We start from the raw sequence: 72,089 nt of genomic DNA on the forward strand, positions 1-72,089 counted from the left end.
TGCACGCAGACAATGAAGAATGGAGATCAGAGGCGATAAACATATTGCTATGCACTACAAAGAATCGGGACTAGAAGTATATTTTACACTAAAGTAAATATATTTAATGTATTTGATATTTTATTAAAACATTTGTAATGTGATCAGTGCATAATGGTAATGCACTGGGAATGCTGATTAAATGTGTTTAATTTAAATTTAGTGTGTTTAAAACATGGAGTTAAATTCACATGCTGTAGTATATAAAATTAATTAAATATACATAAAATAGTCCAATTTTAGTGTAGTTTAGTACACTTAACACAATCAATTATTTTTTGTATTATAATAAAGAGTAATAAGTACAAAAATAGTTGTTCCATTTTAACACTCTTTAGGTGTAGTGACTACTACATTGGGCAGGCACTAGACTGCTATGCCACATAATACATCTTCAGTACCCTTAACGAATAAAAATATGTGGACACCCGATCATGAGCTTGTTATTAGGGGTGCACCGATCCAACTTTTTCAGTTCCGATACCGATCCGATACATATACTTTGCATATCGGCCGATACCCGATACCGATCCGATATCATTGTTATATTAATAAACCGTATACTTTATCATGTGGGAAAGACTTAAGGCATCAGGATCGACTTAAACATTACTAAGTTTGCAAAACAAAATATAATTAACACAGATATAAATGTACTAAACTGCTATTTATTTGTCAATAAAATAATAAACAGGCATCTTAATATTTCAGTGTTATTTTCACTCAACGAGTAAGCATCCGACGCTGCCTTGGTGACCAAATCAATCCCAGCATTCATTGCGGGTCGGGTGCGCTTTTCTTACAGAAAAATAAACATAGCTGACGGGGCGGAAAAACGAATGGAGTTATTATCAAACGTAAATAAAATATTACTGATTTTTAACTTGTATAAACTTATACCGAGTGTTTTTATTTGCAAGTTCGAGCTTGTCAGGAAATGTAACCGTTATTGGTACATGAAGGGAAATGTTATATTGATGTTAGCGTTAGCGTTAGCGCTGTGCTACCTCAGTTCATTGTTTTTAATGGCAAGATGCTAAATGCTAAACCCGATGGAATCGCTGTGTAAGTAGCGCGTTCGAATAACCTGACTTATAAGTTGATGACTTATTAGAATCCTCTCTACTGAGGCAGCCGCTTATGTAGACAGTAAGACAGCAAGGCAGCTCCTTAGGTTTTCAAACACACCCAAAATGTGGCTGCTGACAATGAGAAAAACAGTAGTAGCTTAAATAACTTTTTCAAATAAACTCATCCGTAAATATTTAGTGCAAACAGTAATTCAAAATAAAATATAGCAGCTAAACCTGAGTAATAAACATGTTGCCATCGAACTTGTTAGCATAGCAAGCGTGAAATACCTCCATGCAGCTCTTTGGCTCGCTCCATGTTGCTCTTTTTGTTTGTGTTATACGCCATATGTCAGCAGCACGTCCTGTATGGGCTTAGCATGCGTCGCAAACGAACTAAAGTGAACATATCGGACCCATGGATCGGCCTGATTATCCGATATCCATCTCATTTTGGTAATATCGGGACCGATATCCGATCTTAATATCGGGACCGATATCCGATCTTAATATCGGATCGGTGCATCCCTACTTGTTATAGCCTATGTTCTATTTCAAAACTATGGACATCATTATCAACACTTGTATATAGACTATTATTTATTATAATAATTTGTATTTATTCTAATTAATCTCTTAGTTATGATAATCAATAGTGTTTATACAAAAGTATATTATTTACAAAATGCACAGCGTTTGAAGACCCCACCCTCTTAGTCTGGTCATTTCCCCACCCAGCAGACACGGTGGCCAGTTTGTGTCTGCTTCAGGCAATGCCATTTGTGCCCGCTAGATGGCGACCTGGGCGCCTGGTTTTCTTTTAATAATTTTGTAAAAAAAAACAAATCAATTGATTTTTATTGATATGATGATTACGTTTATACATGTTTATACATCTATTTACAGCATGTTTTGATCAATTTCTGTATATTTTGTATAAATATGAGTGTATTTTCTTTTACTAGTGCAGTTAAAATACATTTTTCATTGTCTGTTTATGTTAATCTGTGTAGAAGGTTTCTGTCCTTTTTATTTTTATTTATTAAAACACTGTTTTAGGGGGATAATGTTCTGTACTATATTACAGTGTGCACTCTACCATGAAAGAGTTTAAAGGGCTGAATTTTTTAAGGCACTTTAATGATCCTTTATACCATGTTACTGCCGTGGCGTAAGGTTTGAGTCATCCTGAAACATTTGTAGCTGGTACAGATGTGTGACCATGGCAACACAAGCAACAAGGGAACAGAACGTCTGGCATGTCAGCAAGTGCAAGAGTCTGGGGAACAGGAGTGTTCAAATGTAGTCACTGTTAGACAATAACACAGACATACAGTCATAGCCAAACATGCACCCCTGCACTTCATTAAGATAATGCACCACCTCTTCCAGAAAACTGTTGCTAATACAAATGATTTATTATACAGTGGTACCTTGAAACTCACCATCAGTTGGTTCTGGGAGTGGCGTTGAGGTGTTGAGTTTTAAGGTATTTTTTCCCATAAGGATGTTTGGGAAACTTGTTAATGCGTTTCATGGTCCTGCAGAAGTGCATATTTTTTAGGCTAATGTAAATAATGGGGTTGCTTTCGACACTTATACACCGTAAATAACACAGGAATAATATAAAAACACTGAAATACTATTAAAAACTGTTAAAAATTAATGTAAAAATACAATAAAACCTTCACTTTACCTTCACTTCTTTATTGTTTTGTTATGCTTCTTAATCACAATTACTAACAATAAACTCAGAGGCCTCAAACTGCCTTACTGTACATTACTCTTACAAGTGGCAAGCCGTAGCCTAGTGGTTAAGGCACAGGACTAGTAATGCTGGTTCAAAGGTTGCTGGTTCAAGCCCCACCACTGCTAGGTTGCTGCTGTTGGGCCCTTGAGCAAGGCCCTTAACCCTCAGTTGCTCAGACTGTATACTGTAACTGTACTGTAAATCGCTTTGGATAAAGGCGCCTGCTAAATGCCGAAAATGTAAATGTGAAGTGTATGTAAAGGTTTTTACAGTGTTGTATGTCTTAAAATCAACACACATTCCTGTAAAAGCAAATAAATGTTATATGGATATTGAATTTTAAGCAAGGTATGTTTAGTATTCATTAGTATGCCTTGAATTAATTACAAATCTCTGTGGAAAGGAAATCTATTTCCTGCCCTTTAGTCCTTCCATTGCTCATTCTCTCTCTCTCTCTCTCTCTCTCTCTCTCTCTCTCTCTCTCTCTATATATATATATATATATATATATATATATATATATATAGATCAGTAATGCTTGTAATTATCCCATATCTTTAATAAGCACTTGTGTATGTGTGTGTGTAGATGTGTGGGCTTGTATTGATTTCCTCATAGGGTCCTTATGATGATTGAAATACGTGTCCAACTATAGAGCTGGTCACTACATAGAAAAGGTCATTTATATATATTTACTAATCACTTCATCATGGACAGCTTTCCATAAGTATAAAGTACCTGGTACAGTACACGTACGTCAATCAGGCATAACATTATGACCACCTTTCTAATATTGTGTTGGTCCCCCTTTTGCTGCCAAAACAGCCCTGACCCATTGAAGCATGGACTCCACTAGACCCCTAAAGGTGTGCTGTGGTATCTGGCACCAAGATGTTAGCAGCAGATCCTTTAACTCCTGTAAGTTGCGAGGTGGGGCCTCCATGGATCAGACTTGTTTGTCCAGCACATCCCACAGACACTCGATTGTATTGACATCTGGGGAATCTGGAGTCCAAGTCAACACCTCAAACTCGTTGATGTGCTCCTCAAACCATTCCTGAACCATTTTTGCAGGGTGCATTATCCTGCTGAAAGAGGCCACAGCCTTTCCATGAAAGGATGTACATGGTCTGCAACAATGCTTAGGTAGGTGGTACGTGTCAAAGTAACATCCACATGGATGGCAGGACCCCAGCAGAACATTGCCCAAAGCATCACACTGCCCCGGCCGGCTTGCCTTTTTCCCATAGTGCATCCTGGTGCCATGTGTTCCCCATGTAAGTGATGCACACGCACATGGCCAGCCACATGATTTAAAAGAAAACGTGATTCATCAGACCAGGCCACCTTCTTCCATTGCTCCGTGGTCCAGTTCCAATGCTCACATGCCTATTGTTGGCACTTTCGGCAGTGGACAGGGGTCAGCATGGGCACCCTGACTGGTCTGCGGCTATGCAGCCCCATACACAACAAACTGTAATGTATTGTGTATTCTGACACCTTTCTATCAGAACCAGCATTAACTTCTTCAGCAATTTGAGCTACAGTAGCTACAGCCCACACGGGCCAGCCTTCGCTCCCTACGTGCATCAATTAGCCTTGGCCGCCCATGACCCTGTTGCCGGTTTACCACTGTTCCTTCCTTGGACAACTTTTGATAGATACTGACCACTGCAGACCGGTAAAACCCCACAAGAGTTGCAGTTTTGGAGATGCTCTGACCCAGTCGTCTAGCCATCACAATTTGGCCCTTGTCAAACTCGCTCAAATCCTTACGCTTGTCCATTTTTCCTGCTTCTAACACATCAACTTTGAGGACAAAATGTTCACTTGCTGCCTAATATTTCCCACCCACTAAGAGGTGCCGTGATGAAGAGATAATCAGTATTATTCACTTCACCTGTCAGTGGTCATAATGTTATGTCTAGTGCAGTACCCAAACTGTCATCTTATGCTGAAAGTACATTTGTGATCAGATGTAAACCAAAAACATCTGTAGAAAGAAGAGCTAGGTGAGCATATGACACAAGGACTGAAATGATACCACATTTTAACCTAGCAGCTCTTAAAATAAATTGTGCTAACCCACTTCCACTGTGATCCAGGGTTTAAATCCTGAGTGGTGATACTGGGGTGGTCGGGATCTGCATACAGACTCACCGTTCTTAGCATTTAAGCACCAAAAAAAAACTGTTGCAAAATTAATTTAAATCCCAAGACTGTCATGCCCCTTACCAATATACTGGTGCTGGTCATAAAAATGATTTATTTCAGTAATTCCATTCAAAAAGTGAAACTTGTATATTATATTCATTCATTACACACAGACTGATATATTTCAAATGTTTATTTCTTTTAATGTTGATGATTATAACTGACAACTAATGAAAACCCCAAATTCAGTATCTCAGAAAATTAGAAAATTGCTGACCAACTTTATGGAAATGCAGATTTCATTTTCCAACAGGACTTGGCACCTGCACACAGTGCCAAAGCTACCAGTACCTGGTTTAGGGACCATGGTATCCCTGTTCTTAATTGGCCAGCAAACTCGCCTGACCTTAACCCCATAGAAAATCTATGGGGTATTGTGAAGAGGAAGATGCGATATGCCAGACCCAACAATTCAGAAGAGCTGAAGGCCACTACCAGAGCAACCTGGGCTTTCATAACACCTGAGCAGTGCCACAGACTGATGGACTCCATGCCACGCCGCATTGCTGCAGTAATCCAGGCAAAAGGAGCCCCAACTAAGTATTGAGTGCTGTACATGCTCATACTTTTCATGTTCATACTTTTCAGTTGGCCAACATTTCTAAAAATCCTTTTTTGTATTGGTCTTAAGTAATATTCTAATTTTCTGAGATACTGAACTTGGGGTTTTCATTAGTTGTCAGTTATAATCATCAACATTAAAAGAAATAAACATTTGAAATATATCAGTCTGTGTGTAATGAATGAATCTAATATACAAGTTTCACTTTTTGAATGGAATTACTGAAATAAATCAACTTTTTCATGATATTCTAATTTTATGACCAGCACCAGTACACAGATTAGCCATAACATTAAAACCACCTCCTTGTTTCTACACTCACTGTTTATTTTATCAGCTCCACTTACCATATAGAAGCACTTTGTAGTTCTAAAATTACTGACTGTAGTCCATCTGTTTCTCTGCATGCTTTGATAGCCCCCTTTCATGCTGTTCTTCAATGGTCAGGACTCTCACAGGACCACTACAAAGCAGGTATTATTTAGGTGGTGGATCATTCTCAGCACTGCAGTGATAATGACATGGTGATGGTGTGTTAATGTGTGTTGTGCTGGTATGAGTGGAGGCAGCGTCCTGTGACCACTGATGAAGGTCTAGAAGATGACCAAATCAAACAGCAGCAATACATGAGCGATCGTCTCTGACTTTACATCTACAAGGTGGACCAACTAGGTAGGAGTGGCTAATAGAGTGTACAGTGAGTGGACACGGTATTTAAAAACTCCAGCAGCGCTGCTGTGTCTGAACCACTCATACCAGCACAACACACACTAACACACCACCACCATGTCATTGTCACTGCAGGGCTGAGAATGATCCACCACCTAAATAATACCTGCTCTGTGGTGGTCCTGTGGGGGTCCTGATCATTGAAGAACAGAGTGAAAGCAGGCTAAAAAGGTATGTAGAGAAGCAGATGGACTACAGTCAGTAATTGTAGAACTACAAAGTGCTTCTATATGGTAAGTGGAGCTGATAAAATGGACAGTGAGTGTAGAAACAAGGAGGTGGTTTTAATGTTATGCCTGATCAGTGTATGTAAATAGAAAAGTCTTAAGGGCTTTTTGAGGGCTTAACTATGGCATCATAGGAGAGTGGAGGTTTAAACACTCAATCTTTTGATTAAAACCCAAGAGTTAAAACCCCAACCACTAAGGAATTGAAGATACAACTATACACAAGTCTTTGGTGGGTGTGTGTTAGGAAGGAGGTGGTATAGCTTGGTCAACTCTGGGAGTAAGGGAGGTGTCACCTTTTCCCTGCATGGATTAGGCATCATTTAATTCAATTCAAATATGTAATCCAATTTGCCAGCATGGATCAATATCCAAGAAAGTGAATCATTGTGAAGAGGGAGATGATGTCAGCCTGCATTTCCCCCTCTCGCTTACACTACCTGAGTGAGTCAGGGCTGGATGGATCAGTATGAATCTTGAGTGTTTTGAAGACTTTTTAGTTGGATAAAGTCATATTCGTGCTGCCCGTTATAGTAACTGATACAGCTCTGTGTGGGCTGGTGAAAGCAGCAGGCATGTTGGTGGGGGCATGTGCTATGCTGCGGATGTATATTTATGATTAGCAATAAATGATTTGTACTGTATTATAATTAGTGTGACCTGAAATTATATATTTGTGACAGGCCTACATTTGAGAGGCACATGAGAGACAATGACAAAAGGACATGTGATCAGTGTGTCAGACATGACCCTTCTTATGCTCTGTTCATTCTTCTTATTCTCTTTTAAGACCCTCTCTCTCTCTCTCTCTCTCTCTCTCTCTTCTCTCTCTCTCTGAGTCATCTGGATGACATCATTCAGATTGTGGGAATTGAACTCTATAGCAGATTAAAGAGGATTGATTATAACCTGCATGTGTGAACTACAGAGGGTGGAAAAAAATAACAGAAACCCTTAAAAAGTACAAGCCAAAAGTTTGTATACACCTGACTATCAGCTTGTTATACATCTAATTCCAAAACCATAGGCATAAATATTAATGCTTAGTTCATTAATTAATGCCTACATGATTTTTGCCCTGATTTTCGCTCGCTGACTGGTTGCCACTAGATGTGGCAGCTCGGGAGCAACTCGGCTCTCGATCGCTATGTGTGAACTGTTCAACGACCGAGTGGCTCGAGAAAAATATCTAGCATGTTAAATATCTGGATCAGTCAGGCGGCTGGCAATGAGTGCTTTGTCGAACTACAGCCAATGAGAACGCAATATACGGGGTGAGGGGGAAACCGGGGGGGGAGGTTAATTTAAAATTAAGGGAAAATATACTTGTATTTATAACAAAAAAGACATTTAAGACATTAGAAAGGTTAGGTAAGGGGGGGTTGGGAGGTCTGGCACGGATTAGTTCTATTTACATTATTTCTTGTGGGGAAATATAAGTTTAACTAATGAACATTTTGACTTAAGAACAGCCCTAAAGAAACAATTAAATTCGTAAGTCAAGGGTCCACTGTATTTCTGACCTTATCGTTCTCGACAAAACACAATACCAACACTGCATTGCAAAAAATATTTATTAACCTCCAACTCACTACAGTACAGACAATCCCTGCTGGATCGCGTAGCCCAGTCCACTCTGATTCATTTCTTTTCTCCTTGCTTTTATGCTGCACATTAGCGCACAAACAGCTTTGATCACTCGCTTACTGTTGACGTGCATTTTTGGACGTAGAATAGTTAAACCCCTTGTCACTTCTCGTGTGTGTTTTTGTAACAAAACGTAGTTTGGGAGACTAGACAGACTCGCCAGGGTTCCTGTGAAACCCCCATCACAGATCAGTCTTGTAGTGTGCAATACACACCGACTTGAAAGACTCCCGATTGCAAGAGATCCAGTTGTGTAGTGTGAACTGTACAGCGATCTGAACAACTTGAAAGCCGTGTAGTGTGAACTTGGCATAAGTTACATCACCACATTCTGTGGCTACAACAGCCTTTACTCTGCTTGGAAAGCTTTCCACAAGATACTGGTTTCAATGGGCACAAATTCCCACTTGGTCAAAAGAGCAGTTGTGAAGTCAGGCACTGATACTTGTTCAAAAAAGCCTAGCTTGCAATCCAATTTCTGATTAACCTTAGAAGTGTTTAGTAAGGTTGAGGGCAGAGCTATGTTTAGACCACACCAAACTTATCAAACAAAGCCTTTATTGACCTCACTGTTTGCACAGGAGCACAGTCATGATGAATCAGCATTGGGCTTGGGCTTGCCCAAACTGTTGCCACAAAGCTGAATGCATATCATTTATTTCATCATATTTATTTTATATAACTGTTAGCAATGGCTGTAGCTGAAATGGCTGTGATTTATAAATACCCTTGGCTAAATAGAGTATTAATAATATGAAGCTAATGGACCCTCACTAAACAGCTTTGTTCTATTTTAAAATGCTGCCATGCCAAGAAGAAAATGATTCTGTTTTTGAAGAGGCCATGGGCGACACTTGATTTATGCTTTTGTTCAGCTCTTTAACTCTTGAATATTTTGCCTTTCACATGAGAACAATATAATCCTGTAATATGGGAACATAATCACAGAATTGGCTTGCACAGGAAGTTCCTGTAAAACTACATGATATAGGACTAATAAATCCTTTGAGTTCCTTTAACAGAAATCTGTCCAAATGTAGGAAAGGAATGAAGATTTTCACTGTATTTGTAATTCATATTATGAGACTTCATTGCTCATAAATTCAGGTTCAGTTGAGTCTCCGTGCATCACTCATTAAAATGTTTAATGAAACGCTGGAAGAAGTGGACTCTTTCTCCACTACTGCAGAACACTGCAGAATGAGCTGGTGAAGAGAAGAATGGAAATCGGCATGGCAGTGATGGTCAAATTAACAAGGACATAGAAAAACAAATCAATTAGCACCATCACCAAGCTACGATTGATGAAAGCCCTGGTCTGGTCAATAGTCCCATATACTGTAGATGTGAAGCCTGGACCCTGCACTGAAAAAAATAAAAAAAATAAAAATAAAAAAATGAGTCCAGATGGTTAACTTAATATTTTAAGCAAAGTTGTAAAGAACAATCTTTATGAAACAAGGTGAGCATTATTAAAAACCTTTATTAAACAGAATGGGGTAAAATACAATATGCAATACAATATCTATAAAACAATAAAATAAATAACAGAGATGCTAGTGGATTTGGAAGTTCTCAAGATCCTCTAGTCAGTTCGTGTTTTTGTTTTCTTCCATACAATTCAATGCCTCCAGAGTAATGTTCTCTTGACAGCAAAGACTGGAGCCAATGAGTGCCACATTACTGGCTGAGTTCTCTGAAAAATAGTTAAAGAATCTTGATATAAGGCCTAGTGGAAAAGCCAGGCAGGTCTGAGTCCAGCGAGAGAAAGAAAATGCAGCTAAACAAAGAAAACAGCATAAAGTTGGCAAATGAGGCCAATCTAAACAGACCACCTTCAGCTACAGTATATTAATGCTTAATGAGGAGTAGGGACCACCCTTGAAGTGCCTATTAAAGGAACCAGCAATGTCAGTCATCTGCTCTTCTATACCCTTGCTTGACCATAATGGCATGTCAGGTAGGCATGATTCTATAGTCCATGACTCCAGCCAGTCTATAGGAGAGGTGGCCTGTTTTACAGTATGAATGCAAGTAAAAATATTCTGTTATATTTGGTTTATATATTTGCTGTTGAGGAAAAAGGTAGAGTAAGTATGGCATTTACATTTGTGGAAAATAATTCATTAAAATGTAAGTCAAACATTAAAAATCTGATGTTAAATGTGGGTCAAACAAACAACTGTGAAGTAGGACTTATAAACAGGCAAAATAAGACTTACATGCAAATTATTATTTCGATCATTTGAAAGATGGAATCACCTGTTTACACATTTAAAAATGAGTTTTTCTCCAATTATCTTCCAATTTAGTCAATTTATAGTCTTCGCTGCTGGGGATTGCTGTTGTATATTGTGGTATATTGCTGCTCACACCTTCTCTGACCCACATACAGCCCTTAACAGAACCCTTTTCCAACCATGCACTTTGCACAGTCGCCTCTATCTGCCAATCAGGGTGGTTTGAAGACCCTGCCCACTTAGTCTGGCCATCCCTCCCTGCAGGCACTGCCAAATATGCCCGCTAGATGGCGTCCAGCCGACCGGTGGCAACACCGAGTTTCGAACCGAGGAGTTGAGAATCTCGGCGCTGGTGTGCTAGCGAAATATCCCGGTGTGCCACCTGGGTACCATATTTGCTGGTTCTATTAAGTTTGACTTGCTTTCACCACATAATTTACTTATTTTTATTTAGGGGCAATTTAAGGTAGTCATTTTATTTACTGGTATGATATTTGGGGCTTTAAATTGGGGGAGTAAACCCACATGGAACATGAACTTGACTTAGAGATGAGGATCCATGAGGAACAAAGGACAGTGGAGCTGTTTGGCATAACACTACTTGTGGTGCCACCCTTTTGCTACAAAGAATTATTGAAAAGGATTTAACTTTTTTTGTCATATGCATAGTATAACAGGCAATTACAATCACATTTCATCTCTGCATATCTGTTGGGTCACCAGCAGATATTGTAGTGTTTTAAAAAGTATATATAAATATATTTAAATTACAAATGTCACAAAATTACAAAATGTAATGTGCAAAAACTGGATAAAGTATAAACAAGTTGAAATGGAAGGTAGGTATCTTGTATTAATGTAGAAAATGCTCTGGAGACACAGCTGTCCAATTTGCTAGACAAGCTAATTGTGTCTTGATCGCTGACCAGGCAGATCATATCGCTGAGACTTTACAGTGTTAAATATTATCAAGAGATTTAGGCAAAATGTCAAAACCACTACTAAATCATAAATTACAACCCCAAATCAGAAAAAGTTGGGACAGCATGGAAAATGCAAATAATAAAGACTTTTATTTGATTGCAGACAGGATGAACCTGAGATATTTCATGTTTTATCTGCTCAACTTCATTTCATTTATTAATAAACCTTCAGTCCTGAATTTCAGGCCTGCAACACATTCCAAAAACAGTTGGCATTTTCACCACACTTAAAAGACGTTTTGGCACGTGGCAAGTGATTTAGTGTTTCTGCTTTTATTTTGTCTCATTCTTCCTGCAAACACGTCTTAAGATGTGCAACAGTACGGGGTCGTTGTCATTTTTTCGTTTCAAAATTCTCCACACATTCTCTATTGGGGACAGATCAGGACTGCAGGCAGGTTAGTCTAGTACCCGTACCCTCTTGCTCCGCAGCCATGCCTTGCCATGTAATGTGTGCAGCATGTGGTTTTGCATTGTCTTGTTGAAAAAAGCATGGATGTCCCTGGAAAAGACGACGTCTTGAAGGCAGCGTATGTTGCTCTAAGATCTCAATGTACTTTTCTGCATTAATGCTGCCATCACAGAAGTGTTAATGACCTTTGCCAAGGGCACTGACACAGCCCCATACCATGACAGACCCTGGCTTTTGGACTTGTTGCTGATAACAGTCTGGATGGTCCTTTTCATCTTTGGTCCGGAGCGCACAGCATTTTTTCCAAAAATAGACCTGGAATGCTGATTCATCTGACCACAATACACGTTTCCCCTGTGTGATGGTCCATTGTAGATGCCTCCGAACCCAGAGAAGTCGACGCCGCTTCTGGACATGGTTACCATAAGTTTTAAGCTGCATTTGTGCATGTAACTCTGTATTGTAGTGCTTGACAAAGGTTTGCCAAAGTAATCCCTCACCCATGTGGTTATATCAGCTATTGTTGAGTGGCGGTTCTTGATGCAGTGCCGTCTGAGGTATCGAACATCACGGGTGTTCAGCTTAAGCTTGCACTCTTGGCCTTTACGCAAGAAATTCCTCCCGGTTTCTTGAATGGTTTAATGATATTATGCACTGTAGAGGGAGAAATATGCAAATCCCTTCCAATCTTTCTTTGAGGTACATTGTTTTTAAACATTTCAATCATTTTTTCACACATTTGTTGACAAACTGGAGATCCTCTGATCATCTTTTTTCATCAAAGACTCAGCCTTTCCTGGATGCTGCTTTTGTACCAAACCATGATTACAATCACCTGTTTGGAATCACATCATTATTTAGTTTTTTCACCTCATTACTAGCCCTAAATTGCTCCCATCCCAACTTTTTTTGGAATGTGTTGCAGGCCTGAAATGCAGGAATGGAGGTATATTAACAAGTGAAATGAAGTTAAGCAGATAAAACATGAAATATCTCGGGTTCAAACTGTCTGCAATCAAATAAAAGTCAAAGTAAAAGCAAGGAACACTGTGTTTTTATTTTATTTGCATTTTCCATACTGTCCCAACTTTTTCTGATTTGGGGCTCTACTGTTTTTTTTTTATTAATACAAGTTGAAACCGATTAATGAATCATGGCTGTTGTTTAGTAGCATTTCACATACTCTGCTGATTTTACTCCTTCTTATCCAGCTCCTGTATGTGTATCAGATATGTGCAGAATGAAGGAAGCGCCTGAAAATAATCACAAGTAGTTTTTACTTCTATAGAACATTTCTATGAAATAATTCAAATGTTAAAAACCGCCCACTCGTGTTCAGCACGACCCCCTGCAGCACATCACAAAGAAGTAACGTCTTCTTTCTTTTCCACCCATCCGTCTACCCTTCACCCGTTTTACCTCCCTCCCTCTCCTTGTTTCTTCACTATACGTACAAATACATGTATTTTCCTCTTTCCAGTGTCCCCCGCCTCTCCTCTCTATCCGCTGAAGCAGAGATGCTGGTTCTCTGTGCGCTTTCTCGACCAATGGCTGCTCTGATAGGTGATGTCATGCATTAGGAGTGGTATTGCTGCTGATGCTGCCGAGCTCTTGTATCTGAGGAGTGGCAGACACTGGGCAAAAGCAGGAGAGAGGGGGATAACGACTGCACACATTACCAAGGAGAGGGGGTAAGTGTGCACCCTATGAAAACAAGCAAGCCTAACTAAACAGAGTTATTAGATTTGCTGATTTTGATCAATTTTAATTAAACTGATTGGTTTATATTAATATATTAAACACTTGTATTCTTAGACTGATTGTGCTGCGTTGGACAACGTTAGAAGAACTGCATTTTGTAATGCAACATTTGTGTTAGTCAGTGATTAATGTATGTGGGGAAGTGTTGTGTCTATGTAAAGTGAATATTGGAGCATTATGAGTGTGTGAATGTTTTCTAATATATCTATGCTTGGACAATATGTACGAATGTAAACAATGTTCACAAATTTCCTAATTTACTGCCATTTCTCAAGGTCTGTGAGTAAAAAAAACTACGTACAAGCTGGCACCTTGCATGTATGCCACTCGGTTCAAGCATCAAGTTGTCTAATAGCGTTTAAGAAAAGAACAATGCACTAAACGTTTTAATTTATAATACCTATGTATGCTTTTTGATGCTGAACTGTTCTGATGTCGTTAACCTCCAAGCGCGGCTGTGGCTTTCCTTGACGTTCCACTGACATATTGTAAATAAACGGCCGTGTCTGCAGGAAGCAGGTATTGATCAGAGTGCTGTGTGTGTGGGAGGGTGGACAAGGTTAGTGTACGTGTGGACATAGCAGGACATGGTTACTCGCTATGTCGGTCTAAAACAATGCGCCAAAGCAGGTGTATGAGATATGGATGTGGTCTGTATGCCATACAGGGCCCGGTGAAGTGAAAGGCAGTCAAAATTATTGTAACTCAGATGACGTCCTTATATGAACTCTCTCTCTCTCTCTCTCTCTCTCTCTCTCTCTCTCTCTCTCTCTGTGTGTGTGTGTGTGTGTGTGTGTGTGTGTATCTGCATATTTTTAGGCCTGCTGTCAGTAGGACACTGTAGACATTGTAGCAGTCACCTCCCTAAATCTAAATTTATGCCATTCCATCACAATGCAGCCAGTCATTCCCAAATAGGCAACATCTGTTTAATGGATAATAGTGCTTTGCTATTAGCATTTTTCTGCCCGATTTGGTCTTTTGGCTGTGTCACTTAGCTATTTTTTTCTTTTTTTTAAGAGAAAGTGCTTAATGGAGCACTTTTCCTCATTTAAGGAAAGGCAGAAGGTGGATTGCCATCACAAAATCGAGTAAATGAGTAAGTTTGTGGTTCACTTCACTGAACTGGTTCCCTGCATATTTTGGATATGGTAGCATGAAAGAGTTGCAGCATGAATCTGCAGCAAATCTGGTGCTGCACAACATCAGCTGCTCAGATTCTGTTGTGTACTTCTTTATGTGTCTGCTGGGGGTTTCCTCTTGGTAATCTTGGTACTTTCACCCACTCTTTAAAACATGTCAGTAGGTGGTTTGAGTAGTTTAGGTGTGCACATGTGTGTGATGCCCTGCAATGAACTGGGTGTGTTCAGCCTTGTATCCCATTTACTGCCTATAACCTTTGTTTTTGGCCATATATTTTAATTAAAAATCACACCGTGCTGCCTTAAATGATAAACCCCCCATGCTTGATTTGTAGCCAAATATATGCTCATGATCAAACTTTTCAGTTTGTGGTCATGTGACTTGCTTTTTTATTTATTCATCTCATGCAGCTATGTGAATTTGGGTGTAGGACATACATTTAAAGTTACACCTACAGCATTTATCAGACTTTTTTATTTAAAGTAATGACTAAATACCAAGCAAGCAATTGAGGGTTAAGTGCCATAGTCAGTAGTTCAACAGTAGCAACTTAGTGGTAGTGGGAATTGATCTGGCAACCTTAACCATTGAGCTACCACAACCATACACCTACCTTCTCTTGCTTTATTGCTCAATTCCACCATACCAACCATCTGCCTGTAAAACTGTCAAATTACACGTTGCACAAAAGTCCAAAAATAAATGTCATATTTACAGAAATCCTGTTGGGCAGCACAGTGGCTCGGTGGGCACTGTCGCCTCACAGCAAGAAGGTCCTGGGTTTGATCCCCAGACGGGGCGGTCTGGGTCCTTTCTGTGCGGAGTTTGCATGTTCTCCCCGTGTCTGAGTGGGTTTACTCTGGGAGCTCTGGTTTCCTCCCACAGCCCAAAAACATGCAGTCAGGTTCATTGGAAACACTGAATTGCCCTATAGGTAAATGTGTGTGTGTGTGTGTGTGTGCCCTGTGATGGACTGGCACCCCGTCCATGGTGTTACTGTGTGCCTTGCGCCAATTGAAAAGCTGGGATAGGCTCCAGCAACCCCCTGCAACCCCAATTGGATAAGCTGTTAAGAAAGTGAGTGAGTGAGTGAGTGAGTGAGTGAGTGAGTGAGTGAGTGAGTGGAAATGGTGTTTTGACCTCTAGTGGCACTGTAGAGCGCCATATGATTATTCAACAAGTGTTCCTCAGGAAAACGTAGTACACAAAGATAACACAGACCACATTTCCACCAGGGCATTGGGGTGGTGCAGCAGTAAATTGTGCTAGACCACTACCGCTGGAATCCAGGGTTTGAATCCATTTTTAACAATACTATAGGCCGGTCAGGCATCTAAGAACAGATATGATTGTCTATGTTCTGTCCAGGGTGTGTTACTGCATTGCACATAGTGATTTGTGGGAAACTGGACCTGCGGTGACCTTGACCAAAATAAAGCTGGGGTAAAACATAAAAATGAAATTAGAAATAGAATTTCAATTGCACTGTTTCACACTCTCACATTCATCTGGCAACTCAGATAAAACATTTCACCAGTGGGTGCGGCTTCTTAGCAATGATCAGCCTTGGCACAAGGCAGTCGAAAGAGGAGGCAGGCTTAGCACACTATAATGGATAACACAAAGACGCTTTTTTTATCAGTTGCTTCATAGGAGCGGCACAGCAAGAAGAGCCTGGCTTTGATTCCCTGGCCATGGTCCTTTCTGTGTGAAGGTTGCATGTTCTCCCTGTGTGGGTTTTCTCCGACAAGTCCTAAGACATGCATGCATTCAGGCCAACTGAGGCAACTAAAATCATCCTAAGTACGTGTGTGTGTGTGCCCTGTGACGGACTGGCGTGTTTCCTTCCTTTTACCCAATGAATCAGTGAATCAGGCCTACTGTGATCCACTGTGATTCACTGAATGAATGAATGAATGAATAGTTGCATCCTGGTCAGTAGCACAGTGGTGCAATGGGTGCAAGAAAGAAATATAGTGGCTGCAATTCATCTAAGGGTAACACTCACAAACTCACTTTCTTACTCAAGCTAAAGGGGTAGAGAGAATTCAATTAGTCAATCCACATTCTGCATTAATTTGGTGATGGGAAAGTACACATACCTGAGGAAAACTCACACAGATACAGTGTAAACATACAAAACTCCTCCTAGACAGTGACGAGAAGTAGGAATCAATCCTAGGATCCATGTTGCAGTGCAGCACTTTCTCCACCAGCTGTGCCTCTTCTGCTTATTTATTCTTAATTACACAGAGAACAAGTCTGATCAGCAGGAACTGTTGTTGGCTCTAAGTATGAGGCTCCAGAATTTGATATTGAGCTCCAGAGTACTCTGGTTTCCTCCTGCTTCCCAAAATTCACTCTAAATTGTCCCTAGATGCAAGTAAGTAAGTGAGAATGGATGTGTGGTTGTGCAGTATCCTGGAGTGAACTTGTATCTTGTCCAGGTTAAATTTTCTTTGTTTGCCCTTTTAGTAGATTACTCGAAAAACACAGTTATATAATACCAATGAACACATGGGTGTATATATAAATATTTAAAAAAATGGATGGATAGATGGATATAAATAGATAGATAAGAGATGGATGGATGGATGGATGGTTAGCTAGATGGATGGATGGATGGAAGAATGAATAAATTGCTGGCTGATTGGATAAATGGATAGGTGTGTAGATTGATGATTGGATGGATTGCAATTTTCTTTGTGTGCTCAGTGGTTCTGTGACCTATTTAAGCTTAGCTGCAATCCTGACCATCAGGATGCAACAACAAGATGAATTGATGAATTAATTAATAAAATGTATAGAATTCATGTTGCCACAATGAATGCAAGCCTGATGTTAAGCAAATTCCATGAAATATGGTTCTGTTAATCTTTTTGGTGTCTAAATTCAAAAACAGTGTAATAGACTGCTGTGCCACCTGAGAGCCAGAGGACGTAGAGTAAATTCATAATATGATTTTCTTTTTCTCTTTCTCTCTTTTAGTAGATTACATGCTCTTTGCTGACTGAGGAAAAACTGACACAATGACCCTGGCAGGTAGGCTCAGTTTACAAATAGATTTTACTTCATGATAATCTTCATGAAAATATGTAGGGCCCTGGTTTGCAGCAACCCTTATTTAGCAGCTAGCTAGAACTACATTTGAACATAATGTATGTGTAACAAGCATATGATAAAGTTTCTGGAAAAAAAACCGTGTACACTCATCAAATGCCTCTTTCCTCAGCATATCGAGAGAAACTGAAGGAGCTCCCTCTAGTGTCCCTCTTCTGTTCCTGCATCAATGCAAATGTAGCTGACAAGCAAACGTACAAGGCTGAAGGTAAACTGAGTGTCAATGCTGTTTTCTGTGACCTTGTAGCTAAAATGGAATATATATTCATGCATGCTGATATGGATACTTCAGGCACCTAGTTATTGTTAGTTTATGGCCCACATGGAACAAGCTAACTTCCCTTGTTCATCCATCCATTACTCTACAGTATATACTGTACATGATAATGATCACTATGCTCATTTCTTTACAAGCAGAACGTTTTAATGCTTGTATTATAGTCTGTAAAGAAAATGTCCTTTGTTAAACATTGTTTATTGTGGGTTTTTATATTTATATAATGGGAGTATAATTTTATTTAACTTTATGACTGTGAGTTCGACCCCCAGGTGGGGCGGTCTGGGTCCTATCTGTGTGGAGTTTGCATGTTCTCCCCATGTCCGCGTGGGTTTCCTCCAGGTGTTCCAGTTTCCTCCCACAGTCCAAAGACATGCAAGTGAGGTGAATTGGAGACATAAAATTGTTCATGACTGTGTTTAATATAACCTTGTGAACTGATGAACCTTGTGTAACTACCATTCCTGTCATGAATGTAACCAAAAGTGTAAAACATGATGTTACAATCCTAATAAACAAACAAACAAACTTTATGACTGTATGGCATGCCTTCATTCACAAGTACATAAAATGAAAGAAGGAAAGTAAACCCAAACTGGCATCTTATACTACAAATATTTGTTAATTAGGATTTTAACATCATGTTTTACACTCTTTGGTTACATTCATAACAGAACAGGTAGTTATTCATTACACAAGACTCATCAGTTCACAAATTCACAAACTCCAATTCACCTCACTTGAATGTCTTTAAACGGATCAACTATAGCTCTATTTATATGATACAGAGAAGTCGCCATATGTAATTAATTACTTAATTACACCATCAAACAATTAATCAAAGTTTAAAATTGCTGCATGTAACCGGGCCAGTTGCACCTGTCAATTGAACTACTGTCAACTGGTGCAGCCTGTGCCCAGCATGGTTCCACTACATGAGAACCTTTCCAGGAACACATCCAGCACAGTTCCAAAAGTGATATTCTCAAAGTACCACAATGCCAGTTGAGTTTCTTAAAAACAGATGAAGTCTGCTGGCATCACAAGCCACCAGGAAGTCGGACCAGGAGGTCCCAGGTGTTTCAGAGAAAGCAGGATTTTCCAAACAGAGGAGCTGGCAAATCAGTGAAAGAGAAACCGTGATATATAGAAAAACTTCCACCTGAAGCAAATTAACAATAAGGTAAAGGTGATTTGCCAGTTAAGAGAAAATGACACATCAATCATCTCTGCCTCTGTGTCTCCTCTGCTGGTCAAAAATGGCAATGGAGAAGGACATGATTCCAGCGTGGCTTACTGTCAAACTTCAACATTGCTTCGTTCTGAAATCCTTTGGCATCTGAGACAAGTTACACAGCATTTATATTTTTTTGACCAATTAATAAAAAATAATATACAAAAAAAGCATATAGATTATATACATACAAAGAAGTGTGTTCACATCATTTAGTTACTAAGAAGCAATTGCAAAAATAAATATAATACATGGTATTAAATGCTTTTAAATAAAAAAAGCCACATAATCTAAATCCACACTGAAGTAAAGAAAAATAAAAATTGTCTTTCTGGATAAATGTGGCCAATAATATTAAAACTAGTATCATTTCTCTAACAGATGCAGTAGACCTCAACTGGTGTGAGATCAAGGACGTGGAGGTGATCGAGTTAAATAAGCAAGCATCAGGCCAGGCATTTGAGGTGATCCTAAAGCCCCCTTCATTCGACGGCGTGCCTGAGCTAAACACCTTCATGCCACAACGCAAGGACCCCTCCCTGGAGGAGATCCAGAAGAAGCTGGAGGCTGCTGAGGAGAGACGAAAGGTTAAAAGAAATGCATACTCTTTATCTGGCTCTGTTTCTCACACACCCACACACAAACAGTACTGTTTGTAAAACAATGAGATACTAACATATACAACCTTCATGCAGTTCCAGGAAGCAGAGCTGCTAAAACACCTGGCTGAGAAGAGAGAGCACGAGAGGGAGGTCATCCAGAAGGCATTTGAGGAAAACAACAACTTCATCAAGAATGCTAAAGAAAAGCTGGAACAAAAGATGGAAATCAACAAAGAAAATCGTGAGGCCCTGCTGGCTGCCATGCTGGAGAGGCTTCAAGAAAAGGTATCACTCGAAAAACACAATTATAATAATACCAATGGATACATGGTTGTTTATAAATATAAAAAAAGATGGATGGATGAATGAATGGATGAATAGATGGATGGATGGATGGATGGATGGATGGATGGATGGATGGATGCATACTTAGATAGATGAATGGATGTTTAGATGGATGGATGGATGCTTAGATAGATGGATGGATGGTTAGATGGATGGATGGTTAGATGGATGGATGGATGGTTAGATGGATGGATGGATGAATACATTGCTGGCTGATTGGATAAATGGATAGGTGTGTAGATTGATGATTGGATGGATGCATAGTTGAATTAATTGATGGATAGTGTGGCTGACTGATTAAATAGATGATTAGATGTACAGATAGATTAATAGATGTATAGCAGAAAGAATAGATGGCTGGATGGACGGATGGATGAATGGTTAGATAGATAGATAGATGGATGGTTAGATGGATGGATGAGTAGATGGATGGATGGATGCTTAGATAGATGGATGGATGGATGGATGGATGTAGATGGATGGATGTAGATGGATGGATGGATGTATGGATGGATGGATGGAAGCTTAGATAGATGGATGTATGGATGAATAAATGGATGGTTAGATGGAGGGATGGATAGATAGATGGATGGTTAGATAGATGGATGGATGGATGGTTAGATAGATGGATGGATGGATAGATAGATGGATGGATGGTAAGATGGATGGATGAATGGTTAGATAGATGGATGGATGGTAAGATGGATGAATGGATGGTTAGATGGATGGATGGATTGATGGATTGTTAGATAGATGGATGGATGAATGGATGTATGGTTAGATGGATGAAAGGATGGATTACATTACACTAGTGTAATGTGTAATAAATATATAAATAAAAACTGTTTTTATGCTTTTAGGACAAGCATGCAGAGGAAGTGAGGAAGAATAAAGAGCTGAAGGAGGAGGCGTGCCGATAGAGTGGTGTGTGGAAGAGTGGACTGTTTTGGTTAGAATTAAATAACATAAAAAAGTAATAATAATTTAAGTGTAAAAAATAAATGTAAAAAATCTCATTTAAACAATGGAGGTGATTGATGTCGCAATTGGAAATTTGATAACGCCGTGGTTTTAATTATGTCAAAACTAATGATGTCAAAAAATTTGCCAAAAAAATTGTGGTTTTCTTTGATGGCAATGCAAGGTGCACCAAAGTTCTAGAGTCAACATCTAGGGGGTAGGACTGCAGGGACCCCTAAGAAAGTTGCTTTGTTTATACTGGGCTAATGATATAAGTAGAATGAAAGAAATACCAGTAGATAGATATATAGATAGCAAGATACTTACATTAGCACTTATTTAGCACATTAGCAAACCTGTAGTATAGATGAATTAATCCAAGACAACCTGACACTGCATCCCATAAAAATGCTTTTTTCTAAAAATTACAATAAAAGCTGTGCATGTTTATTCACAGATCATTCAGTATAGGAGAACATAAGCCTAATTCTTCTAATTGTTTTCGTCATCTAAAAACGCATTTTTATACAATTTAATGATTAAATTAAACGTCCATGTGAGTTATAATGAATTTAGTCTGAACCAACACTTTAAGCACAGTTTAAAAGCACATACAGCTGCAGGACATTTTTATATCATGCTTAATTTACATCTATAATGACGTACTGAGAGCAGATCACTGCATGTCAACACTGTAGAGCAGGGACAACGTGAAAAATTAGGATAGGCCAAACGTTTTGAAACAAAGTAGCAGTTACAGAGGCTGCCCTGCCATTAGATGGGTACGGTGCACTTTGTTTTGGCATGTTACCGTTTCCTTCGTAATATCTGTGTTCATGCAACCGACTAATAACAGTGATAATAAAGAGAACGCTAGGTTGTCAATGTGTTGTGATGAAGACTGATGTGAATTGTTTAGGAGACATACTTGGATGCCATTTGCTGTTTTGTGGTTGCTCTAAAGATTATCCTGAATATGACTTGGCATGGTGGTCAGTAAATGCTTCTCTTTACTAAACAACTCATTTGTGGTCTGTTGCTTATTGTTGATCTTATATTATAAAACATTTCATGAGGAATTCACTCTATTCACTCATGCAGTGAAACCATATAGTATAAAAACATTATACACTTTTTAATCACAATTTAAATCATAATGTAGTATTCAATCCATTTTATCAGCTCCACTTACCATATAGAAGCACTTTGTAGTTCTACAATTACTGACTGTAGTCCATCTGTTTCTCTACATATTGTTTTAGCCTGATTTCACCCTGTTCTTCAACGGTCAGGACCACCACAGAGCAGGTATTATTTAGGTGGTGGATCATTCTCAGCACTGCAGTGACACTGACATGGTGGTGGTGTGTTAGTGTGTGTTGTGCTGGTATGAGTGGATCATATGCGTTTTTCCCATTATCTCCCATTTTCTCCCAGTTTTTTAAGAGTAGTCAATTTGTCTTCCGCTGCTGGGGATCCCCAATTTTTTGCAGTTGAGGAGGGTATATTGCTGCCACACATCCTCCGACCCGCGCGCAGCCCTTAACTGAACCCTTTTCCAGCCATGCACTCTGCACATGCACCGCTATCCGCCAATCAGGGTCCTTACACGGCATTTGAAGACCTCCCTGCAGGCATTTGCCACTTATGCCCGCTAGATGGCGCACAGCCGACCGGTGACAACGCTGAGTTTCAAACCGAGGAGTTCAGAATCTCGGCACTGGTGTGCTAGCGGAATATCCCTGTGCGCATAAAACATATTTTTTATGTCAGGAAAAAAAAACATGAAAAACTCGCTCACTTTCTAAGCCATTTATTCTAATCAGGTTCGCGGGGGTGCTGGAGCCTATCCCAGCTCTCAATGTGCACAAGGCCCACAAAAACACCCTGGACAGAGTGCCAGTCCATCACAGGGCAAACACACATAAACACATTCACACCATAACACACACACACACATCTAAGGGCAATTTTAGTATCTCCAATTAACCTGACTGCGTGTCTATGGACTGTGGGAGGAAACCGGAGCTCCCAGAGGTAACCCACGCAAACATGGGGAGAACATGCAGATTTCATACAGAAAGGGCCCAGACCGCTCCACCTGGGAATCAATCCCAGGACCTTCTTGCTGTGAGTTGACAGTGCTACCCACCGAGCCACCTTGCGATAACTATAAATATATTTCCCTGTTTCCCTATTGTTCATTATCCAAACAGGACATAAATACCCATGTCATCCTGCCATTCAAAAAAATAACAACATCCACCAGTTTGGCTCAAAATAGTATGTACACTTGTAAGGCAGATCATGGCAGTATTCGGATTTCAATGATTAGAACACATACTTTTTGGTGTGAGAAATAAATGCTTAAGTCTATTATAGGTATTCTAAAATATGACAAAATATGCAGGGTCAAAAATATACATAATGCCACTTTCATTACAAATTGTGTACATATAAATTGGACTGGACTAAACCATTTAAATTATTATTTTTTATAATTATTATTTTATTATTCCCTTCTTTTCCTGACTTTAGTGTATCCAATTACCCTATTTTATTGTATTACGTTTCTTCTCTACTGATGTTGAGACAGACACACGCCCCCTCGGACACATGTGCAGTATTCGACAGCATCTTTTTACCTGCACGAGGCGAGTTCATATGCAGATCAGCCTTGTGTACTGAGAGACACACCCTGATCAACGTATTATCCCACGACTATGTGCAGGCACCATCGACCAGCCAGCAGAGGTCGTTATGATGAATCCCCATCCGGCTCCCACCCTGTATGAACAACTGCCAATCATTGTTCATGTAGGTGCCAGCCTGCCGGATAGCAGAGCTGAGATTCGAAACGATGCGTTCGAAATATCAGCTCTGGTGTGCTAGCGTGTTTTACCACTACGCCACCTGAGCGCCCGGACCTTTTCAATTAAACAAAGGACTCACCACCAAGGACAGAAAAATAGTACAATGATTTACTATTGTAAATTCGTACAGATAGTGAGATGTAATTTAAGAATCTGCAAAACATGTGTGATACTGTTTACACAAAAAAATTCTAAATCTTCTACAGCCATGATTGTATGTGCAAGAGCACAAATAACATTTAACTTTCTAAGCCTCTAATAATAAGTTGACTATTGGATGTAATTGGTTTATAATTGCTTGGGTGGTGCAGGGGTACAGAACTGAGATAAGAGAATTAGGGGTTCGAAATTCAGTGGTGCTAGCGATCAGGTATCTGCACAGTCATGGTTGGCTAGAGTCCGAAGCAGGGATGGCCAGCCCAGCCTATCCCTTAGGAGGTGCACTCGTCGATCCCAAGCCTGGATAAATATAGGAGGGATGCATCTGGCATAAAACTGTGCCAAGCCTGGTATGTGGACCAGAATGACCTGCTGAAGTGATTCCTAAATACAGGAGCAGTTTATGATTGTGAAATTACACAGTCTTGTTAGTACTTGGTCTTTTAGAGAAAAGAAAAATGTTTAAAATAGAAAAAAAACGCAACTTTTGCACAATGGTTATTATAGTATTTTAATCAATAAAATGATAAACGATAAATGATACATTTATATACAATTTATTATAAAACCATGTCATTTATTTACAAAGTCAATACATTGCTTAAGCTGTTGCAGCCTCAGTCAAATAATAAAAACATAAAAACACACAGATAGGGTATTGTACAACAATGTGTTACTTGTACTGTATTTACTGTATTTCATTACATAATAGGAAAATAATAGTCTTGGATATAATGACCTTTATATAAATGACAAATCTTCTATAAATACAATTCACTAATCAAGAAAGCAATAAATATAGCAAAAATAAAAACAGAATGCAGAACATATTGAAGCTCTACAACCCCAAATCAGAAAAAGTTGGGACAGCATGAAAAATGCAAATAAAATAAAAACACAAAGTTTCTTACATTTATTTTGACTTTTATTTGATTGCAGACAGGATGAACCTGAGATATTTCATGTTTTATCTGCTCAACTTCATTTCATTTATTAATAAACATCCATTCCTGCATTTCAGGCCTGCAACACATTCCAAAAAAAGTTGGGACAGTAAAGCATTTACCACTTTGTAATGTTGCCATTCCTTTTCACCACACTTAAAAGACGTTTTGGCACAGAGGATACCAAAGGGTTTAGTGTTTTAGGTTTAATTTTGTCCCATTCTTCCTGCAAACACGTCTAAGATGTGCAACAGTACGGTTTGTCGTTGACTTATTTGTGTTTCAAAATTCTCCACACATTCTCTATTGGGGACAGGTCAGGACTGCAGGCAGGCCAGTCCAGTACCCTTACTCTCTTCTTCCGCAGCCATGCCTTTGTAATGTGTGCAGCATGTGGTTTTGCATTGTCATGTTGAAAAATGCATGGACGTCCCTGGAAAAGATGACGTCTTGAAGGCAGCACATGTTGCTCTAAGATCTCAATGTATTTTTCTGCATTAATGCTGCCATCACAGAAGTGTAAATGACCTTTGCCAAGGGCACTGACACAGCCCCATACCATGACAGACCCTGGCTTTTGGACTTTTTGCTAATAACAGTCTGGATGGTCCTTTTCGTCTTTGGTCCGGAGCACACGGCGTCCTTTTTTTTTTTCAAAAAAGACCTGGAATGTTGATTCATCTGACCACAATACATGTTTCCACTGTGTGATGGGTCAATGCCTCAGAGCCCAGAGAAGTCAACACTTCTTAGTTTTTTCAACCTATTACTAGCCCTAAAGTGCCCCCGTCCCAACTTTTTTTGGAATGTGTTGCCGGCCTGAAATGCAGTAATGAAGGTATATTAACAAATGAAATGAAGTTGAGCAGACAAAACATATATCTCAGGTTCAAACTGTCTGCAATCAAATAAAAGTCAAAGTAAATGTAAGGAACACTGCATTTTTATTTTATTTGCATTATCCATACTGTCCCAACTTTTTCTGATTTGGGGTTGTACTAGTAAATATTAATTCACTAGATCTGAGTAATGACGTTGGGTCTGACACATGTGCACCCCACACTGACGGTCTTTTTCTCCACCTTGAATGAGTACTTCTTTCGGCCACTTACTCTCCTAAGCACCAGGATTTGGTAAAAGATTGGTTTTGACTGCAGTCCAGTGTCTTCATGTCCACCATTGGTCAAGCAGCCTGTCCTTACACACTTTGCTTCAGAGATGTAGTTCGGGATGCGGGAATTCTCAAACGTGGTGCTGGAATTAGTAAAGGATACAATGTATGTTAACAGCCATATACAGCTAAATGTAATAGTGTGGTTATGACTAGGGCCTACTAAATTTAGGGCCTAGGGATAGTGGTAGCCTAATGGATAGGGCTTTGAGCTATCAACTGAAAGGTTGAGAGTTCGAATCCCCGCTCTGCCATGCAGCTGTTGGGCCCTTGAGCAAGGCCCTTAACCCTCTCTGCTCCAGGGGCACTGTACAATAGCTGACTTTTAAAGAAAAGTGCCACATTTCACAGTAGTCATTAAATAACACTCATTAATGAAATGATAGAATCAATGGAAGCTACAATACCCAATCCCCCCCACCCCCCGCGTCCACAACTGATTGCTAATGTAACTGAGCGTCTTTACAGCTTGCTGAGTTCATGAAGAAAGAAATCTGTACATAGACAAACTATTGGGAGCATAATACTTTACTGGCTTGTTCTTTTGAGCACAGAGAGATGATCACATGTGTAGAGAAGCACACTTTATGTAATCCCCAAAGGTACAAAAGGCGCTCAATGCGTAAACACATACATCAAACATCGGCAGCACACTACACCACAGAAAAGTCTCTTACACTAACTTAATTGCTGTATGATTGCTAGAACCGCCTCATATTGCATATGCCGCCTCATATTTAATACACTACACGAATGAAAAAATGTTAAATCAATAAACACAAACCTTAAATTTTGTAATTCAAGGTCCGTGATGCGATTTTCATGTCCATGAATTAGGTAGGGCCCTAATAATAACACACTGTACATAAACATAATGTCACCTAGATATACAAGAAGTACCTTAACCTACAAAGACTTTCAGAAATATAAGAAAATATTTAAATAATTGTAAGGATGCATATAGCTGTAAACAGCTGTAACAGCTGTAAAAGCAAAAGGCCACCTAGACGTTCCACAATCGAGTTGTTTTGTGGTGTGTCATTTAATATTAGTTGAGAGATGCAACAAGATAGTTACTGTAAAAACACTGTGACCTAAATTCAGTTCTTATGATGTGGCCTGAGTTATACGGGGCAGTTTATGCAAGAAATCTAAATATGTTCTAGAAACACTTGTTACCGTTGCGATAAGGTGTTGTTCATTTTTCCAGCCTGGACAGTAAATAACTAATCAATGTGTTAAAAAAAAACTTATTAAAGTATGGTTCATTTTGAAGGATTGTGTTTGTGTATTAATATGACTAGAATAAAAATCTGATCACAATTTTTGAGTAATTATTATCGAAAGGTAAATGCCAGTAATGCATTACCTATTTCAGGTAGTAAAAACAGTTCAAGAGGCATTCTAAAGATGTTTCTTTAGAAAAAGCAATATTTTCATGTAACTGAAAATATTACTATACTTAAGATCTTTATTCAAATGACTATATGGGTAATATTAGACAAGTACATAAAAAAAAAATACTCAAGTACTGCATTATTCATTAGATGGAATCAACCAAAAATCAATACATCAACAAAATATTATGAATAAGTGTTTAAAATAATTTAAAATATTACCATTTTACATTTTCAGCAGACGCCTTTATCCAAAGCGACTTACAGTACAGTTACAGTATACAATCTGAGGGTTAAGGGCCTTGCTCAAGGGCCCAACAGCAGCAACCTGGCATTGGTGAGGCTTGAACCAGCAACCTTTTGATTACTAGTCCAGTACCCTAACCATTAGGCTACGGCTTACCATTACACTGAAGATATACTTGTTATCTCCGAAATCCTTCAAGAGGCATTTAAAAACAGTTTAAATTGGTTTAAAACAAGGTTAATGGCACAAGATAATAAACATTTTCTAAATGCTTGTTGTGCACATTTAATAAAGCTATTCATAATACACTTTATTGCCAAAAGTATCTAAACAACTTTCTAATTATTAACCCACTACTAATATGTATAATGTAAATTATCTCAAATAAATCATATAATCATATCACTTTGTGGCAATAATTTAATAAAGGCAATTTCCTCCAATATTATTGCCTGACCTGACAAATGCTTTTTGACTAAATGGGCATAAAAGGTCACAAACAGAAGGTAGGGTATCTGCACATAAGGTAAACCTTCTTAAAAGAGTGGAGGCTGTTATAGCTACAAAGGCTACATATTAATGCCCATAATATTGGCATGGGCCATAACTATTGGCTTTATCCAACAGTTACATGATAAGGTGTCCACATACCTTTGGCCATATAGCGTAATGTTTAAATTATTTCTTTGCATTTCTTAGTTTCTTGGTACTATACCAACAACAAACAATATATTTACTAGTACACACAGTATTTTTAATGAGCCTCTACCAAACAGTTGAGCTGATCACAAAAATGATGCAACATTAATGGATGATTTTCAGCTGCTAGCTTCAAGTTGACATAAAGGTTAGAAAGGCTGTTCTCTTAAACCCTTTACCAATATTTTGTAGCTTAACACGTCAGCCAGGGAGTAGATACGGCCCAAACAAGACTATTTAAATACAGCTTATTTTTACCCAAGTATTTAGACTCAAAGTAAGCTCAACCAAATGGTTGAACAGACCTTTAAGGGGTTATTAACATACTCACTCATAAGTCCACGGTGACAAGGAGTGCTTGTTTTGGGATACGTTCAACTGGTTTATCATTGCAGGATCAACATAAAGCTGCATTTTCTTATTCTTCCGTTGGGAAAGGCTCTTAGTCGGATTTCTGGTTTTCTTTTCCTTCTTTCCCTTCTTTCTTGTGGAAACACAGTTTGCTTCAATTAATAATGTAACCATCATCAGCAAGAGTATGGCCTTGAGAAGCTGTGAGGACAGAATAGAACAGTATGTTCATAATATATTCATAATATTAATACATTTTATTAAATGTACCTTTAGTACATACTATTATTATTATTATTATTATTATTATTATTATTATTAATTCTAAAATATTTACAATAGCTAAAAAGTTTTAACACTGTACATTAGTTGTCTATATGCAACTTATCCAGATGTATTTTTTTACAAAAAAAATTAATTTAACTAGGAGTTAAGAGGTTTAGTGTATATCCTGAAAAATGTCTTTCTTACATTATAAAAAATGGATGTGCTAATGCAATACTTTGACAATTGAGTGAGGTATTGTCTAAATATGTCTTTCCTGAGTATTAAATATAGACAGCAATTTACATACACTATCAAACAAGTCATTCTGTTTCACCATACAAGTGTTAGCTTACTGGTTAATGAATCTTAACAAAGAATAATATTAAAAATGTATCATAAGTTAAAGAACTAAAGAATTAAATGTATGATTACTAACCATTGAGATCTGCATCTTCAGAAACACTTGTGTACTGTCAGTATGCTGATTCTTTCTCAAAGAATAACTGGCAGATGAGCAGAAGAGAAATCCCCACCTGCATTTATACAGCGTGGCCTCTGTTGACTGTGGTGTATTTCCTTCCCTTGACACAGTTACGCTGCATGTAGATAAGCGTAGTGTTCTATATATTGCCATTTTGCATAGTCCAGTTTAGTGTGGAGTCTTGAACCTAATGAATCATTTAAATCATTTACCTAATACAGAAAGATTTGGAATAGTTACCCACAGTGAAGCTTTTCCTGTACTCTAATTTATCTGTGTCAATGTCTTTTTTCACTGTGCACTAATAAAGTCATGGCCTGTTATATGACAATCCAGACTAACTTCATTGTAGATACATGAATAATGTAATGTGTTGGGACACTATCACCCACCAGAAAAGCTTTCATGCAACTTGGAACTTTTTTAATAGGAGAGAAACATAATTCTCCCTCAGTTGGAGTTTTAATGAAGGTGGTGGAAAGTGTTATCTAACACATCAGTCCAAAATCCTATATAGTTTTTTTATTCTCGGTTCTAGTTTGGTGCATCTAAATACCATAGCATATCATTTAAACCATTATTTTACTCATTATAATGTTTGCAGTACTGATTTGCAGTAAGCCTTACCTTAAGAAAATGCATTTTGTTACATAAAAGAGCCTCTCACTATGAGGACAAGCATTTAGGCCCGTAGTGTTATCTTGATGTACCTGTATTTACACATGCACTCACCCACTAAGTATAAATATGGTGAAAGATGACCATGCCACCTTCTGTCATGCCTGTTTATAGACCAGTGCCTATAGATTTTGCAGCAGTAATTTGTAAGAAATAAAATATTCATTTGTCTTTGTAATTTGTAAGGTGCCACTGTAGCCTAGTGGTTAAGGTACTTGTCCAGTAATCAGAAGTTGCTGGTTCAAGCCCCACCACTGCCAGGTTGCCACTGTTGGGCCCTTGAGTGAGGCCCTTAACCCTTAATTGCTTAGACAGTATACTGTCAACTGTAAGTAATCAATGTGTTAAAAAAAATGTATTAAAATATGGTTGATTTTGAAGGATTGCATTTATGTATTAATATGACTAGAATAAAAATCTGATCACAATTTTAGTAATTATTATAGAAAGGTAAATGCCGGTAATGCACTACTTCACCATCTAATACTCTAAAGCTTTTTAGCACAGACAAGTGGTAATATGTCTTCTTTCTGCTTTTAAGACCAATAGAAAGTCATTGTGGATATTAGTCAGGTGGCTGGGTGTAAAAAAAGTACTTTTCATTTATTTATTTATTTATTTAGATAGATAGACAGACAGACAGACAGACAGACAGACAGACAGACACACACACACACAGACAGACAGACAGACACACAGACAGACAGACAGACAGACAGACAGACAGACAGACAGACAGACAGACAGACAGACAGACAGACAGACAGACAGACAGACAGACAGACAGATACTTTATTGAGCCCGAAGGAAATTAAAGCCCCAGTAGCATAATACAACAAATACTTAACAGTACAAAACAAAAGCAAACAGAAAAACTAGAACTGAGTATTTCCTGTAATTTACATATAATGAATAACTGGTAACTGTAATGATGCATGAGTTTTAGTTTCAGTGTAAAGACTGAATAGTAATTAAATTATTAAATAGTAAAGTGACGTGTGACAATATTGCACAATGAGGCCAATATAGCCATATGTATATACGTACATACACATACAGTATATACTCATATACATACACATGTGCAAATACATACACATATATATTCATGTACACATATGCAAATACATACACATACTGTATATACTCATGTACACATATGCAAATACATACACACACACACACACACACATATATATATATATATATATATATATATATATATATATACTGTATGTATATATATATATATATATATATATATATATATATATATATATATATATATATATATATATATATATATATATATATATATATATATATACTATGCCTTCATATGCTGGGTAAATGTAATAAATGTAGGCAGAACTATAGGTGATTTGGGGAAGGAGGAGGGTGGCTTGAGGAAGATTCCATTGGCCTAAAGTACACATGAAGGGGTGCATTCTTGAATCCTAAGTAACTAACTAATTCTAACTGCTTTTTCTTGATCAAAGTTATAGTAGGTCTAAAGCCTACTATAGGCCAGGGACACAATATGAAACCAATCAAAGTAACAAGACTGTAAGCAACAAGTAAAAAGATGTTACTTTAGTAAAAGCATTGTTACTGAAAATGATTATTTTAGTAAAAACCTTTATACAAATAACTACTTGAGTAATATTAGGTTATTGAATATAAGTATCCAATAATAAACCATTGATTACAGAAGACACCTATTATCTCTGAAATATTCTCCAAGAAACACAGGCTAAAACTGTTTACAGCTACTCAAGGTTTTAATATTTAAATATTATGCAATTGCAGAACAAACCAACAGTATTAGTAGCGCAAGTGGCCATCACCACAACCAATGGTGAATTTTATATGATATGACAAATCCCAAACTGCTTCCTCTTCATTTCATAGACACTCTACTAATATGTTTTCATACCTAATAATAGCTATTCAGACCCTACAGTGCACTATACAACCAAAGAAACACTATTTGAAATTTTGCCACAAAACATTCTAAGAAAGGAACTAAATATTAAAAAGCTGATGCCGATTTTTTTACAGTACTACTTGATGAAAAATTCTACCCACCATCACAGTAAACACTAGAAACAAAATAGAAATAAAAAAAGTATAAATTAACTAATTGTATTGACCTACAGTATATACAAGAGAATATTGGGAACTGGATTGGGAACTGCAGTTTGCACAGTTTTAACAGCTTGCAATTTCACACTGTAACTACATCTTCGAGACTGCAGTGCCAACAGTGCTGCTCCTACTAGATGGGATGGACCAAAAATGTCCAGAACTTACAACGGACTTTATCACAGACTGGACTGAACAGTGAAGAACTCCAACTTTCAGTTCAATTTAATTTTGTGTTTGTATGATTTGTGTAAATCCTATTTATTTAAAGTATCCTTCAGGCCACCCAAGAAGGATGGTTCCCTGCGGAGTCTGGTTCCTCTCAAGGTTTCTTACTGTAATTTTAAGGGAGTTTTTGCCACTGTTGCCCTCGGCTTGCTCAATAGGAGTTTTTGGTCTGTTGGTCCTGGATTCTGTAACGTTGCTTTGAGACAATGTCCATTGTAAAAAGTGCTATATAAATAAATTTGACTTGACTTGACTTGGAGCTATTACAGCGTTTACAGAAAAAAATGATTGCAATAAATAATTAAACAAATAATTAATTATTAATTAATTAAATAAATATGTCTATTAAATCACATTTGGACTCCATCGCCCACTATACTGTGCCTTTCGTTCAAGGTAATAACTCTAAAATCTTGCAAGAGGGCATTGTGTAGCTTGCCTTCTCCCTGCTGAGACCATATAATAAAATAATCCAAGCATATAATTGTCTTAGTCTCAAAGCCTTCACAACAAATTTATGATGTAATATTATGTTTTTCTATGATATCAGTATGTATTGTCTTTATATATTTCCCCAAGCTCATATACCAGGATGCACCACAGAGAAAATCACAAAACATGGTCATAAGCCTATTTAGAATTACTCTCTAAACAACATCAAAAGCAGAGCTCTTAATGTAAAAAAATTTCCATCAGCATTAGTCTCAGATCATTCACTATACCTGCTTTCACTAATCAGTTTTACTTTTTGTATACAGTTCTTTTATTAACAATATGTCACAAAGAAGCTATGGAGAAATTATTCTATCTAAAACCTCTAGCAATTCTGAAATTAGGCAGAAATGTTACCATTACAGTTAAGGTGGTGTATTTTAATGTATGTAACCATTAACTAAAGATATAAAATCAAGATCAATATGATTGTTTTGTAGTAATTTCTCCTTACAGGCTTTAACAGGATCTTAAAAAATGTTAGTTTCTAAAAAATGTGTCCAGTACAGCCCGTTGTGGTTCTGCCTGGCTCTGTGTTTTGCAAATACTGTTTTCTTTTTTTCCTATTTTATTTATGCATTTTCCTCCATTTTCTCCCAATTTAGCGTAGTCAATTTGTCTTCCGCTGCTGGGGGATCCCTGATTGCAAGATGCAGCCCTTAGTGGTACCATTTTTCACCCATGCATTCTTCACAGGCGCATCTCTATCTGCTAATCAGGGTCCTTACACAGCGTTTGAAGACCCCGCCCAAAAAGTCTGGATATCCCGCCCTAGCAGAAACGTGTCTGCTGCAGGCACTGCCAATCATCCCTGCTAGATGGTGCCCAGCCAACCAGTGGCAACTCCAAGTTTCGAACCGAGGAGTTCAGAATCTCGGCGCTGGTGTGCTAGCGGAATATCCCGCTGTGCCACCTGGGCGCCAAATACTGTTTTCTTATGATACACTTGGTTTACTTACTATGTTTTAACATTTTTTGTTTTCAGAAATGTACACCTTATTTGCAATAGTAGGTAAAAACACTACAATACATTATTTTGAAAAATTATATCCAGCATGCATGTTATCCATGTGAAAAAGTAATTGCTCCCATGGTAACTGAATAAACCAGTTAACCAAACAATCAGCAAGCCACTTCAGTAAAATGAAGAGCCAGGCTTAATTTCAGTCAGCTTTATAGAATATAAAGTACTGTACTACAAATTGCAACTCCTACCATTTAAGCCATTAATTTATAGTTTCTACAGGTGGACAATATAAGTAAGTGTTGGTTAGAAGCTAAAACACAATGTGATATCTTCAATTAGAGAAAACTTTAATCAGCTGTAAATCCACCTTAGAGTTACTGGTCTGCTGAGATTTCTTCAATAAATCAGTGACAGGTCATCCAGAAAGTCACAAATGTTCCCAGCAACAATATCCAATGAACTAAAATGTTACTACTCTCAAGTGAGCTCAGTATTTATAACTTTACAACATAAAGAAAAAACATAGAGAATCAAGGGAAAGCCACTGATACCCTACAGAAACATCTGTGATAGAAGCACTTGGAAAGAAGCACCTGGATAAACCTCTTAAAGCTGAACTGAACAGGCAATCAAATACAGTGGTACCTTGTAACTCGTCCTCTAAACTCAAAATCTTTGAAACTTGACACCACATCAAGACATTTGTACCCTTAAGTGCAATGTTTACCTTAAACTGAACCTGTTTTTAAATTGATTTATTTAATTTTAAATTAACAATGAACAGCCACTTTGCTCAGCGCTTGGCTTGAAAAAACATCATAAAAGTGTGTATATGAGACAAACCTGCATTTGTGTGAAATAACCATCAAATCCACTCTGAAAGCATCCACATTTATCTGTGTTTGGCTGGATTTTTTTCCTCTGTTTCACTTTTAAACTTGTGTTACAGCTCGAGGTGCTGAGAAATTGTAAGTAACAGTTTTTTTTCAAGGGAGAGTCTAAAATGTGACAGTGTATTAAAAGAACAACATAGAAAAACTTAACCTCTCTTAATTATTACTGCTCATGAGTTCTCTTCACTTATGAAATTTCTCGCTCGTTGTTTTAGTACAATAGGTCTCATTAAAGGTTGTACACCGCCACACTCCAAAGCAAATATTGGCACAGCCAGCGCAGAAGCTATTTTGCCACTTCCCATGTGAATGCCCCTTTACTGAATGGAATACGGTATTCCAAGATCAAGCATCTTCACAATTAAGAAGAATAAGGAAACAATAAAGAAGTAAAGGTAAAGTGCAAGTTTTATTGTATTTTTATTGTATTTAACTGCTTTTATTGTATTTCAGTGTTTTTATATTGTATTTGTGTTATTTCAGTGTATAAGTGTCAAAAACAACCCCATTATTTTACATTCCACATGTCCATGAAATGCATTAACAGGTTTCCCATACATCCTTATGGGAAAAAATACTCTGAAACGCAATGCCTTTTAAACTTAATGCCACTCCCAGAACTAACTGACGTTGAGTTTCAAGGTACCACTGTATTGATTGTGTTCAGACCTGGATGACTTCCTGGTCTAAAATTTTAAGCAGAATGTAAGCTAAGCAATTAAGTAATTAAGAAAGAATAATTAGAAAGAATTTGAAAAAATTAGAAAGAATAACTGTTCTAAATACAACAGAAATTTGAAATCTAAAAATGAAAAGGATTTAAGTTTTAGTGAGATACAGAAAATTCCTCATTCAAACCCAACAGAGCTGCTGTAGCAAGACATAAAACATGTTATGCCATTAGATTCATGTCTGGTATAAAGCAGTTCTACAAAGAAAAGTAAGCTAATGTGTTAGGTTGTGCAATCAATTATTAAAAGAAGGGGGCACTTACTTTTTAAGGATGGAAGTGTAAAAAATAAATAAATACAATAACCTTTTGAAATGCTTGTGTTTCCACTCAAGTTTTGAGTGTAATAGCGTACTCAGTGTGATATTGTTTTTTCTAAAATAATTAAATACACCGACGAGGCATAACATTATGACCACTAACAGGTGAAGTGAATAACACTGATTATCCTTCATCACAGCACCTGTTAGTGGGTGGGATATATTAGGCATCAAGTGAACATTTCATTCACAAAGTTGATGTGTTAGAAGCAGGAAAAATGAGCAAGCGTAAGGATTTGAGCGAGTTTGAAAATTGTGATGGCTAGACGACTGGGTCAGAGCATCTCCAAAACTGCAGCTCTTGTGGGGTGTTCCTGGTCCGCAGTGGTCAGTATCTATCAAAAGTGTTCCAAGGAAGGAACAGTGGTAAACCAGCGACAGGGTCATGGGCGGCCAAGGCTCATTGATGCACGTGGGGAGCGAAGGCTGGCCCGTGTGGTACGATCCAACAGACGAGCTACTGTAGCTCAAATTGCTGAAGAAGTTAATGCTGGTTCTGATAGAAAGGTGTCAGAATACACAGTGCATCACAGTTTGTTGCGTAGGAAGGTGGTCATAATATTATGCCTGATCGGTGTATATGCAAATACAAAACAACAAGGGGAGCAATTGTTTATTTACAGCATCATATTTCAGCTCTGGAAATTTTGCAATGATCCAAACCAGAAATTCCAGTAGGCCCGTCAGTAAAAAGGTCTATATCTTAACCTTATTGGTACAGTTTTTGCTGATGGGATTGTTTAAGACAAATTCTCTTCAGAACAACAGACATTTTGGTTGAACTCCAAGGTTGTGTTGGCACTTAGAGACTTGTCAGGTGACTGAGAGGGAGCAGTAAGGATTTTAAAGGATTTAGAATATTATCTTAAAAAGAAATAGTATTAACATTGACAAGGAGGGAATTCATTTAAAAGTGCAACAACATACCACAACAACCAGTAGTGACCTAATTGCAGACACCGGTTTCAAACTGTTGTTTAAGAGAATGTTTAAATGATATAAAAGTTGCATTATTTCATGCAGTTAAGAGATTAACAGGCATTATAGAACCCATGGCAAAGTGCATTGCAGCACTTTTACTCTAGGTAAAAATATACACAGATGCAGGATGGTTGTGCACTTGAGTCGACGTGTTCCTGCAGCACTATAGACAGTGGGAAGCTTCTGTCACCAGACACAGCTTCACCCACTCTGCAACAATTTAGGTCACTAAAATGCTGATTGGCGTCTTGAAGCACAAGCGGCGCCGAATGCTAAAACCACGTCTGGAGATATAATCTAATGAGTCATTACAATTTTAAGACTGTTCAGTGTACGTAGGTGACAGTCAGAGTAGGTGTTATTACTACTATGCAGATGCATGACAAACAACTGGTCTTTTACAAAACATGCCAAAACAAAATTCATTATAAAATGCAGTTTTATTTGTGTAAATAATTCTCTGATGAATTTATATACAGATTAGTTCATGCTTTTCATAGATGGACCAGTGTGCAAACTCTTGTAAATTTAGCCTTCGATGTTCCACCTTCCACCATTTTTTGGTGTTCAACCCAACGTCTTACATTCCTATACAAATCTCTTTGTGAGAAGAACACTACAGGATGATATTGTATCTCTGCACTTTTAGTTCTTTGTATCCTTTTATGGGCACTTTAATGTCTGTAGTGTTGTTCTTAGAAATACATCGACCAGACATAACATTATGACCACTGACAGGTGAAGTGAATAACACTGATTATCTCTTCATCGCAGCACCTGTTAGTAAGTGGGATATATTAGGCAGCAAGTGAACATTTTATTTACTCTCAGTTGATATAACAGAAGCAGGAAAATGGGCAAGCGTAAGGATTTGAGCAAGTTTAACAAGAGCCAAATTGTGATGGCTAGACGACTGGGTCAGAGCATCTCCAAAACTGCAGCTCTTGTGGGGTGTTCCCGGTCTGCAGTGGTCAGTATCTATCAAAAAAGTCTAAGAAAGGAACAGTGGTAAACCGGCGTCAGGGTCATGGGCGGCCAAGGCTCATTGACGCACGTGGGGAGCGAAGGCAGACGAGCTACTGTAGCTCAAATTGCTGAAGAAGTTAATGCTGGTTCTGATAGAAAGGTGTCAGAATACACCTAATAATATATGCCTAATAAGTTACAAATTTAGGTTACAGATCAACTGCCCTAGGTAGCATTTAGTCCATGAGGTTATAAATACTAACAGATGCTTCTAGTACCTTGCATCAATGAAGGTTTTAATTGTTTAATAAAGTGTAATTTTGTGATTAGATTTATCAAAACATTTAATGTTCAATGTTTGCTTTTGTGTGTTTGCATTAATGCACAAATGCTGGCTTATCAACCTTCTTAAAGGTTCATGTTTCACTTTATGCTTAAGTACAGTACACAAGTGATTGAACTTCTCGATTTAAACATATACAGTGTATCACAAAAGTGAGTACACCCCTCACATTTCTGCAGATATTTAAGTATATCTTTTCATGGGACAACACTGACAAAATGACACTTTGACACAATGAAAAGTAGTCTGTGTGCAGCTTATATAACAGTGTAAATTTATTCTTCCCTCAAAATAACTCAATATACAGCCATTAATGTCTAAACCACCGGCAACAAAAGTGAGTACACCCCTAAGAGACTACACCCCTAAATGTCCAAATTGAGCACTGCTTGTCATTTTTCCTCCAAAATGTCATGTGATTTGTTAGTGTTACTAGGTCTCAGGTGTGCATAGGGAGCAGGTGTGTTCAATTTAATAGTACATCTCTCACACTCTCTCATACTGGTCACTGAAAGTTCCAACATGGCACCTCATGGCAAAGAACTCTCTGAGGATCTTAAAAGACGAATTGTTGCGCTACATTATGATGGCCAAGGCTACAAGAAGATTGCTAACACCCTGAAACTGAGCTGCAGCACAGTGGCCAAGATCATCCAGCGTTTTAGAGCAGGGTCCACTCAGAACAGACCTCGCGTTGGTCATCCAAAGAAGCTGAGTGCACGTGCTCAGCGTCACATCCAACTGCTGTCTTTGAAAGATAGGCGCAGGAGTGCTGTCAGCATTGCTGCAGAGATTGAAAAGGTGGGGGGTCAGCCTGTCAGTGCTCAGACCATACGCCGCACACTACATCAAATTGGTCTGCATGGCTGTCACCCCAGAAGGAAGCCTTTTCTGAAGTCTCTACACAAGAAAGCCCGCAAACAGTTTGCTGAAGACATGTCAACAAAGGACATGGATTACTGGAACCATGTCGTATGGTCTGATGAGACCAAGATTAATTTGTTTGGTTCAGATGGTCTCAAGCATGTGTGGCGGCAATCAGGTGAGGAGTACAAAGATAAGTGTGTCATGCCTACAGTCAAGCATGGTGGTGGGAATGCCATGGTTTGGGGCTGCATGATTGCAGCAGGTGTTGGGGAGTTACATTTCATTGAGGGACACATGAACTCCAATATGTACTGTGAAATACTGAAGCAGAGCATGATCCCCTCCCTCCGGAAACTGGGTCGCAGGGCAGTGTTTTAGCATTATTATGACCCCAAACACACCTCTAAGATGACCACTGCTTTACTGAAGAGGCTGAGGGTAAAGGTGATGGACTGGCCAAGCATGTCTCCAGACCTAAACCCAATAGAACATCTTTGGGGCATCCTCAAGCGGAAGGTGGAGGAGCGCAAAGTCTCGAATATCCGCCAGCTCCGTGATGTCGTCATGGAGGAGTGGAAAAGCATTCCAGTGGCAACCTGTGAAGCTCTGGTAAACTCCATGCCCAGGAGAGTTAAGGCAGTTCTGGGAAATAATGGTGGCCACACAAAATATTGACACTTCTGGAACTTTCACTAAGGGGTGTACTCACTTTTGTTGCTGGTGGTTTAGACATTAATGGCTGTATATGGAGTTATTTTGAGGGAAGAATACATTTACACTGTTATATAAGCTGCACACAGACTACTTTTCATTGTGTCAAAGTGTCATTTTGTCAGTGTTGTCCCATGAAAAGATATACTTAAATATCTGTAGAAATGTGAGGGGTGTACTCACTTTTGTGATACACTGTACGTACAGATTTCAGATCTGTAACAATATTAAATAAAGACAAGTTAGAAAGTTTCATTAAGATAAAAGCTGCTTCAAGTTGTTCAGCATTACTTTTGTTTTATTATAAAAGTAAAGCACTGTTCTTTTTATGGGCTGGCACAGTGGCACACAGCACTCCACAGCAAGAAGGGCATGGATTTGATTTCCCAGACGGGCGGCCAAGGTCCTTTCTATGTGGAGTTTAGATGTTCTCCCTGTTTGAGTTTAAAATATTCATATCTTAAAATTACTATAGTTTACTTCAAAACCTAAAGACAACAAAATTGTAAAACAATAGTATACTTGTCATCTGTACTAATAAAAGGAAAAACATGAAAACTAAATTAAAAAATAGAAAACTGCAACAACAAAAATATACTAGAAACCATAAACATTGAAAAATAATTTAGAAATAATTTTATAGAAGCTTTTTAATCATCATCCTGACCATTTGCCACACATCTACCATCATCACAAAAACTATTTGCTTCCTAATAAAAAATCCACTCATAAAATCAACTGCAACTAAACATAGCAAAACAAAAAAAAGTAAACTATAATAACACTGTTCATGTTGGATCTTTTTGAGTCTTTTTGAAAGGAGCGAATATACAATAGGCCAGTCTTGTAGAAAGTCATCACACACAATTTAGAGGACTCCACTTTAATTGCATTTAAATAATTTATCTCATCAGTAATAGTAGTACTATAGTAACAAACTACAATATGGTCACCTTAACAGATTAACAGCCAAAGTGCCCTAAACCACCTCAGTAAGTCTATCAATAAATGTATGTAGCCATTCGTTTACTAATAATATTCTTGTTGAGACATTTTTTATTGCTGGTTTAGCAATGCTAAAATCTCACAACTCCAGAGCAAAAGCAAAGAAGCAAAAACATATACAGTGAATTCAACCCCTTAAATTTGACACAAGATATTTATTTTATTTTTCCTATTTTGCATAGTCAATTTGTCTTCCGCTGCTGGGGGATGCCTGATTGCAGTCAAGGAGGGTATATTGCTGCTTACGCCTCCTCCGACACGTGCACAGCCCTTAGCGGAACCCTCCTTCACTCATGCATTCTGCACAGGCGTCTCTCTAGCTGCTAATCAGGGACCTTACACAGCGTTTGAAGACCCCACCCACATAATTATGCCCACTAGATGGCGCCCAGCCGACCGGTGGCAATGCCGAGTTTCGAACCGAGGAGTTCAGAATCTCTGAGCTGGTGTGCTAGCGGAATATCCCGCTGCACCACCTGGACGCCTGTTATTTTTTGAATTACTGATTTCCTTTAATTTAATTTTCATCAAACGCTTAATCCTATTCAGGGTCATTTCCACAAGGAAACACTGGGCGCATTAAACCCAGACATTAAAACCAGATCCCAGCAGTAGGCTAGCATAGTAGACTGCTGCACCACCTGAGTGCCTTGGCTTTGATTTATAATTAATACAATTGCCATTTTACTGTACACTCTACATCTGATCACCAATAATGACAAAGTAAAATCATAATTTTATATTTTTCTTTACAAATCAATTCAAATTCAAGATGTAAAACTACTTATTCACTAAAGTATTGTGGTTAGATGCATCCTGTTTAAGTTGTCCTTGAGATGTATCTAGAACTGTGTCCAGTTGGAGTCAACCTGTCATTTGAATTGATTGGACATAGTTTAAAAGGAACACACCTAAATATGTAAGGGCCCTCCATTTGCAGTGCATTGTGAGGACAAGCCATGAACTCCAAAGAACTATTTGTGGTTCCCACCTCTGTGTGGATGACAGTGTCCTCAATTATTGAATTGGTAGAAGACTGTCAAAACCTTGAACCTTAATAAAGTTGGCCATAAATTTGCCATTGGTCAGGACTCACTTTGAAAGACCTTCAAAAATTCTGTGGAGAGATAAGAGAACCTGTTGGATGGACAACCATCTCTGCAGCGTTCCATAAATCAGGCCTTAATGGTTGAATAGCAAGACAGAAGCCACTATCGAGTAAATACATGACAGGAATGGTAAAGGACAGTACAGTATGTGAAAAGTATTCTCTGCTTCTAGATGAAAACTGAACTCTTTAGGCTGAATAGTCACGACACTGTCAGGTGAATAATACAATCCATACAGTAAAACATGGTAGTGGCAGCATTGTGCGAAAGCTTTGAGACTAATTAGAATTAAGAGACAGATAAATGCAGCCAAAAACATGAACATCCTCAAAGATAATCTCCTTAACACGACAGTGACTTGTAGCATAGACCAAGATAACATGAAGTGGCTTTGAGGCAAGTCTCTGAATGCGCTGTAGTGGCCAGCAAAAGCCCAGAGTTAAACCTCATCAAACATTTGTTGGAGAGGCCTGAAGACGGCAGTGGTAGCTTAGTGGTTGCTTTGCCATTGTTGGCCTCTTGAGCAAGGCCCTTAAACTTCCATTGCTTGTATTGTATTCAATCAAAATTGTAAGTTGCTTTGGATAAAAGTTTCTGCTATATTGTTGGAATGTTCACAGACTCTCGCAATTTAATCTGACATACAGTAGCTTGAAAATCTGCAATGAAGCCGCTCAGGTGGCACAGCGGTAAAAAACCACACGCTGGAACCAGAGCTGGGATCTCGAATACATCATATCGGATCTCAGCTCTGCCTGCCGGCTAAGGCTGAGCGGCCACATGAACAATGATTGGCGATAAGATGCATACGGCATGCTGCCCACGTGTCGGAGGGGGCGTTGAATCGGCATTGGTGGAAAGTAAGCAATCGGGCAATTGGACACGCTAAAAAAGGGAGAAAAAGGGGAGAATAATGCATAAACAAAATACATAAAAAAAAAAAAATCTGCAATGAAGAATGAAATAAACTGCCCAAATCCATGGGGTGCAAAGCATATAGATGTCTCCAAAAAGAAGTGCAGCTGTAATTGTTTTTGAATGGGTGTTTATAAAGCATTAAATAATGGTTCTAAATACATTTGTGTAGAAGTGATTTCAGCTCTACTCTAAAAACATGGTTTTACTTTGTCATTATGGGTGATTACACGTAGACTGATGGGTAAAAATGTCAATTACATCAGTACAAAATTAAATCCACAACATAACGTGTGGAAAAATTAAGGGGTCTAAATATTTTCTGAATCCACTGTAGATACTGATTGAATTCATATTAACCAAATGGAACATTACAATTTTTTTGAATAGCCAGGTCTCTTTTTAAAGTGGTATGTGTGCTTGAGAAGCAGTGATTACCGACACGCTCCAAGTACAGAAATGCATCAACAATCTCACAATGACACACCAGTTATTATGGTAAAGGTTCTGCCCACGCTAGCTCCTTCTGCAGTAAGAAGCCAAGAACTGATGCATTAGTGTAACCTTTTACAGTTTTTGCAAACTGTCCATTAAAGGCATCTGTAAAATGCATTTTATTTTAAATAAGATGTTTTGTATAGTTTCAATTGTAGTTATATAGTTTATTAACTTACATGTGGGCTGTTTTATTACAGTTTAATGTAATACGTTCACTGTAATGATGGGAGTAAAAGTCGATATATACATATATATGAAAAATGTCAATTATTGACCAGTCAGCATAATAATTTAAGTGACATGAGGTAAAGTAGTGGCCAGTGTGTGTACAGTAAAGGTATTTAAAATAGGGTGGCACGATGGCGCAATGGGTAGCGCATTCGCATCACAGCAAAGGTATTTAAAATAGGGGCCTGGGTTTGATTCCCCAGCTTTCTGTGTTGAGTTTGCATGTTCTCCCTCAGTGTCCTGTGTGTGTATGTATGCTCTGTAATTGACTGGTGACCTGTCCAGGGTGTTTCCTGCCTTTTGCCCAATAAATTAGACCCACCGTGTCCCTGACCAGAATAAAGCGGTGATAAAACAGACAATGAATAAATAAACAATTATAAACTGGACAATTTTTGTATATTTTAGTGGAATGTTGACACAAACATAGCTTTTCTTTTTATCAATATGTAATATGTACAAATTTCTTCACACATTCAAAACATTTAAAAACAGCTTGCTGATACATGAACACTAAAAAATAACAGATGAAAACAAAGCAAATTTAAAACAGACCAAGTTTTTTAGTTAAAACATCATCAAATGTGAACAAAGTAGGCAACTTTTTTAAAGAGAAAAAGGGCAAAGAAATATGCTTTTAAATTCCCTACTAGCAAAAATCTTGACACACATGTTCAAGAAGAAAAACTGAGACAGACTTTAAGCCCTGTTAAAAGTTCAGACTCGGCAGCTTTCTTTTTCTGCTCTTTCCCTCTGCGGAACTTTGTCTGTTCCTCTAGATGAGGAAAATGATGTCGTCAGCTACCATGACCTGGTTGTCATCCTGCATGCGTGCCAGAGCGACTCGGACCTCGGCCTGATCGAACGGAGTGGAGCGGCTCTTGTTGATGTTCGCCATCAGAGCATTCATGCCCACTGACTGAGCATGAGAGGCATGGAAAGTCTCCAGTAGAGCAGCTTTAAACTCCTTTAGCCTGGAAAGCAAACAAAAATAAAACCAAACCTCATTATTCTTCAATGCTCTAACCGAGAAGCCTTACAAGAAAATAGCATACAACATGTGGTCAAAAGTATATGGACATCTGACCAGGCACATGTAGTAACACAACCTGATTGAGGGACCTTAGCCACCCCCGTCTAAGAGATTATGTCTGTATGTTGATGCCTGACCGGCTGACAGCACCACTGGAAAATTAAACCATGGATCCCAGTGCTAGTGGGTTAGCTTTATTTACCACTGTGCCACCCGAGCACCCACTTGTTGTAAATACTAATCAAAAACAATGGGCATTTTTTGTGAAGTTAAACCCATTTGGAGCTTTAACAGCCTCTACTTTCCTCAGGGTTTCCTTATTTTGGAGTATGTCTGTGGGAATGCCTATTCAGTTAATATGCCTGGAGTCTGGCATCACAATTTTAAAAGAAAAGCAGGTAAGTCACCCTACAGAGAAGCTGATAAATCAGTCAGGAAGAAACTGTGATAAATAAAGACTGGACTGAATTCATGCTCCACAGGGCGTGGGTGACAGTCAGTCATTTGCTTCCTAATCTGAAGTATGTCTGTGGGAATTTGTGCCTATTTAGTTAAAAAAGCATTTGCCTGGCTGAACACTTATGTTGTTCAAGAAAGCCTCAATTGATGTTCCAGCACATTTCAAAGCTGTTCAGTGGGGCTGTGGTCAGGCCCCTGGAGTTCAGGCCTTCCCTAAACTGTTGCTCAAAATTTGGAAGCATATAATTTTCTTATATAATTGAGTTATTACACCTGTTAGCATAAGCGACTAAAACACATGACTTTTTTATTTATGCATTTTCTCTTTTTTTCTCTCAATTAGCATAGCCAATTAGTCTTCCGCTGCTGGGGATCCCAATCGCACCCAAAGAGGGTATATCCATCTGGCCCACACTCCCTCTGATGCGTGTGCAGTCCCCTTACTTGACCAGACTATGGCGGATTCGCACATGAGGCCGGATACCGTGCACAGAGATGCACCGGTCTCCATGCTAATCCACTTCTGCACAGGCACCTCGAGCTGCTAACCAGGGTCTTTACACAGTGTTGAAGATCCCACCCACGTATTAGTCCGGTCTATCCTACCCAGCAGACTGGTGGTCAATTCTTCTGTAGGCTGTGACTGCTAGAGGGCAACCAGCCAACCGGTAGCAGAGCTCAGATTCTGTCTCGGGGAGTTTAGAATCCCAGTGCTGGTGTGCTAGTGGAATATCCCCGCTGCAACGCCTGGGCGCCACATGAATTTAATCTTTTGTTAAATTTGTCCTGATACTTTTCTCCATATATTGTATGTATACCACTGACATTAAAACTGGTAAGCACGTACCTATCCGCTGACAGTTCGGTGTGACCGTTTTGCTCTGACTCGTCCATGGCTTCTTCACTAGGCATTGCAGGAGCAGGTGACTGAACTAAGCATGAGAAAAAAATTTTATGAGGATTTAAATCAGGCACATAAGGCAACATTTGATCTAATCAGGCCTGTTATTCTACAAAAAATTTTAGTAGGATAGAGCAACCCAACTTACTCTCAGGTACATCTGTCTCAGTAGTGAAGTCATATGGGTCATAGGTTTCACTGCTCTGTGATGATCTGCGCTCAGCTGAACGTCGCCTCCTGGTGGACAGCACATTCAAAACCATGGGTCAAAAAAAAGGGCCCCAGTTTGAACTAAATATTATTTAGTGCACGAGTTTAACAGCTGTATCTTGAGACCTCTTTCTCTGCTGGCGGGGAGTATCCGGAGCTTCCTCCTCCTCTACCTCATCTTCAGAAGAAACATCCCGCTCTTGTCTGGCACGCTTCTTTTCCTTTTCGAGAACCTACAGAGCCACATCATTTTGATTTAGTTACAGTCCTATACGAAGGTCCTAGGGAGGCTAAAAGCAAGTCTGTTTCTCCCAGTATAGAAAAAAAAATCTTCCATTTATTAATTCCTTGTTTACAACTACTTTATCCTGGTCAGGGTCACAGTGGGTCTGTTTTTTTTCCCAGAATCATGGCCGCAATGCAGTAACACACTCGACAACATGGCAATCATGTCTGTACGTGGACGCCCGACCAGTTACAAAAAAATAATTCACTTAATGATATTTGGATGGTAACCCATTCAGGGTTTGAATCCCCAGTGGTGCCATCAACCGGCCGAGCGTCTACACACAGACATGTTTGGCTATGTCTGCCTCTGTGATGGACTGGCGCCCTGTCTGGAGTCTTTTCCTAGATTGCACCCAGTTATTCCAGGGAAACCGGTCCCTACACAACCCTGATTACAATCGAGCGGTGGAAGATGAACTAATGCGGTGCAGGACTTCCGCATAAATAGATGAAATAATGCGCTGCATGGTGCAGGACTTCCACATAAATAGATGAAATAATGCGCTGCATGGTGCAGGACTTCCGCATAAATAGATGAAATAATGCGCTGCATGGTGCAGGACTTCCACATAAATAGATGAAATAATGCGCTGCATGGTGCAGGACTTCCGCATAAATAGATGAAATAATGCGCTGCATGGTGCAGGACTTCCGCATAAATAGATGAAATAATGCGCTGCATGGTGCAGGACTTCCGCATAAATAGATGAGAGACAATATACAGTATAGACATTAAAGTTTTTTATGTTTTGTTTTTTACATAAACTAATCTCCCTTCACTTCCCTGAGGATTCATAATAATAATCATTTTGGTTAAACACTAAGTCATGTGCTGGATTCATAAGGTTTACCTGCACTGAATGAACAGATTCATAAACACACTACCGTACCTTTAACATTATAGTGCAGGTACATGAAAAAGCATTCATTCATCTCTTATTTCATGAGTGATTAATAATTGATTCTTACATACATTAATGAATTCATAATTAATATGCACTAGTTCATTTTGTCTAATGTAAGTGGTGGACAAGGTACACAAACCATGTTGAGTTAAAGTAGAGATATCCAAGGTAACATATTACTCCAGTAAAAGTAGTAGTAAAAGTAAAAATACTCTTTACCTCCACTAAAGTACTAAACTAAATTTACCTTCAAATGTACTTAAGTATGAAAGTAAAAGTAGCATGATTTATTATGGTTCTAATGTTTTATGATCATTTCTGTAACAAGACTTTTGATTAATCAACTCATTTTAGGTGAAAAGACTCGTGTGTCATTAATTAAGCTTAACTGACTAAGCTAAATTGGGTTATACCTATTAATTAAGATAAACATGTAACATTTAGTGCTGAGCAAATGCTAAACAATAACAGGATTAAGTATATTAATGACATTAAATTCATAATTTTTTAAAAACAAAGCAACATACAGCTAAAAATGCTTGATAAGTAGTGGAAATGAATGGGGCTCTATGGGATGTTTGGAACTATACAGAGCTCCACAACCCGGAAGCTGCGCAGAAAAAATGTCCCGCCCCCTTTACAACGGTTCCCTATGGGAGTGTCGCCACTCTGTTCTCTCTACCGCTCTGGTATATGCGAGTCTAAAGCATATACTCTAAACTGAAAGCTAAACTGATACTCTGTAGTGTTTTGCCCTTTCACATTGTAAGCGAAAAAATTTTCTGTCTTTTTAATTAATTTCAAGTCCTTTAAATTAATCAAGTTTCGTTAAAGAACTTTAGAATTTTTGCTCTGCTTCTTAACACCTAGACAGCATTCACATGATATGCACCAAAACCACTCTTGCACTGGCTGAGCTATTGTTTTTTCTTTGGAGTAAAGTGGTGCCGCTTACCTTGTGGCTTCACTACCTTGAGCGACAAGGACATTTACCGCTTTGGCGCTCAGTTTGTACTGCTTGTCGCTGTGCTCAAAGCCCAGTTTGCAGATGACCTTTTCAAAGCGCTGCCTGTAAGACAACTGTTTTGTTTTCATGGCAGAGAGAAACGAAACCCTGAACCGGTTCATTCAATCAAGCATGAAATTGCGTGTTATACGCCACGGCAACTCGTGAGCTGTGAAATGTGTTTGCATTTCAGACAGCTAATTTTCTTATTCTGGATGTGGTTGACACTCCTACATATTATTCTGTTGTATATACACTGATCAGCCATAACATTAAAACAACCTCCTTGTTTCTACACTCACCGTCCATTTTATCAGCTCCAATTATAGAAGCATATAGAAGCACTTTGTAGTTCTACAATTACTGACTGTAGTCTATCTGTTTCTCTGCATGCTTTGTTAGCCCCCTTTCATGCTGTTCTTCAATGGTCAGGACTCTCCCAGGACCACCACAGACTAGGTATTATTTAGGTGGTGGATCATTCTCAGCACTGCAGTGAGACTGACATGGTGGTGGTGTGTTAGTGTGTGTTGTGCTGGTATGAGTGGATAAGACACAGAGTCCATGGGCAGCGTCCTGTGACCACTGATGAAGGTCTAGAAGACGACCAACTCAAACAGCAGCAATAGATGAGCGATCGTCTCTGACTTTACATCTACAAGGTGGACCAACTAGGTAGGAGTGTCTAATAGAGTGGACAGTGAGTGGACACGGTATTTAAAAACTTCATCAGCGCTGCTGTGTCTTATCCACTCATACCAGCACAACACACTAACACACCACCACCATGTCAGTGTCACTGCAGTGCTGGGAATGATCCACCACCTAAATAATACCTGCTCTGTGGTGGTCCTGTGGGCCATTGAAGAACAGAGTGAAAGTAGGTTAAAAAGTATGTAGAGAAACAGATGGACTACAGTCAGTAATTGTAGAACTACAAAGTGCTTCTATATGGTAAGTGGAGCTGATAAAATGGACAGTGAGTGTAGAAACAAGGAGGTGGTTTTAATGTTATGGCTGATCGGTGTACTGCTGCACCACTGAGAGCTAGAGTCAAATGTGGCACTGATGCTGGTACATTAGTACCACCTAGAGGTAATCCAGCCATCCATCCATGTGACTAGTTTTTTACTGGTGCTACACATTTCTGGCTGGACAGGGGGCAATGGGCTAAGAACAATCAGCATTTTGTATAGTGGAAACCTGAACAGCAGGGTTTGTGTTTACAGTACAGTGTTTACAGTACATTTGTGCACTGCTAATACTTCTGATTTAAGGCCTTTTATGGAATACAATTTATTTTTATTTTTCTGGCTGCTGCTGTACTTAGGGGTCGCTACAGCAGGTCATTCTGGTCTGCATACCTGATTTGGCACAGTTTGTACATCAGAGGCCTTTCGTAGACATGGCTTGGCTGCTCTGCAACCCGCTTGCTTTAGACATAACAAATCATGACTGTGTGGATGCCTGGCCAGTCAATCGCACCAAGATTTGGAATATATATCTTGTCTGAATAAAACCATTGCAGCAATTTTGAACACATCACACCATTATGTAGTTTGACCACACTGTGAATTTGGTTACTAGTTCATTGTGTAAATATGGACCATAAGCCATCAAGTAAGCAATCAAACCTTTTTAAAGTAGGCAAATTGAACAAGCTCCACTGCCACTTCTGTGTCCTCGAGCTCCACAGACTTGCTCATGCGGGCCTTGGCGTGGGCTGTGGCCAGACGGATCAGAGTCTCTAGAGTTCTGACAGTCACAGGAGAGGTCTGGAGGATGACAAACATACACTGATTACCAACCCAATCTGGACAGTGCTCCAGTCAGCCAAGTGACAGACCAAAAAAACACTTTGAATTAAATGCTACCCACATAACCAAGATGGTTAGCAAAAGCAGGATTGCAAAACAATTAATGATAATGGAAGAAGTGTGTGTGTCTGTGTGTGTGTGCAAGCTCTCCTCACCCGAGCAATGTCTGTGCCAAGCTGGTCCTGGTTGCGTAGTCGTGTGTACTCCTCTGCAATGTGATTGGCTGCCTCTTGTGTCAGTACAGGAGAAATCACCTTGGCAACATGGATGTACTTTCTCATGAACTCTTTGCTTACCACTCTGTCCCTAAAAAACACAGACCAGTGAATTACACTTTTTATAATCACAGGTTTTTAATGCACAAAAGATTTGATTTGATGCACAAAAGAAAGGTCATTTTATATCCAAAGGTTTGTTATTAACAAAGACACCAGGCAACAGAAAAATGTATTTACACCAACATTTATTTTCTTGTTCTACCAGTTAGTACTAGGGATGTCCCGATCCAATCTCAAAGATCGGAATCGGGGCCGATCATGGCATTTTTTAACTGATCGGTATCGGCTTTACTAAGGCCGATCCTAATGCCGATCCTTTGTTTTACGTCAGCATGTCCGCTGTGTGGAAATACTTTAAATTGGAAAGTGAAACAAGTCCAGCAGCGAAGTGTAATGTCTGCAATGTGAGCGTTTCACGAGGCGGTAGGAGCAGAGCTGCGTTCATTACTGTAGAATCTTACTATTTATATAGTGTGTGAGTCGAGGATCACACCGGTTTACAAAACAACGTAGTGATGCACTCGCTTAATAAAGAAATAAATACACTGTATATTCACAAATTGTCGGGAGCATAACACTTTATTAACTTTTTCTGTTACGGTACCGAATAGCGGACAGCTAGAGTCATGGCGTTAGCCAAGCATGCTATTCCATGCACTATGGAAACCCCAAAGGGTCAAAACACACTCGCTTCGCGTAGAAACGTCCATCAAACCATTGTCACAATACAACCACAGAAAAGTTTGTTACAGTTACAACACGCATACAAGTACGGTGGCTCATAACAAACAAACCAGATATCATTTAACCAAACGATCTACAATTACTACCAATTTGATACGGCACCTAAAAATAAACACTCGGCCGAATACAGTGAGTTTAGTATTATATGATGAGAAGAGGAACCGGCTGTCCGCTAACACGGCAGAGATGCTGATTTTCCTCAAAAATAACCTTCACTTCATTTTGAGTGTTCTAGTTTTACTACTACAATGCTGCACTAAGTTTGTTTACTTTTATTTTGTAAAAATAAAAGAACATTAAGCAATAGCTTGGATGCAGGCAATTTTTTTCCTACAGCACTGCAGAGCTATTCAGTTGTTAAACATATACATTGGATTAATCTGAATAACTGTAATGTACTTGAAGTGTGCACTGTGTGAACAGTATTATCTAGTTCTTATCTAGACAATATCTATAAAATACAAGTATCGGTTTGAGACTCGGTATCGGATCAGGATCAAAATTAATGATCGAGATTGGGAACAAAAAAACTTGATCAGTACATTCCTAGTTAGTACCAATTAGTTCCCAGCCATACAAATACTTTTTTGACTGAATGGGCACAAGTTCCCACAGACATACTTTAAAGTCTTATGAGAAGCCTCCTTAGAAGATTTGTAGTTAAAATAGCTGTAATGATCACATTGAGGTCAGTAATTTAATACCATTTGCTTGACAAGCTTTTTGACATGTGTCCAAAAACGTTTGGCTATAAGGCTGCTCGCCGCTTAGAACCCACCGCCATTTAGATTCAAACACACTATTGGCGGCCAGGCGTCTACAAAGACATAATTTGCTGTGTCTTTGTTGAAGCCCGACGATGAATCGGCGCCCTCTACAAGGTGTCTCTGCCTTGCACCCAGTGTTTATCGATAAAGCGGTTGACAAGCATAAATAATATTTTTTCTATTTGTAAATGAAATTCCCAAAATGCCTCTCCCTGAATAAGACCACACTGCTGCAGAATTTACCTCTGCTTCCTGTTGCCATGGAGAAGATGATTGTGTTTCTCATACACCTGGAGCTCCTCCTCTTCCTCCTGCACTGCATCAGGGTCATCAGTGGCCAACACATCTACTGTACCACCCAGAGCCAGCGCTGAAACACACACACACAGAAAACACACAAATATTATCAGCAATGTAAATGTAATTTTTAGGAACTTAGGAACTATGTAGACTAGTTTGCATGTTATCCACTTAGGTTTCCTTCAGGTGCTCCGATTTCCTCCCAAAGACATGCAGTAAGGCCAACTGGAGCTACTAAAATGCCCTAAGTGTGAGTATGTGTCTCTCTGCCTTGTGATGAACTGGTGACCTGTATGGTGTTTCTTTGCCTTTTGCCTAATTAATTCAATCCACTGCAACCCGGACCAGTATAAAGCAGGGGTAAATCAGACAATGAATGAATGAATTATGATTATGCATCTATTAGTATTAAAGTAGTTACATGACATTTGAGACAGCTGATACTTGAGACATTAATGATTAAGGGCCATCAGCCAACTTTTGTTTTGTAAATGAGTGACAGTGAGACCTGGTGAGAGTATGTGTGAGTTGAGCATATGCGAATTATAACTCTTTATATATATATTTATTTATATATAAAAACATATATAAACACACGCTGTTCACCAGAGCTGAGATCTCGAATACATCGTATCGAATCTCGGCTCTGCCTTGCTGGCTGAGGCTGAGCTGCCACATGAACAACGATTGGCCTGTTGTTCAGATGAGGGGCGGGATTAAGCCGGATGGGCACTCTCTCTCAGACTAGTGCGATTACGACCTCTGGCTGATTGGTGGCTTCTGCACGGAGATGGGAAAGGAGTGCGGTAGAGGGTGTGGCTCTCCGTACAGAGCGCTGCACTGCACTGCACTTGTTAAGTGTAGGTGATAAGATGTTCGATTGCTGTGCACGTGTCGGAGGGGGTATGGAGCAGCCTCGTCCTCCCCAATCAGGAGCAGGGACAAGCATTAGTGAGAGAATGATTGACGGGCAGAAATTGGATGCGCAGAAGTGGGAGGAAAAGGGGGGGGGGACCCATATATACACAGAACTACTAACTCTGTTTAGAATCTACATTCCGAATGCTGAACTGCATCTGCTCATGATGTTTGTGTTCATCTCACTGTTCACATCACTGGCCGGTTCATTACATTCAGATCAAGACCAGCTTCGATGGTTCAAACAAAGCCCAAGTACCTGATCCTTCTGGCTCGCGGGGGTCACGGTAGCGGTGCATGCGCAGAACGTGCTCGGAGATCTCACGGTCCTGTTCTGGGTCCATCTGGTCCAGCACAATAAAAAGCAAATCGAAACGTGACAGCAGAGAGTCCTGCAGCCCAATGTTCTCCATGGGGGTCTTGTACTGGTCATACTACAGAGAGAGAGATAGACAGCAAAAGAGTCTATAAGTAACTTGTTAGTGACTGATGCTCCGTGCCAAATCTGAAATAAAACATTTCGCATTTACCAGGGTAAAATGTGAACCTTTTTTATGAACATTGCTGTTGTTTATATTGCCCTATACATTGCTTGTCCAAGTTGCATGTGCACTAGCTAACCAGCTAGTGGCATAGCGGCATATATATACATACACACCTGAGCCAAAAAATGGGCCTAAGCCAAATGACCTTTTAACCCTTTTAATGATACAAACAACAAATCACTGTCATGCAACACACTCCTGAAACCTGCACCAGCATTTGCTTGTCACTGCTTGTTTCTGCAATGAACTGCAGTAACCGGTGCAAAAGCTGGAAATATGAAATCCACACCAAAAATCTTGCACGCAAAGATTTATGGAAATATTTCAATATTTCAATGTTTAATATGAGGGTGTTCGGGTGGCGCAGCAGTAAAAAAAAAAAAAAATACTGAAAAAAGCTGACAAGCTCAAATCTCCTATATGGACAATGATTGGCTCATCTGAAGGGTGGGAATGCCGGAAGGGGATTCCACATAACTACTGCAGTTACAACATCTGCTGGTTGATTGAGAATGCCTGTGCAATGAAACAGGGGGTGTGGAGATCAGAGCGTGACTCTCCATGTGCAATATGCATCTCTATATAAGCTTGTTTTGTGCAGATGAAAAAGAAGCAGATGACTACTGCATACATGTTGGAGGTTAGCAGCAGCTGAGGTAGCGAAATGAAGTTAGGCAATTGGATACTACATTGGGAGAAAAATTAGGGTATAAAAGCAAATAAATAAGTAACTGAAATGTATAATTTGGTAGCTTATGGTAATATTGTCTTATTATTCAGGAATGCTACCAGTAAAAATCAAATCCTTAAATGGTGAAAATATGTAGTTGGATGTATGAAGTAATTATACAATGACTGCTGGAAAGACTTACTCTGCCATAAACAGGGTTGGCTGCGGCAAGGACGCTGCAGCGGGCATTTAGCCGAGCGTGAATGCCAGCCTTGGCAATGGTGACACGGCCCTGCTCCATCACTTCGTGGATAGCGGTACGGTCCATGTCTGACATTTTGTCAAACTCGTCAATGCAGACCACACCTCTATCTGCCAGCACCATGGCCCCTGCCTCCAGTCGACGCTCGCCTAAGACACAGAGTGAGATTGTTTTGACATGTTAAACAGCATATACAGTACTTTCCAATATTGAATGTACTATTAGTTTACTACTCTAAATACTACATTTAAATCAAAAAGACCCATTTTATTTTCTCATCACAATACACTAGCAGGTCCAGCAGGCAAAGCAGACTTTAGCTAGGTTCTGTTGTCCTGTTTCAGCTTGATGCCCTAGAAGAATGTTGTTTCTACCAGCAACTGTACCTGTCTCCTGGTCAGTGGTGACAGCAGCAGTGAGACCAACACCTGATGAGCCTCGGCCTGTAGTGGGTATGGCACGGGGGGCTGTGTGAAGCACATAGCGCAGCAGCTGGGACTTAGCCACAGAGGGATCACCTGGGAGAGACAAAATCCAATGTTAATCTGCAGCAAATACAAACATCTTTGAAAAAATGAATATGGTTGGACTAAAGACTAAACCGTGAATGTTGCTGAGGTTTCTGGCTGTTATCCATCTGTTTTTAATACAGAAAATTAGTACCACAACACATCTGTATACAACGTCTCTGTTATCGGGACAGTGGTAGCCTACTGGGTAGAGCTTTGGGCTATCAACCCAGCTCTGCCATTCAGCCACTGTTGAGCCCTTGAGCAAGGCCCTTAACCCTCTCTGCTCCAGGGTTACCATACAATAGCTGACCCTGCACTCTGACCACAGCTTTCTCAGCTGCCACTACCTTTATTTTCCCTAAACCCTTCTTGGTTTGTGCTTTTTAACCACAGTATTGCTCTACCTTGGTTAAGCATCCTGCACTAGGGACAGTGGTAGCCTAGTGGGTAGAGCTTTGGGCTATCAACCGGAAGATTGGCGGTTCAAATCCAGGCAGCCACTGTTGGGTCCTTGAGCAAGGCCCTTAACCCTGTCTGCTTCAGGGGCGCCGTACGATGGCTGACCCTGCGCTCTGACCCCAGCTTCCAAACAAGTTGGGATATGCGAAGAAAGAATTTCATTGTACTGTACATCTGTATATGTATATATGACAAATAAATTATATCATTTCTTCTTCTTCAAATTGGGTTGATTTTCAATTGAACGCTACACATGGCATGTCAGTGGCAAGGCATGGTCCACCTCGTTACAAATATCTATGTAATTTGCCGTGGAAACCATGTAAGAAAGCTGTGGTTAGGCGGATTCAGTATGTCAGACCATGTCAGATGAGACATGGTTTTGAAATAAGTTCAGCGAGCTTGTGGTCGAGTTTAGAACATATTTATGACCATACAGTGTATTGTGTGAAGGCATCTCTCGTAATAAGACAGTGATCCCAACCTATGAGGAGCACGTTGATGTCTCCACGAAGGCGTGATCCATTCTCTAGAACCTTCTCCACCCCACCCAGGAGCATACACAGAATAGCCTTCTTGATGTACTCGTGTCCGTGGATGCTGGGAGCCAACGAGCGAGCCAACTGCTCAAATACGTTCTGCAAAGACAATTTATTAAGAGCAATGCCACTAATACACCTGGGTGTTAACAGTAGTCTTGCGATGAGAATTAGAAACCATGGCTCAGGATAATAGTTCCTTTTTTAAAACAATAAAACATAGCTGGATTGCATAGAATAAGAATACACTGCAGGTTCATGTCCTCACCTTAGAGCGAGACTTGCTGAAGTTTTTGATTTTTGCTACGTCATCGGCAGAAAAAAAGGGGGTGACCTCTTTGCTCATCTGCTTCAGTTGGCAAGCTATCATAATGGTCCTAAATGGTATTACAAAAAAAGAGAACTGAGCATACTCCAAAACACACTGTATCTCTGTATATTCCTAACCGATTAGTACACCTATATGAACAGACAATCACATCGCTATCAGATTATAAATCCAAAACTTTAGGCTGTTCCTCACATCAGTAAGAGTTAAAACTCAAGCTGCTGATGTCTTATGTAATGACACGATAAGCCAATCGTGAAACAAACAGACAAACTGTGCTACACTTCAGAGGAAACAAGTTAATGCTTACTTTAGAATGCATAATTCATAAAGTTCAGCAAAGGAGGCAAAGAGGGGGCAGGTTACAGAATTATGCCTACCTGCCGTGTTCTTATAGCTGACATTGGGCACAGAGTGCAGATGACTGACTACAGTCTGTCCAGAGTAAAAATGCCAATTTAAAAACACACCCTTACCCACGCTGAAGGTTTCTAACCCCAACAGGAAAACTGTTTAATGCATTTATATTGGGTGTGTTCGAAAACCTAGTGAGCTGCCTTGCTGTCTTACTGCCTACATAGGCAGCTGACTAAGTAGAGAGGATTCTAATAAGTCACAGACTTATTATAAGGCAGATTTATTCGAATGCACTACTCAGACAGCGATTCCATCAGTATTCGCTGACTAAGCTAACACAGTTAGCCTCATGCCATTCAAACCAATGAGGTACAGCTCCCTCCATGTACCGAAAACGATACACAAAAATCACAAACAGTAAAGCCAGTTTGCGTCACTATGGAGACTACATGTTAAATCTGTGCATATGTGGACCTGAGTGTAACAAAGTAATTATGACTGGTTTTTATATTTTGATGTGATGATACAAGTTTGTCGACTATCGATTTAAAGAAATTGGCAACATTTGCATTGCTATCAAAAACATGAGGGAATGCAGATGCTGGTCTGTTATCATTAAACCAGTATCAACAGTATTGTACTTATGTACCTAACTAAGTCTATGTAGAGCATTTCTACCTGAAGGTTCCAGAGGTAAATCCACCCTTCTTCCCTGGCAGACAGCGGTATGTACCAACGATCTGCACACGGTCTCCTGGCTTGGCTGCATCCACCAAGTCATTGTCCAGAATGATGTCCACCGACCGGGGCAGCTGGCCCGCTGGAGCCTTCTCTGGCATTTCTTGCACCGTAATGGTCTGGTGGTCCTTATAGACGGACAGGCCAAACTCCGTCTCCAGAGGGTTGTTCTCTTCATCCTGGAAAAATGCAAGGTGTGTACATGTATGTAATGTATGTTTGGTTACTGTATGTGCATTGTTTTTTTTTTCATTCAAGTCAAATAAACCAGGATGCAAGGTACAATGAAAGAGGTAAATGCCAGTGGAGAATACCTTGGTTGGGTAGATGGCACTTGACGGAAAGGCATCCAGTGAGGTCATATCTGTGTACTTTCGCTCCAGGGTTTTCTTGGTAGCCGGACAATAATGGACACTTCGTACTACTTTAGGGCGCACAAGCGAGCCTGGAACAAAATGTGCTTGATGTAATTACATTGTAATACAAATAGACCTTAGTTACTTATGTATTTGGTCAATGGTAAAAATACTGAACTACTGATCAAGTTGCTGGTTCAAGCCCCACCACTTCCAGATACAGATATGCCCCTTAACCCGTAATAGCTTCTTTATTTTCTCTAGTATATTCTACATTTAAGCTCTGTTTTATTACATACCTGTCTATACTACTATTAAATAATAGTAAGATAGTCATAAAAAGTCACTAGTGCCTTCACATACAGTATATGGACAAATGTATTTGGACACCCTTTCTTTTTTAATTCATTTATTTCAGCCACAACAATTGCTATGAGGTGTAATAAATCAGTTATAAAAAGGAAATAATATGCGTAGGGAATGCCCTTTCCTGTTTCAGCATGGCAGTGCCCCCTGTACACAAGGCAAGGCCTATAAAGCCATGATAAAAGCTTGTTTTTTTTAATGAACTGGAACATTAATTGAGGTTTACTTGGCCAACATGAGTGCCAGCCATACAAAAGTGCTTTTGACTAAATGGGCACAAATTCCCACAGACATACCTAAAAGTCTAGTAAAAAGCCTTCTCACAAGAGTGGCTGTTGTAATAGCTGGAAAGTCTTTTTTAACACAATTTGTTGTTAAGATTGAATGTTCAACAAGCTCATGGTCAGGTGTCCAAATACTTTAGGTCATATAGCGTATATGCTCAAGGTGACAAACTTGAAAAGCAAGTGGTATGGCCAAGACGTACATTTGGTTACGATGCCCTCCACGCACACCATGCTGCCAAGCAGGCGGGAAGTAAGGGTGCGAGGAGAGACATGTTTGCTTCCAAAGCTTCCCTCTAGTCCGATAAAGAACTCCTCAAACTGCTTGGCGTAGGTGCCATCGACAGAGGCAACCAGGTCCTTGAGAGCACGCTGGAATGCCAGAAGCTCCTCAAAAGAGTTGTTCAAAAGTCTAGAAACAAGATATGACATTGTTATTACAATGATAGATAAAGCATAGTTAAATCATTGATATCATTGTTTAGGAATGCCTTGGCACAGGGCTTGCTATGGAGAGGTGGTGACCTGGGCCAACATAGTAGTTAATGTGATGCCTCATTGTGTGTTGTTTTTCTTTAATTCAATCAACCATCTTGTTGTTTGGGTTTGCAGCAGGTCTTAACCCTCAATTGCTTAAATTGCATTTATTCATATTCGTAAGTTACTGTGGATAAAATAATCTGCTAAATGCTGCAAATGTAAATGATCATTTTAAAGCTAGGGGTGTCAACACAGACACTGAAATGTATCATGTTGCGCTTTAATAAATACAGTAAAATCTAAAATGATTTTTTTTTCATACAAATTTGAATTCAAGGGCGTAATAAATCTAGATGTCCTCATTTGCCTAATAGGTTGTAAGGTAAATGAGATTATATCAACAAGGCTGTTCACGATCTACAGTACTAAAGTAAAAATACTATAAATATGCAGTGTTTGCTCTGTCAACTGACAGGCACAGTTGTGGGTTAAATGTACATGTTCCATGTGTAGAGTCTGCATATATGCAAGCAGCTACTACGTCGGCAGTGACAACTTCAATGTGAGGTCATACTGCGAACTTGTAATGTCCATTACAGAGAAACACATACTTTGCAGCACGAGCTTCGTTGCGGCGGCGCAGGTCGTTGATGTTGACGATGAGACGGAATTTATTTTCGCTGATCATGTTCCGCACTTTGCTCTGGTAGATCCCCTGATCTTGCTGCAAAACACAAAAGAAACATACATATAATGAGCCGTGGTAAGTGTTCGCTAAAATATGAAAATACAACTGTTAACAAGTAAGACCTGGGTTAGATCCTAGAACTGTGGTTTCCTTCTACTTTCTAAAAACAATGCAGGAGGTAGACTGGCAACTCTAAATTGTGCTTAAGGTAAGGGAATAAGCGAATGTTTTGAGAGTGAGAATGTTTTGCCCCTGCAATAGAAAGGCACCCTGTTCTGGGTGTCTGTGCATTGTGTCTATTGTTTAGTAATGGATCGTAACCCTAACCACCCCAACTGTGATCAGAATGGAGCAATTAGGGAAATAAACAAAACGTAAATCGATTCCCTCGTTGTAATGTATGTGAATCCTGAAGGACCGAGAACAGTGAACAGGATCAGCAGAAATGGTGAAGGTGAACAGGGGTGTTTTGTCGATTTATCCTACCCATCGAGATGTCCTACGGAGCATGCGCACATCTGTTTCGACTCGTTAAGTGAAACGAGTATAATGTCGTGGTATAATAACATATAGATCTATCGAGACGTACTAACTATAGTTTATAATAAGATGGAGCAATCGAGATGCGCTACCTATAGTATATAGTAATATACACATCTATCGAGATGTGCTGCCTGTAGTCTAGTTTTAATAAGAATAAATCGATATCTATACATCTGCGCATGCTCGGTAACACATCTCGATGGGTATGATAAATAGACAGAACACTCGCGGTGTGCGGATTTCTGTTAGCACTCTCGGTGTTTCGTTCAAGCAAAAAATTGGTGTATATTGTATTTTTTATATCTTACAGATAAAACATTAAACCAGAGATTAAGACAAGTAATCCAGCTGCTGCGTTGTTTAAACAGCTTTAATTGCAGATAAGTGTGTGAAATTTGAGGGAAGTGTACGGAACACCGTGACGCAGGGGATAACAGGCCTAACCAATTGGGAATTGTATGCTTTAGATATTTAGATATCAAACTTTTTACCATTTACATGCAGTTTTTAATAAGTTGTAATATTTTCGCAATAAATGAACAAAAATAACATGGAGTAATATGCTATATGCACTTTTAAAGTCGAATGGAGCTACAGCTAGCGAAGTCATTGTTCAGTCTAAAACAATCTAAATATCTGGACACAAATATATTACTTACATCGTCATCCAAAAAGTCGAGGTATTCCCTCTGTGCCTCCCTCATCTCATGATCGTCCACTACTTCAGCAGCCATTTTATTCAGATAGAATTAATAAAATGTACACAAAAACAAAAGGACCTCGTGCAGGGTAATCAGTCCTCTCCTGCTCCGTCCCGACTCTGCTGCTTTTTCGCGCCACTCGGAGTTCCGCCGCTGTACGTCCAGCGCTCTGATTGGACGGCGCAGCATAAGCTTCTGTAAATATGCAGTATTCTTTTATAGATGTCCAATCAAATCGCGGACTACGTAACATATCCCTGCCCTCCGTGCTGAATTTCGCGCGAAAAGTTGAGCGCGCTGCGCATGCGCGACATGACCATGCAGCTGTTTTGTTGTTAAGGTTTCCTCAGTTAAATTGAGGGACTGAAGTAACAGATGAAAAGTTGAAACAATTCGTTGGTGAATAGAAAATGTTCACCAAGGGTTTATCTCTTTTTGCCTGAGTCATTTTGCTCAATCGAGGTTCAGAGTAAAAACACAATAATAAACATAAACATTATTATCAGCCAATGACAGTGTTATTACACTTTATTACATGTGGTGGGCTTAGAACAGTGGCGGTTCCTGCCAAATCTCTCAGGGGGGACAATTGTTGCGATGATGGCCAAAGTGACCCATTCAATGGGTAAATTAAAGCTTAAATAATTAACATTATTTAAGTCATCTGTCAGTTTGTCCTCATGAATAACTTTAAACATAGAGAGAGACCAGCTTTACCATTAATCATAAAATTAAGTAATGCCTTCACACTAACAATTTAATTCAGTCTTTATCAGATAGCATTTTATTTTAGGTGCAGCAGATTCAGAATAAAGAGTGGCATTGGGGCTGATGTGCAATGAATAAAGAAGTACAATTAAACAGTTGGGGAGATACAATAAGTGCAATCACAATTCACAATTTAAAAATGACATTACTTACTTGTAATTTACTTGTAACTTATATGATTTCCCCCCTTTGTAGATATTTGCTTGATGTTTAAATTTGGTCTGGGTGACCCTAATTCTTTAGTTGCTAATTTATCCTGATTACTACGACGACTGAACGGCATTTCCCTTAATGACACGATGGAGTTGCTCCAAACTGAGGTAATGGTAGTCATGGTGATAAGATCGCGACACCAGGTTAAGTGGGAGGCAAGCACGTAAGTGCGAGCCCTCCCGGAACCCATTCAGATTGTATTGTAGCGCCTGCAGTTCGAAAAAAAGAGCCTTAACTTGAGAGTCTATGAGAGCAATCCGGGGCCGAATATTGGACTACAATATTCGGAGGCAAGACAGACTGTCCAGAACAGTCACAGCCGTGATAGAAAAATGTCTTCCCTTTTGCCCTTTGGTGGTGCGTCGCACGATCACCCTAAGGAACGAGCCGCTCCTGGCTTAGAATGAATATTAATGAACATTTGTAACATTAGAAGGACATGTATGTACTTATTTATCCTATTATCTTGTTATTACAGTTTACTGCAACGCAATATAGCATTATCTTTTAGTATATGTATTAATGATATGCATTTTTTGGTCACTGGTTCAAGCCCCACCATTGCCACGTTTTCACTGTTAGGCCCATGGGTAAAACCCTTAAGCCACAACCAGTTTGAATAGAACGCCTTGCAAGAAGGTCCTGGGTTCGATCCCCAGGTGGGGCGGTCTGGGTCCTTTCTGTGTGGAGTTTGCATGTTCTCCCCGTGTCTGTGCTTTATATACCGCAATAAACTCTTTTGTTTAAATAAATATTTATAATTTATATGTTTTACCTGTTGGGAGGGAAACAATAAAATAAGAAACTTTTTCAGCGTCTCAACTCTCTGGTGCCTGTATTCTAGGAAAAGCTAATGGAACACAGTGCTAAACATGCCTTTGTCCCAACTTTTTTGGAATGTTTTCCAGGTTTCGAATTCTAAATGTGTTTATTTTTACAAAATACAATGAAGTTGATCAATGAAACATTGGAATTTTTTCTTTCTACTTTTATCAGTTATATAACGATTAAAGAAAATAAATCACAGATTCTTTTTTTTATTGCAACATGTCCCAACTTTTTTGGAAATAGGGTTTGATTCAATGTGTTAGTATTAAAAATACATGTGAATGGGAGGGATTGAGCTTTCTTTTATACTTTCATGTAAATTGGCATGTACAATGTGCAGTGAAACTTGTTGCTCCTCCCACGTGAAACTGCTCAACTTGTTGCTCCACTCACCAGTTCAGCTGTGGACTCGGCTGAGACTGACTGGATCACTTCGTCTCTGGGGACAACGTGAGTACACCTGAATATTACACTGAAACAATAATAAGATCAAAGAGATTAGTGTATTCTTTTTTAAACTATCAAGGAAAAAACAGTGGCTCTCCAAAGGTGTCTGCGTGACCAGGTGAGGGTCTGTATCTAGGATATTGAACATAATACATACCAGTCAGACTGTTATAGGGAAAATTTAATACTGTGATTTATATTCTACATTTTTATTTAGTAGAAACCCAAAATGAAGATTCTTAAATGTTGTATTAGGTGTTTTGGTGTGGCTTTCTAGTTTCTAGTTTTTGATAAGTGTAGTAAGTTTCTGTGTATGATGCTAGAAACTTGAGGATAGATAAACCTTATCTTGTATCAAACAAATGAATCATGCATTTCTAATACATTTGTAAACCAGCTAGATATATAAAGTACACTTGCACTATAATACAGTTACTTATTAAAACTGTACAAACACTGCTTAGGGTGGCATAAAAGACAAAAGAATTGTCATTGAGCAAGCTAGGTGGGGCAGATAGGTAATGTTTCTAACTTAAGTGTGGATAGGTAGTGTTTGTTTATGCAAATTTAATGAATAAGGCGAGGGAGCGTTACAATGCACTTAGATTTCCATGTGCCTGGCAACTGAGTCAAACCCTTAAAAATAGTTTCACACAAAAATTTCAATTTACCCATTTACTAGTAATATTTTTAATATAAATAACTTTATGACAGTATTATGGAACAGCTGTTTCTCTGCATGCTTTGTTAGCCCCTTTCCTGCTGTTCTTTAATGGTCAGGACCCCCACAGGACCACCACAGAGTAGGTATTATTTAGGTGGTGAATCATTCTCAGCACTGCAGTGACAATGACATGGTGGTGGTGTGTTAGTGTGTGTTGTGCTGGATCAGACACAGCAGCGCTGCTGGAGTTTTTAGACACCTCACTGTCACTGCTGGACTGAGAATAGTTCACCAACCAAAAATATTCAGCCAACAGCACCCTGTGGGCAGCGTCCTGTGACCCCTGATGAAGGTCTAGAAGATGACCAACTCAAACAGCAGCAACAGATGAGCGATCGTCTCTGACTTTACATCTACAAGGTGGACCAACTAGGTAGGAGTGTCTAATAGAGTGAACAGTGAGTGGACACAGTATTTAAAAACTCCAGCAGCGCTGCTGTGTCTGATCCACTCATGCCAGCACAACACACACCACCACCATGTTGTTGCATGTCATGCAGTGCTGAGAATTTTCCGCCAGCTAAATAATACCTGCTCTGTAGTGGTCCTGGGAGAGTCCAGACCATTGAAGAACAGAATGAAACGGGGCTAACAAAGCATGCAGAGAAACAGATGGACTATAGACAGTAATTGTAGAACTTCAAAGTGCTTCTATATGTGGAGCTGATTAAATTGACAGTGAGTGTAGAAACAAGGAGGTGATTTTAATGTTATGGCTGATCAGTATATATATACAGTGGGGGAAATAAGTATTTGATCCCCTGCTAATTTTGTAAGTTTACCCCCTTACAAAGACTTGAACAGTCTATAATTTTTATGGAAGGTTTATTTTAACACAGAGAGACAGAATATCAACAAAAAATCCAGAAAAAAACCATTAAATAAAAGTTATAAATTAATTTGTATTTAATTAAGGGAAATAAGTATTTGATCCCCTACCAACCAGCAAGAATTCTGACCCCCACAGACCGGTTATGTGCCCATGAGGCACACAAATTAGTCCTGTCCCTGTATAAAAGACTCCTGTCACAGAATCAGTTTCTTTTGTTCAAATCTCTCGACCACCATGGGCAAGACCAAAGAGCTATCAAAGGACATCAGGGACAAGATTGTAGACCTGCACAAGGCTGGAATGGGCTACAAGACCATCAGCAAGAAGCTTGGTGAGAAAGAGACCACTGTTGGCACGATCATTCAAAAATGGAAGAAATACAAGATCACAGTCAATCACCCTCACTCTGGAGCTCCATGCAAGATCTCACCTGGTGGGGTAAGAATGATTCTGAGAAAGGTGAGGTCAGCCCAGAATTACACGGGAGGAGCTTGTCAATGATCTCAAGGGAGCTGGGAGCAGAGAAATGCTGGATATGACCCCAAGAACACCATCCCCACCGGGCATTTCTTTGCCTCCAAACACGGCGAGTGGAGTTGATGCCAAAGAGCTCAATTTTGGTCTCATCTGACCATATCACATTCTCCCAAGCTTTCTCTGAATCATTCAGGTGTTCATTGGCAAACTTCAGACGGGCCTGTACATGAGCCTTCTTGAGCAGAGGGACTTTGCGGGCACTGCAGGATCTCAATACATTACGGCGAAGTGTGTTACTAATGGTTTTCTTGGTGACTGTGCTCCCAGCTCCCTTGAGATCATTGACAAGCTCCTCCCGTGTAATTCTGGACTGACCTCACCTTTCTCAGAATCATTCTTACCCCACCAGGTGAGATCTTGCATGGAGCTCCAGAGCGAGGGTGATTGACTGTGATCTTGTATTTCTTCCATTTTTGAATGATCGTGCCAACAGTGGTCTCTTTCTCACCAAGTTTCTTGCTGATGGTCTTGTTGCCCATTCCAGCCTTGTGCAGGTCTACAATCTTGTCCCTGACGTCCTTTTATAGCTCTTTGGTCTTGCCCATGGTGGTCGAGAGATTTGAACAAAAGAAACTGATTCTGTGACAGGTGTCTTTTATACAGGGACAGGACTAATTTGTGTGCCTTTTGTGCACATAACCGGTCTGTGGGGGTCAGAATTCTTGCTGGTTGGTAGGGGATCAAATACTTATTTCCCTTAATTAAATACAAATTAATTTATAACTTTTATTTATTGTTTTTTTTCTGGATTTTTTGTTGATATTCTGTCTCTCACTGTTAAAATAAACCTTCCATAAAAATGATAGACTGTTCAAGTCTTTGTAAGGGGGTAAACGTACAAAATCAGCAGGGGATCAAATACTTATTTCCCCCACTGTATATATATGTGAAAAAATGTGAAAAAATGAAAGAATGAATATCTACTTAAGTTGTTGGTTAAATTATAATAATACAAGCTACACTGCAGAACTACTTAAAAGTACACTATATAGCCATAAGTATGTGCACACCTTACCATAGGATTGTTGACAATTTCATTCCAAGACCATATGCATTGAAAGATCCCCCTTCCCTTTGTGGCAAGAAAAGTTTGTTGGAATTTGTGCCCATTTAGTCAAATAATGTGAAGGTCTGGCTCACAACCTGGGCTCTGTTCAGGACACTGGGGTTACTCAACACCAAACTTATCAAATCACGTCTATATCAATTCATCAAACTTAATGCTCAAGGCCCAGTCAACTGTTGCCAGATATTTAAAATCATGTAATTTATTATATATAATTGATTTTTATCCAACTGCTGTCATTGGGTATGACTAAAACACCTGAACTCAACAATTAGGATGGGTGTTCACATGCATTTGGCCATATAGTATAAGCTGCTGCTCCTGATGTTTGGTTTCAACACAGTATGCAGTTCTGACCTAACATTTTGCTTTTGTTTTAAACATAACACTACCCTTATAGTTGTTTTACCTCTTTTTTTTTACAGAACTACCCCTCCCCAGGGCAACATTTTTCTATTTTCACCTAGTTTCTTCACCAGCTCTCCTTGTTTTTCTGGTATTGCTGGTTTCTTCAGACAAATCAGCATGTCAAGTGAACTTCTAGGCCGCCTGAGCACCCGTACGCTCAGCATTAAGCTGCTAGCTGGCCTGCCTCGTCTTTCCCATTCCTTCCCCTCACTGCCACCACCTAAGGCTACAGTGAAGGTCTCGGATGTGCCTGCCCTGTTTCGCGAGCCCTACATTCTGTCAGGGTACCGGCCAACAGGCCAGCAATGGCGTTGCTATGTACTCAGCCTCTTCCAAAGCCACAATGAGCTGTTGAACGTATGGACACACCTGCTAACCATACCAGCAGTGTTGCTGCGCTTCTGGTTCTTTGCAGCTTCAACCAACCTAACTTGTGATGCATCATTGCTGCCTCTCTGCCTCTACGTCCTTTCGGTTCTGACCTACCTCAGTTGCAGTGCAACGGCCCACTTACTTCAGTCGCACTCAGAGCTCTCGCACTACTCCTTCTTCTTCCTGGATTATGTTGGTGTGGCCGTGTACCAGTATGGATCAGCATTGGCGCATTATTTCTACTGTGCAGAAAATGAATGGAGGCAAAGCCTGGGGCCATTCTTCCTGCCAGGCGCTGCACTACTGGCCTGGTTGTCCTGCACCAGCTGCTGCTTTGCCAAGTTGTACTACCGCCGACCGTATCCGTTGCATAGAAAGTTCTTTCAGATTGTACCTACCAGTCTTGCATACCTGCTGGATATCAGCCCTGTGGCACACCGTCTGTTCACACGACCCTTCAATGACCCTGTCATGGTGCTTCACGCCCTGCAAGTGGTGTTCTTCCTAAAGGCTGCCTTCTTCTTCTCATGTCCGGTTCCAGAACGCTTCTTAACAGGGAAGTGTGATATCATTGGCCATGGGCACCAGATCTTCCACACCTTTCTGGTCATGTGCACCATGTGCCAGATGGAAGCGGTGTTGAGGGACTTCCTGGTGCAGAGAAGCTTGCTTGTGCAAGTGCATGGAGAGTGGAGTGGCTGGCTGGCTGGCGGCTCTTTCTTTGCCCTGGTCCTGGGATGCTTGCTGACGGCAGATCTAATGAGGAAGTGCGTCCAAAGGCAACTAAAGAAGAATGACTGAAGAAAGAAGGGTAAATAATTTGATGACTCCTCAATTAAGTTCTTGGGTGCTACTTAGTTACACAATGCGTGTTCTTTTGATTCAGCATGCAAAGCATTTTTGCAAGTATTAAAGCATTGTGGACTCCCAAAACATTAGTTTTACTTCATTGCTATAATAAAATAGCTCTAAGCAGATAAATATTAATCTGTAATCGTATTTGTTTTGTTGGTTTAAACCTTGTTAATGCCTTGTTAATACAAGTGTAAACACAATATACATAGATATGCATTTTGAAGGGTTTAAAGAGCTTATATGTACAGTGGGAGCACAAGTCTGACACCACTAGTTTCCATTTAGCATTTTTCTTGAATTTAATACAACATTTCTATTAGAAATCTTGAATCTTACAATGTAAGGACCAAAGAATATCAAGAAGTACTGTCATGGACTTTCCTCTACTGTCACATGACCTAAACCTCATCTACCATTATGGGAGCACAGAGAAAGCCGAGCATCTAGTAACATCACATAATTCTCTATTGCACATGTGTCAAACTCAAGGCCAAATTTGGCCTGTCATTTTATGTGGTCTTAAAATACACTGTAAAATCATACATAAACCGCATCTGCCACAATGCATGGTGCTTTTGTAACCCGCAAAGTGACCGTTTAACTGAGGCGGTTTTCCAACAAGTGATGTTGAAATTGAAGCAGAAACTGAAGCAGTAATTTAATGAAAGATGGGAAAGTGAATACAAGTTTGTGCTTCAAGAAGAGAAACCGGTATGTCTCTTGTGTTATGAGGCCGTGTCTGTGGTAAAGGAGTACAATATAAATGTAGATACACATTATAAATGTACAGTATAAATTTGGCATTTTGACACCAAACAAAGTATAAGAACAAGACACGTTACGATCGTAATGCACCATAATGCAGATGTGGCCCTTGGTGAAAATGAGTTTGACACCCCTGCTCTATGGAATATTGTGGAACTATGCTGGGATAACATGGATTGACAGATTTTGCGCAAATTTGTGGAGCCAATGTTAGATTGAGTGCATGCTGTCGTTACACTAAAAGTAGGGCATACTAAAAAATAATACTAATTTGCACTAGTGTTTCAGACTTTGGCCCCCACTGTATGTGTAGCCCAAGACAGACACTAATCTTCATCTACAAATCTTCATCTATATTTTTATAATATAATACAGACACATTCTACCTACACTAATGTCTACACTTATGTCTTATACTGATTGGTATTTCACAGTATTACATAGAATTGCATGTAAATTTCAATTGTTCATTTGAAAAAACATCTGTACCTAATTTACTGAAATTAATTGTGTTGTTATAAAACTTACTTTATCTCTGTTCAGGCACATTATATAGTCAAATTTATGTGGACGCTTGACCATGAGCTTGTTGGACATCAGTCAAAGGAGCATTTGTAGGGTCAGGCACTGATGAAGGTGTTTAATGGGGTTGAGTTCAGGGCTTTGTTTATGCTGTTGGAGTTCCTCCACACCAAACTAGGCAATCTACAGTATGTAGCACTGGGAACAATACTGCAACAAGAAGGGGCCTCCCCAAACCGTTGCCACCAACAGTCGTCAAGTATATAAGTATACACATACTCTGATCAGCCATAACATTAAAACCACCTCCTTGTTTCTACACTCACTGTCCATTTTATCAGCTCCATTTACCATATAGAAGCACTTTGTAGTTCTACAATTACTGACTGTAGTCCATCTATTTCTGTACATACCTTTTTAGCCTTCTTTCACCCTGCTATTTAATGGTCAGGACCCCCACAGGACCACCACATAGCAGGTATTATTTAGGTGGTGGATCATTCTCAGCACTGCAGTGACAAGGACATGGTGGTGGTGTGTAAGTGTGTGTTGTGCTGGTATGAGTGAATCAGACACAGCAGTGCTGCTGGAGTTTTTAAATACTGTGTCCACTCACTGTCCACTCTATTAGACACTCCTACCACCTTGTAGATGTAAAGTCAGAGACTATCGATCATCTATTGCTGCTGTTTGAGTTGGTCATCTTCTAGACCTTCATCAGTGGTCACAGGACGCTGCCCATGGGGCGCTGTTGGCTGGATATTTTTGGTTGGTGGACTATTCTCTGTGCAGCAGTGACAGTGAGGTGTTTAAAAACTCCATTAGTGCTGCAGTGTCTGATCCACTCATACCAGCACAACACACACTAACACACCACCACCATGTCAGTGTCACTGCAGTGCTGAGAATCATCCACCACCCAAATAATACCTACTCTGTAGTGGTCCTGACCATTGAAGAACAGCATGAATGGGGGCTAACAAAGCATGCAGAGAAACAGATGGACTACAATCAGTAATTGTAGAACTACAGGTGGTCCTATATGGTAAGTGGAGCTGATAAAATGGACAGTGAGTGAGGAAACAAAGAAGTGGTTTTAATGTTATGGCTGATCGGTATATATTGATTTTATAAATTGTATACATTTATATTAATTTATTAATTGTTTTCTAATTATTTTTTAATATATTGATTTTAACAATGGATGTGACTTAAACATCTGAACTAATTAAGAGGGCTGTTCACATACCTTTGACCATAATGTGTAGATGTAGATATATACCTTTTTATACTTATATTTTTTTAAAAACATGTCTTTCTATAACTTAATGCCTAAGCAATGCAATGATTGTCAATTAGTATCCGTTTCAGCCACTTTTTGTCAGATTACATTAATGAAATACAGGTGATGGACAAAATAATGGAAGCACTTTATGAAGACAGAATTTGGCTTTACAGTGATTAAGGCGCAATAACAAACACAGCTGCATGGGTGAGTTTTACTATGTTAATAAACAATTATCAATATGAATCTGCTGTAGAAAAGCTCTGACAATTGGTGCTTTCATATGTAAGATTTTAAAGCAATCCCTGATTGCAGTCGAGGTGGGTATATTGCTGCTCACGCCTCCTCCGCCCTGCGTGCAGCCCTTAGCGGAATCCTTTTCACCGATGCATTCTGCACAGGCTGCCAATCAGGGTCCTTATACAGCGTTTGAAGACCCCACCCACGTAGTCCAGTCATCCCGCCCTAGCAGAAACGTGTCTGCTGCAAGCAAAGCCAATTATGCCTGCTAGATGGCGCCCAGCCAACCGGTGGCAACACTGAGTTTCGAACCAGTTAAGATCTTTTTGATCTAGTTTTAATAAAGGTCTGTTTGGTCAACTGTCTACCACTGATTGTCAGGGATTAATAATGGAATGGGCAGTGATCTTGTGGATTTCATGATGTCCAATATTGGTGGTAAATTCGGTTCATTTTATGGACTCGGGTGTAATCAGAGTCACTCAGTAGTCACTTGTACTGACATCTTGATTGCAATTGATTTACTGCATGAAAATGCATCCAAATATCACTCATCTTCTGTAATCCTTCTCTCTTAATTCTCTTGGCACCTCACACTTCTCTTGTCAGTGACAAGTTGACACTTTTTTCTAAGTGAAATCTTGATCATGGGAGATAGGGACAAGGAGGGGGAAGAGGGGGGTGGACTCACCTACCAATCAGATGGGTAAATTAATGGGTCAAGGGTTCAAGGGGGATGGTCAACAACAAATTGCCATGGTAACTTGACCCAGTCAGGCAGCCACAGTGGCAC

At 39.4% G+C, this 72,089-nt stretch overlaps 4 protein-coding genes across 4 annotated transcripts; 2 read left to right on the forward strand and 2 right to left on the reverse strand.

Annotated features, from left to right (window-relative positions):
- The first annotated feature begins 13,471 nt into the window (after positions 1-13,471).
- On the forward strand, positions 13,472-22,336 carry stmn4 (stathmin-like 4). Its single transcript, XM_063001245.1, has 6 exons — positions 13,472-13,564; positions 17,766-17,819; positions 18,010-18,105; positions 19,790-19,995; positions 20,104-20,295; positions 21,216-22,336. The coding sequence occupies exons 2-6, from the start codon at positions 17,807-17,809 to the stop codon at positions 21,273-21,275; spliced, it is 567 nt and encodes a 188-aa protein (XP_062857315.1). The 5' UTR covers positions 13,472-13,564; positions 17,766-17,806; the 3' UTR covers positions 21,276-22,336.
- A 3,971-nt stretch (positions 22,337-26,307) lies between these two features.
- Positions 26,308-29,874, reverse strand: il17a/f3 (interleukin 17a/f3). Its single transcript, XM_063001246.1, has 3 exons — positions 29,860-29,874; positions 29,137-29,357; positions 26,308-26,545 (listed from the first exon to the last, which is right to left on the reverse strand). The coding sequence occupies exons 1-3, from the start codon at positions 29,872-29,874 to the stop codon at positions 26,308-26,310; spliced, it is 474 nt and encodes a 157-aa protein (XP_062857316.1).
- A 14,062-nt stretch (positions 29,875-43,936) lies between these two features.
- mcm3 (minichromosome maintenance complex component 3) lies at positions 43,937-61,542 on the reverse strand. Its single transcript, XM_063001247.1, has 17 exons — positions 61,393-61,542; positions 60,114-60,226; positions 59,226-59,434; positions 58,331-58,461; positions 57,957-58,195; positions 56,862-56,970; positions 56,539-56,692; positions 55,470-55,601; positions 55,024-55,232; positions 53,866-54,040; positions 52,632-52,758; positions 50,755-50,905; positions 50,417-50,557; positions 46,710-46,816; positions 46,522-46,610; positions 46,320-46,404; positions 43,937-44,954 (listed from the first exon to the last, which is right to left on the reverse strand). Exons 1-17 carry the CDS (start codon positions 61,465-61,467, stop codon positions 44,756-44,758), a joined length of 2,445 nt encoding a protein of 814 aa, XP_062857317.1. The 5' UTR covers positions 61,468-61,542; the 3' UTR covers positions 43,937-44,755.
- A 5,832-nt stretch (positions 61,543-67,374) lies between these two features.
- paqr8 (progestin and adipoQ receptor family member VIII) lies at positions 67,375-68,430 on the forward strand. The gene has a single exon (XM_063001248.1). The coding sequence runs from the start codon at positions 67,375-67,377 to the stop codon at positions 68,428-68,430; it is 1,056 nt and encodes a 351-aa protein (XP_062857318.1).
- The last annotated feature ends 3,659 nt before the right edge of the window (positions 68,431-72,089 follow it).

Source organism: Trichomycterus rosablanca, chromosome 9 (genome assembly GCF_030014385.1).
Source record: "Trichomycterus rosablanca isolate fTriRos1 chromosome 9, fTriRos1.hap1, whole genome shotgun sequence".
NCBI classification, from domain to species: domain Eukaryota; kingdom Metazoa; phylum Chordata; class Actinopteri; order Siluriformes; family Trichomycteridae; genus Trichomycterus; species Trichomycterus rosablanca.

Excerpts from the sequence above, each read along its gene's own strand:
- stmn4 (XM_063001245.1), top strand. Across the intron at positions 19,996-20,103 it reads CTGCTGAGGAGAGACGAAAG|TTCCAGGAAGCAGAGCTGCT; the intron begins GTTAAAAGAAAT and ends ACCTTCATGCAG. Across the intron at positions 20,296-21,215 it reads TGGAGAGGCTTCAAGAAAAG|GACAAGCATGCAGAGGAAGT; the intron begins GTATCACTCGAA and ends TTATGCTTTTAG.
- il17a/f3 (XM_063001246.1), bottom strand. Across the intron at positions 26,546-29,136 it reads TTGTCACCGTGGACTTATGA|CACCACGTTTGAGAATTCCC; the intron begins GTGAGTATGTTA and ends TACTAATTCCAG.
- mcm3 (XM_063001247.1), bottom strand. The coding sequence starts at position 61,467 with ATGGCTGCTGAAGTAGTGGACGATCATGAGATGAGGGAGGCACAGAGG. Across the intron at positions 56,971-57,956 it reads TTTACCTCTGGAACCTTCAG|GACCATTATGATAGCTTGCC; the intron begins GTAGAAATGCTC and ends AATACCATTTAG. Across the intron at positions 46,405-46,521 it reads TGAGACAGATGTACCTGAGA|TTCAGTCACCTGCTCCTGCA; the intron begins GTAAGTTGGGTT and ends TCTCATGCTTAG.
- paqr8 (XM_063001248.1), top strand. The coding sequence starts at position 67,375 with ATGTCAAGTGAACTTCTAGGCCGCCTGAGCACCCGTACGCTCAGCATT.